The sequence below is a fragment of the Terrapene carolina genome, unplaced genomic scaffold, assembly GCF_002925995.2.
Source record: "Terrapene carolina triunguis isolate 2854851 unplaced genomic scaffold, T_m_triunguis-2.0 Scaffold96, whole genome shotgun sequence".
Lineage (NCBI taxonomy): Eukaryota > Metazoa > Chordata > Testudines > Emydidae > Terrapene > Terrapene triunguis.
Genome location: NW_020664447.1, coordinates 28499471 through 28571366, shown reverse-complemented (window position 1 = coordinate 28571366; position 71896 = coordinate 28499471). Strand labels below are relative to the sequence as shown.

General features: G+C 46.9%; 1 protein-coding gene across 1 annotated transcript; it reads left to right on the top strand.

Moving 5' to 3' along the window:
- The first annotated feature begins 27987 nt into the window (after nucleotides 1-27987).
- On the top strand, nucleotides 27988-70686 carry TP53I11 (tumor protein p53 inducible protein 11). The gene is made up of 7 exons (XM_024214597.3): nucleotides 27988-28189; nucleotides 57137-57300; nucleotides 62723-62781; nucleotides 64605-64653; nucleotides 65119-65215; nucleotides 67385-67486; nucleotides 69468-70686. The coding sequence occupies exons 2-7, from the start codon at nucleotides 57172-57174 to the stop codon at nucleotides 69599-69601; spliced, it is 570 nt and encodes a 189-aa protein (XP_024070365.2). The 5' UTR covers nucleotides 27988-28189; nucleotides 57137-57171; the 3' UTR covers nucleotides 69602-70686.
- The last annotated feature ends 1210 nt before the right edge of the window (nucleotides 70687-71896 follow it).

The window sequence follows — 71896 nt, the reverse complement described above, 5'->3', positions numbered from 1 at the left end:
TTTATTAGCAAATGAAACAAAGCACTAGAGAAAGCTTTCAAAAATAACCAACTGTCTACATGCGTGGTTAGACTCATCTAATCTTATGTTTCGCTACAAGCTAAAGTAAACAGGCTTCCCTCATGAGTTACAGGAGGGAAAAAACTGGACTCAATGTTCATTCTCTAAGGAAGCCAAGGAACTCTAGGGACTCAGCCTTGTCTCTGTTTACTTTCCACGGAGTGTGTCCTCCTATCTGCTCCACATGCTCAAGGAAAACTCCTTTTTCCAAAGCCGCACCCTCCCTGTGTGTGCTGAGCTCTATTACCATATTGCTTAATAGCCTTTGTTTCAGGGCTCAGTGTGAAGTCTTCCTTTTTCAGTTTGTTTTTTCCCAGTTGCCCAGTCAGGCCATCTAAGAAAGGGTCCCTGTGGTGGTTGCTCCCTTGTTTGGGTGTTAGACCCATTCAGCCTTAATATCTTGCCATCACAGGCCTTGTGACTGTGCAGGAGTGTGCTGAGACTGTCTGCTACCCTGACATTCCAGCTTCCATCTCAGGTGTCCTCCCTTCCCACCCCCACCTCACCCCCAACACACACGCATTTGGCACAAGGTTTACTTCAACCAGCTAACACACGTTAAAAGTGCAGCTGCCTTGTCTACACTAGGGCTTTACCACAAGATAGTTAACAGATATTAGCTCACCGGTGTTAAAGACACACCTTTTATCCTAGTGTAAACATGACCTTTGTCATTTTTAAGAATACTACCCTGTGTCTTCAGGCAGTGATGGTTGCTGCCAGTTGTAGCCCAGTCAGGGACTCTCAGAGTTTCTAGAAAGCAACAGAGGGTCCTGTGGCACCACAGGACCCTCTGTTGCTTTTTACAGATTCAGACTAACACGGCTACCCCTCTGATACTTGACACCATGCAAGAGTTTCTAGAGGCTTTTTTGTCCAATTAAACTAAGTAAAATAAGCTTCTCACTACAATATTCATTGGTTGCTTCATTGTTGCAAATTCAACCAGCACCATATTTGTGGGTGATACAAACATTGGATAAAAACAGGACGAGAGAACCAAACTGCAAAGTGACCCAAAAAGTTTAGAGTTCAGATAATCATGTGCAGCCTGTCATGTCTTTATTTTTATTTATTTATTTTTTATTTATTTTTAATTTATTTAACTGGGCTCTTTATCAAACTTGGCTTTCTGTTCCAGGAGAAATGTTTTGCATGAGTTGCCTTTAACAGTGACCTCTATGTTAACGCAACACTGTTTGTGGCTAGATTCCTGCTGCTGAATCTATACAGTCTCAGGTTAATTAACTAAGTGGATTAATGGCTTGTACAATTACACCTAATCCTGTCCTGCTCAGGAATGGCTGGAAATTGCTGAGATGGTGTTTTTGAAAATTTCATATATGCACACAGTGAACATTAACCATGTTCTTGTGCACTGTCCACACAGCCCCCAAGACTGCAGCTGATCTGTAGGAAACATCATGAAGAATGGATGCTGCCTGAGGCAGCATTAATTTTCTGCTGCATGCTCTGGGCCACAAAAAAGTGGAGAAAAATTGGGTCCTGACTGTATAAGAGAATCCCAGGGCAATCACTGTCCTTGAAGATAGAAGATGCTTTGGCCCACAGGACCAAGTCAATGGAGAAAGGTCTCCAGTAGAGGCCCATAAAAGCCCAATTTGTATTCTTCACCTTTTTCCTAAAGTACACCTAAATTTGCAGACTAAATTAAAGGGTCCTTCTCATTTTAAGCATCTAATCCCCATTTGTTGCCAGAGATACTATTGTTTCTTCTTGCCTCCTACTAAGGAAACTGGAATTTTGTAATAGTCACTTGGAATAAGCAATACATTTAATCTGAGAGCGGCTGTCAGAGCACCCAGAGACATGAAGAGGCCAGATGCAGAAAGCCTTTTATTTACTCTAGTGGGAATGAAAACATGTTTAGTAGATTGGCAAAATATACTGAGAACAGAGCTCAACATGCTGGAAAATATGGGAGTTGGCAAAGTCATTTCGTGCCATTTAAAAATATATATAAAATGTACCAAACAACATTGTATTTATAAAGCTAAAAGGCAGTGGGAGCATTTCCACCCTGCTGGGATTATTGTCAACGCACAGTCGTCCCAAGGTGAGATGCCTTTATGACCCAGTCCTGCAAGGTGCTGAATGCCCTCAACTTCCATAGTGCTATGTGTAATGATCTCCAAGATACATTATTATCAGGATTTGAATCCAGGACCTTGTGCACTGAAGTACTGATCTCTACCACTTAAGCCAAAGAATTATTTCCATAAGCTAGAAGCAGTGGCAGACTGTTACATGGACATAACACTCTAATTGATCATGTTACATATGCACTAATATGTAAACAGATAGCTGAAGATGATAAAGACTGTGGAGGTCCCAGGTGGCAGGAGAGTGCTGTGAAGTCCCCGGATGAATTTTGGGCAGGGTGAATGCTGCAGATGCTATCGGGAGGATAGTTTTGCAGAGACTGTAACTTGCAATTTCCTGCTATTGGGAGGTGTGGTTTTGCAGAGACTGTAACTTGCAATTTCCACTTACTGATATCCAGGCTGGGGGGACCATCCAATGTGAAAGGTGCCTGCTGGTGGAATCTCTCAGGCAGCAGGTGGGAGAGCTACAGGAGGAGGTGGCTAGGTTGAGGAGCATCCGAGTCCACGAGCAATTCCTGGACAGTGTCCGTGTGGAGACAGCTGAGGTAGCTGTCCCAGTACACAGGACTGCTGATACACCACTGGTGGAGGAGGAGATGGCTCAGGGTGGACACTGGCAGCTGGTTACTTCTGGCAGCAGGCAGTGCTCCACCCCTGCTCCGAACCCTCCCGCCGTGATAATAGGTAACCATTATGCTCTTCTTGATACAGGAAAGAAGGCATCACCCCCTACAGTAAAGGAGGAGAAGCCTCGTACCCCTAAGGCTGGGAGGTCTGCTGCCACCACTGCGAATAGGAAACGTAGGGTAGGGGTGGTCGGAGACTCTCTGCTGAGGGGGACGGAGGCGCCCATCTGTCGCCCTGACATTTCATCTCGGGAGGTATGCTGCCTGCCGGGAGCCCGTATCCGAGACGTTACGGAGGCATTGTCGAGGATTATCCAGCCCTCTGACTACTACCCCATGCTACTCATCCATGTGGGCACAAATGATACTGCACGGTGTGACACTGAGCGGATCAAGGGTGACTACAGGGCTCTGGGAGTACGGGTGAAGGCGTTTGGAGCGCAGGTGGTATTCTCTTCGATTCTTCCTGTCAAAGGTAGGGGCCTGGGCAGAGACAGATGCATCATGGAGGTGAATGCCTGGCTGCGAAGATGGTGTCGCCAGAAGGGCTTTGGCTTCCTAGACCACGGGATGCTATTTGAGGAAGGACTGCTAGGCAGAGATGGTGTTCACCTTTCAAGGAGGGGAAAGACCCTATTTGGACACAGACTGGCTAACCTAGTGAGGAGGGCTTTAAACTAGGTTCGACGGGGACAGGTGAGCAAAGCCCGCAGGTAAGTGGGGAACATGGAGACCTGGGAGATGGGTCGGAAACGAGAGGGAGTGTGGGCTATATTGGCAGAGAGAAAGGAGGGTCAGGACAAAACTGGGAGGAAAGATCAAACCAGTATCTTAGATGCCTATATACAAATGCAAGAAGTATGGGTAATAAGCAGGAAGAACTGGAAGTGCTAATAAATAAATACAACTATGACATTGTTGGCATCACTGAAACTTGGTGGTATAATACACATGACTGGAATGTTGGTGTGGATGGATACAGCTTGCTCAGGAAGGATAGACAGGGGAAAAAGGGAGGAGGTGTTGCCTTATATATTAAAAATGTACACACTTGGACTGAGGTAGAGATGGACATAGGAGATGGAAGTGTTGAGAGTCTCTAGGTTAGGCTAAAAGGGGTAAAAAACAAGGGTGATGTCATGCTAGGAGTCTACTACAGGCCACCTAACCAGGTGGAAGAGGTGGATGAGGCTTTTTTTAAACAGCTAACAAAAATATTCCAAAGCCCAAGATTTGGTGGTGATGGGGGACTTCAACTATCCGGATATATGTTGGGAAAATAACACAGCAGGGCACAGACTATCCAACAAATTCTTGGACTGCATTGCAGACAACTTTTTATTTCAGAAGGTTGAAAAAGCTACTGGGGGGAAGCTGTTCTAGACTTGATTTTAACAAATAGGGAGGAACTCATTGAGAATTTGAAAGTAGAAGGCAGCTTGGGTGAAAGTGATCATGAAATCATAGAGTTTGCAATTCTAAGGAAGGGTAGAAGGGAGAACAGTAAAATAGAGACAATGGATTTCAGGAAGGCAGATTTTGGTAAGCTCAGAGAGCTGATAGGTAAGGTCCCAGGGGAATCAAGACTGAGGGGAAAAACAACTGAGGAGAGTTGGCAGTTTTTCAAAGGGACACTATTAAGGGCCCAAAAGCAAGCTATTCCGCTGGTTAGGAAAGATAGAAAATGTGGCAAAGACCACCTTGGCTTAACCACCAGATCTTGCATGATCTAAAAAATAAAAAGGAGTCATATAAAAAATGGAAACTAGGACAGATTACAAAGGATGAATATAGGCAAACAACACAGGAATGCAGGGGCAAGATTAGAAAGGCAAAGGCACAAAATGAGCTCAAACTAGCTACGGGAATAAAGGGAAACAAGAAGACTTTTTATCAATACATTAGAAGCAAGAGGAAGACCAAAGACAGGGTAGGCCCACTGCTTAGTGAAGAGGGAGAAACAGTAACAGGAAACTTGGAAATGGCAGAGATGCTTAATGACTTCTTTGTTTCGGTCTTCACCGAGAAGTCTGAAGGAATGCCTAACATAGTGAATGCTAATGGGAAGGGGGTAGGTTTAGCAGATAAAATAAAAAAAGAACAAGTTAAAAATCACTTAGAAAAGTTAGATGCCTGCAAGTCACCAGGGCCTGATGAAATGCATCCTAGAATACTCAAGGAGCTAATAGAGGAGGTATCTGAGCCTCTAGCTATTATCTTTGGAAAATCATGGGAGATGGGAGAGATTCCAGAAGACTGGAAAAGGGCAAATATAGTGCCCATCTATAAAAAGGGAAATAAAAACAACCCAGGAAACTACAGACCAGTTAGTTTAACTTCTGTGCCAGGGAAGATAATGGAGCAAGTAATTAAGGAAATCATCTGCAAACACTTGGAAGGTGGTAAGGTGATAGGGAACAGCCAGCATGGATTTGTAAAGAACAAATCATGTCAAACCAATCTGATAGCTTTCTTCGATAGGATAACGAGTCTTGTGGATAAGGGAGAAGCTGTGGATGTGGTATACCTAGACTTTAGTAAGGCATTTGATACGGTCTCGCATGATATTCTTATCGACAAACTAGGCAAATACAATTTAGATGGGGCTACTATAAGGTGGGTGCATAACTGGCTGGATAACCGTACTCAGAGAGTTGTTATTAATGGTTCCCAATCCTGCTGGAAAGGCATAACGAGTGGAGTTCCGCAGGGGTCTGTTTTGGGACCGGCTCTGTTCAATATCTTCATTAACGACTTAGATATTGGCATAGAAAGTACGCTTATTAAGTTTGCGGATGATACCAAACTGGGAGGGATTGCAACTGCTTTGGAGGAGAGGGTCATAATTCAAAATGATCTGGACAAATTGGAGAAATGGTCTGAGTTAAACAGGATGAAGTTTAACAAAGACAAATGCAAAGTGCTCCACTTAGGAAGAAAAAGAAAAAATCAGTTTCACACATACAGAATGGGAAGAGACTGTCTAGGAAGGAGTACGGCAGAAAGGGATCTAGGGGTTATAGTGGACCACAAGCTAAATATGAGTCAACAGTGTGATGCTGTTGCAAAAAAAGCAAACGTGATTCTGGGATGTATTAACAGGTGTGTTGTGAGCAAGACACGAGAAGTCATTCTTCCGCTCTACTCTGCTCTGGTTAGGCCTCAGCTGGAGTATTGTGTCCAGTTCTGGGCACCGCATTTCAAGGAAGATGTGGAGAAATTGGAAAGGGTCCAGAGAAGAGCAACAAGAATGATTAAAGGTCTTGAGAACATGACCTATGAAGGAAGGCTGAAAGAATTGGGTTTGTTTAGTTTGGAAAAGAGAAGACTGAGAGGGGACATGATAGCAGTTTTCAGGTATCTAAAAGGGTGTCATAAGGAGGAGGGAGAAAACTTGTTCACCTTAGCCTCTAAGGATAGAACAAGAAGCAATGGGCTTAAACTGCAGCAAGGGACATTAGGAAAAAGTTCCTAACTGTCAGGGTGGTTAAACACTGGAATAAATTGCCTAGGGAGGTTGTGGAATCTCCATCTCTGGAGATATTTAAGAGTAGGTTAGATAAATGTCTATCAGGGATGGTCTAGACAGTATTTGGTCCTGCCATGCGGGCAGGGGACTGGACTCGATGACCTCTCGAGGTCGCTTCCAGTCCTAGAATCTATGAATCTATGAATCACAGGTCCTGTATGGAACAGAAAGCTACCATTTTCTCCATCTGTTAGCTTGGGATAATGATATTTATCCACCTTTGAAATGTGCTCTGAGATCTATGGATGAGGTGTGCTTTGTTAATGTGACGGATTATTATTATTACATGCTGTAGGGCCAGATTCTCTCCTGTGTTAAGATCTGCTTGGCAGAGAAAGAGGGGGCCAGCAGGAAGCCAGCTATAGCTCTCTGATTCCTAAACTGTTCCAACCTCAGTTTGACATACATTAGAGACATGGAGCTGCTCTAACTTATGACATCTGGCTATGGTTCACAGCTGGCTAAGTCCCTATATCACGTGGTGGCAACTGACAGAGCATGTTACACTCTGCCCCACTCCATACGTACCCTGCCTACGCTGTAGAAGTTGGGGTTGGTGTAGAAGCCAGTTGTTGGCTTTGTGACAGCTGAGAGATTCTGCCTACCCTGCCAAGGGAATTCTCAGCCAGTCAGCTGTGGCCAGATTCTGGCCCCTTTGCACCACTCTGGCCCTCTAATCTTTACTGATTTATTTACAGATAATTTCCCCTTTTAGTTTCTCCAGCAGAACAGTATCAAAGCCCAAGACTTCCCTTGACCTGAGTCCCCACAAGTGAGGTAGTGGCAGCATCTCCTCAGACAATCACCTGTGTGTCCGATATGCCTATCAGGGCACAGATGGGCTGCAAAAGCAGGGAGGGGAAGTACTGGGCGATGGTACAGCACCTCCTGGTAACCTGACACATCTTTCCTGGAAGCATCTTTTCTCTACACTCTGCTGATGTTTTTAATAACTGCATAGAAATCTTTTGCAGCCTTTCCCTAACCAGCATTATTTTGTTTTCAGACAGGAGCAGGGGAGGAGACCCTACTGGATCCCAGCTGGCTGAAGGGCACTAAGTAGCACCTTTATTTATTCAGATGTAAAAATTTCAATCCTAATGAGTAATTCTGGTCTTTTTCCATTTTCCAGCAGCTGAATTTTGTTCACTGTTTATTATTTATTTCAATGTTTCTATTAAATAAAATGTTATTATCTTGATGAAATCTGTGGATTGTGCGTTTGTCCTGATTGCATGTGGGAGTGTGAATGTTTGAACGGGGTGGGGGGCCTTGGGGAGAGCAGGGACAGCAGGAAGAAAGCAGCCTGGAACTGTGGCTGAGGGCCAGGAGCTTCTTTGCTCCATAAGCTGCATTGTCAATCTCAGAACCAGCAGGCCCTGAGTGGATCAGGGTGAAATGTTTTGGCTGAAACTTTTTTTTCGAGTGAAAAATGCAGATTCAGCAACACTGTTAAATTTTCAAAGTTTGAGTCGGTTTTACCAAATTGTTCTGGCCAACCTCCCTCCCACTTAAAAATTCCTAAATGATAGAAATATTTTGATATTTTGGGTCAAAACTACAATTGTTTCAAAATGTCCTTCATTTTATTAAAAAAAATCCAAAAACATTAAAAAAAAGCATTTTGTTCAACCCAAGACATTTTTTTTTACTTTTTGATTCACCAAAATTTTTGAAAAAGAATTGTTTTCAGTTTGACCCTAAACAATTTATTTTTCAGAATTGCCAATGAACTGAAAGATCCATTATTTCCCCAACTTCAGCCCAAAGAACAGCCATACTGAGTCAGAACAATGGTCCATTAAGCCCAGTAGCCTGTCTTCCAACAGTGGCTGGTGCCAGCGCTTCAGAGGGAATGAACAGAACAGGTTATCATCAAGTGAGACATCCCCTGTCATCCACTCCCAGCTTCTAGGAATCAGAGGTTTAGGGACACCCAGAGCATGGGGTTGTGTCCCTGACCATCTTGGCTAATAGCTATTGATAGACCTCTCCTCCATGAGCTTATCTAATTCTTTTTTGAACCCAGTTATACTTTTGGCCTTCATAACATCCCCAGGCAACAAATTCCACAGGTTGACTGTGCATTGGGTGAAGAAGTACTTTCTTATGTTTGTTTTAAACCTGATGCTTATTAATGTCACTGGGTGACTGCTGATTCTAGTCTTATGTGAAGAAGTATATAACACTTCCTTAGTCACTTTCTTCACACCATTATTTTATAGACCTCTATTATATCGCCCCTTTACTCATTTCTTTTCTAAAGTTGAACCATCCCAGTTTTTTTTAACTTCTCATATGGAAGCCAGACCTCTCATCATTTTTGTTGCCCTTTGAACTTTTCTCAGTTATAATATATCCTTTTTGAGATGTGGTGATCAGACCTGCACACAGTATTCAAGGTGTGGATTTATATAGAGGCATTATGATATTGTCTGTCTTTTTATCAATCCCTTTCCTAATGGTTCCGAACATTCTGTTAGCATTTTTGACTGCCGCTGCACATTGAGCAGATGTTTTCAGAGAACTACCCATGATGACACCAAGATCTCTTTCTTGAGTGGTAACAGCTAATTTGGACCCCATATTTTGTATATGTAGGTGGGATCATGTTTTCCAATGTACATTACTTTTCATTTATCAACATTGAATTTCATGTGCCATTTTCCTGCCCAAATCACCCAGTTTTGTGAGATCCCTTTGCAACTCTTCGCAGTTCGATTTGGACTCAACTATCTTGAGTAATTTTGTATTTCTGAACATTTTGCCAAAATTCATCCTTTTTTCCAGATCATTTATGAATGTGTTGAACAGCACTGGTCCTGGTAGAGATTCTTGGAGGACCCCACTATTTACCTGTCTCAACTGTGAAAACTGACCATTTATTTCTACCCTCTGTTTCCTATCTTTTAAATAGATTTTATCTTTAATCTTGTATCTCTTTAAGAACAAAATGTTTACATGATAAATTAGTTCTCTTCTCTCTGTTATGTGTATTTTAATTGCCCCCAGAGTTGTTGCATGAGCTAAGGGGGCTGTGATAGCTGCTCTCATTACAGCAGGGGGCCTTCAGCAGCAACTATGTACACCTCTACCTCGATATAACGCTGTCCTCGGGAGCCCAAAAATCTTACCGCGTTATAGGTGAAACCTCGTTATATTGAACTTGCTTTGATCCACCGGAGTGTGCAGCCCCGCCCCTCCGGAGCACTGCTTTACTGTGTTATATCCGAATTCGTGTTATATCGGGTCGCGTTATATCAGGGTAGAGGTGTACTATGCATTTCCTTTTTTGTGCAGCAGCACAGCCGTCCCTAGGTGCCATTCAGGGGATGAAGCAGTTAACAGCAAAGATAATTTAGCTGCAAAATTAGGCGGCCTATAAATGCCAAGTAATTTTCACTATTACTCTGTGATATTATGCTTAATCTGTAATATGCTGTATAAGTACTTCTCATATAAACTACATACATGGATTCTCTCAGGCATATACAGAATAATACACAGTACTACAAATGCTTCCCAAGTGTATTTAAGGTTGCAGAAAAAATTGAATATAATGCCTAGTACAGTGGGACTCCATTCTTGGTGGGCTCTTAGTCACTATGGTAATAAACATGATTAATAAATAATAATATATTGTATTTGAGAAATAGTATGTAATTCAAGTCTGGGCTGTCATGCAGAATAAACACAAGGGAACAGAGCTATGGGTTACATTTAGCGTTTGTGTCTCTTGGTGTTGGAGCACTTAACTATGAGCTTGTAGCCAGGAGCGCCACCAGCTTTTCTGCCGCCCTAGGCGGCGGAAGGTCCCGCCCCGAAATGTCGCCCCCCACAGAGGCGGCGGAAGGTCCTGCTGCCGAATTACCGCCGCGGTCGCCGCCCCCCAAATTGTAGTGGCCTAGGTGACCGCCTAGGTCGCCTAATGGGTTGCGCTGGCCCTGCTTGTAGCATTCTCTTAACAAAGATTTTTGAATGGAATTCTCAAGGTTATTTTTTCCAAATTAAAAAAAGGAAAGAAAAAAAGAAAAACATAAAAAGGAGTCTCATTCTACAGAACTTTGGAGATCTGCTGGTAAGTCCAAAACTGGTAATAGTGTGTGCGAATGCCAAAGTGTGGAATTATTCAGATAGAGACCACTGAAATGCCCCGTCTCATTCGTCCTAGAAAGTCTGCAGCAGGAAACCCTACTCTGTGAACCTTAGAAGCTGCTGTTAAGGTGCATCAGATCAGATCTCCCCACAATGTACATTACAAAATGCAAAAGAATCCTCCCTTGTTTCTTTTCACCCCTTCTGAGGTTCATAGGGACCTTCCCTTAGTCACTGTGCAGCTCACAAGACACAGAGTGAGGCAAGGATTCTGCTTGCTTCATTCCCCGTGCAACTGCTCTAACGTTTTCGGCATGCAACTGTTAGCTGTGCACACACGTGGGCGGAGTGTGAGAGAAAGCACAAACCACACATGACAAATGTTAGTCACATCATTTAATGCCCTGCTGCAAGGTGCTCAGATATATGACTGTGAAGAGCATGGTATAAGAACCTCTACAGACTAGAATAGATGCATATGCACAAAATGGCCTTCCTTAGCTGCACACTTAGCAAGAGAGAACCCCTGGAAAATATGGGCCATTTTCCATGCCTTGGCAGCCACCTCTCCCAAACAGCCAGCATTGACACAGAAATCAAATACAGGATCCGCTGTGCCAGCACATCCTTTGGAAGCCTACTCAAATGAATATTCAATGACAGGGATCTACAAACAGGTACCAAGATCTTGGATGACAAGGCAGTTGTCATCTCAACCCTTCTCTATCGGTGAGAGACCTGGGTAACCAACAGATGACATCTCAAGTGGCTGGAGTGGTTCCAGCAGCACTGCCTTAGGAGGATTCTCAGGATCAGCTGGGAAGACTGACACACTAACATCAGCGTTCTCTCTGCAGCCAACATCAGCAGTATAGAAGCGCAGGTTATGAAACACCAACTCTGCTGGGCTGGCCACTGTGTACGTATGCCTGACACTCGCCTCCCAAAGCAAGTACTCTTCTCTCAGTTAAGTCAGGGAAGAAGGGCTCACAGAAGGCAGCTAAAGCGCTTCAAAAACATACTGAAAGTACACCTTAAATAGGGAAGCATCAACCCAACAAACTGGGAGGATTTGGCACAGAACAGAACACTGCGGCACCACACCATACACCAAGCCACAGCTCACTTTGAGGAGAACAGACGTGCTCATGAGACAGAGAAGCAACAAAGGAGGAGAGAAAGGGCACAATAGTCCAGCCAACAACTATGTCTCCTCCAAGATTACACCTGCCACTTCTGTGGGAAAATCTGCAGGCACGAATTGGGCTCCTCAGCACCTAAAAACCCACCAATGAACCCCTTGGCAGACATCATCCTGGAATCTAGGGATAGCCAAAGACTTAGCAAGAGAAGGTGTGAGCTGTATGGTGCTTATGCACCATACACATAACTCCTTCAAATTAAACTTAACTTACACTGAAACACTCTAAGGTAGTGCTTCTCAAAGTTGGGCCGCTGCTTGTTCAGGGAAAGCCCCTGGCGGTCCGGGCCGGTTTGTTTACCTGCCGCGTCCGCAGGTTCGGCCGATTGCGGCTCCACAGTTTGCCACTCCAGGCCAATGGGGGCTGTGGGAAGCGGCGTGGACCGAGGGATGTGCTGGCTGCCCTTCCCGCAGCCCCCATTGGCCTGGAGAGGCGAACCGCGGCCAGTGGGAGCCGCGATCGGCTGAACCTGCGGACGTGGCAGGTAAACAAACCGGCCCGGACTGCCAGGGACTTTCCCTGAACAAGCGGCGGACCAGCTTTGAGAAGCACTGCTCTAAGGCACTTCTCCTTATAGCTGAGGGCTATTTTCCCGCCAAATTTCAACCTTCTATCCCCAGCCACTTTGAGATTAGAGCTGTTCAAAAAGAGGCTGAAAGAATCTTTTCCAGAATGTGGAAAGCTGTTTCTTTTTTCCCCCCTCAGATATTGCTGGACCCTTTTAACTGAACCTTCCCGAAAATGAATCAATCCAAGAAAAATCATGTTATCTTCAAACAGAGATTAGGCCTAGGAATGTCAGCCTGTAGGGTGAAAGATGAGGAACATAGAAGCAACTGAAAATAGGGGTTTAGAATGGAAATGCTCAGGTGACTGTGTACCTACCAGTATAGAAGCCACTCTGGATCCTGCTCTACTACATGGCATTTATACAGCACCTTTCCTCTTCAAAGCGATTTACAGACATTAGGTAATCTGTGTCTAGCAGGAAATAAAGGAACCAAGGGATCTGAGATATTGAAGCAGACAGAATGCCATCGGCTAAGGATGGGAGCGGGGGGGAAGGGAGGCCAAAGAGTTCAGCAGCAGCAGCAAGTTCATGTAATCAGATCCAGGCAGGTTGACAGGAGCTTCTTAAATGTATGATTTGAAAACAACTGCTTTGAACCCACACCTAAGGCCCAAACAGTGATGTTAAAAAACGACCCTGGAGCCGAATGCTAGCAGGCAGCATCTGTGTGCGACACAGGGGCTCAGAGGCAGGGAGGCAAACACCACATCATTAATAATTCCACTGAGGTTCCAGCAGGCTGGTCTGCAGCTGGGGATGGAAAGCGTTGCAGCCTTGGGCTGGAACACCTGGCACAGTCAGCCTTGGGAAGGGGATTTGGGAGCGAGGCTTCTTATTTCTTTTTCCAGGTCAGATCAGAGGAGAGTGGGTTGGAGGGAAGGTCTGTCCCTGTTTGTGTTATTGCTTTGTTTCGATAACACCTATTGCCACGACTTCTCAGCATTATCCACACTCTTCCAGCTGGGCAAGGGGATTACCCAGAGTTCTCAGCATTATCCCCACGGCCCCTTTGGTTTGTGGGAAGTACGACCTCTAGCCCTGCTTGTGATCTGTCTCTGATGAAGGTTTTGTCAGGGGATTTCCCTGTTTTTCCTCCCTTGTTACAACCTCGCCATCTTCCTTCTGTAGAGCCCCCATCCCATCACAGTGACTGTCCCCCTCAGTGTGAGTGAAGGTGCAGTAGGTGGGGGAAGGGTGCTGCAGGGTGTCCACTCTATGGGGCTGGAAAAGAGACTTCAAAAATGTAGGCAGCAGCTCTGCCAGGTTCCACTCCTCCTCCCCATGCAGCAATTCTCTCTCAGCTGGAAGCCACCCTCCTGTGCATAGCAGGGCTGTGAGCAGAAACTCAAATAGCAATCAGAGAAGGGAGTCTATGTGTGTCCCCCGTTTCTGTCAGTAAATGAAAATCAAAACAATCAGGCAGCTTATTTCCTGAATCACTTGCAATGTGGCATCTCCTTACCATTCATTTTCTTAAATGCCTTAGGTGCCAGCAGAAACCACCAAAGGGACAGCTGTCTGAGGGACTCCCTGGAGGTGCCGCCCTGCACCACCAGTCTCTCCCATCCTTCTCTGTCCTGGAAGAGGAGGTGACTGTTGCCCTCTTTCATGCTTTGCTGCAAAGGTAATCTCAGATTCAGGCTATTGTGTATCTCAGTCACATGCTGTGAGACAAGGCAAAGCAAACTGGAAATGCAAAAATCTGGCCAGTTGTAGATGTAGCTCTGGAGCTGCACTGAAATAGACTTGAACAAGGGCAGATATTCAGTAATTATGCAGACCCCTACAGTCTCCAGAGCTGACTCTATTACAAATTCCACACAAGGCTGCCTGGAGCAGGTCTAATCACAGGGAAGAATAACTATAGTACAGCGTATAATCACAGTCCAGGTATAATGACTGTATAATACAAAACTAAATCCAGGTGTGAGTACAGTACCTATGTCACAGACAGCACCTGAGGACACAGTCATTATGCAGGTTGCAAAAAGCCACGGTAGTATGTCTGCTGCTCCTTAATGTAGCCAAGAATAATTATTTTGCAAAGACAGAGACTCCCTACCCTGATTCCTCTGAGGGTCTGTGCTCATGTGCCCTCTGCCTGTGCAAGCATCTTTTTTTTTACATTTTGGGAATAGGGCCCTTTGCAAGCCCTTCTCCAGGATGTGGAGAAGGCCAGTCACTGCAGCCTGACTGCACTTATGAGTGACTGCTACAGGAGTGAGGAGTCAGAGTGGAAGGAGTGGCCCCACTAGCTTGGAACAGTCATGGGAATTCCTCAGAACAGTTACAACAGGAAGGTGAGGAATGGCAGGTGTATTAAAATTTGAATTTATTCACATATTGAACGACCTCTGACCCCACTGCTGTCACAAATAGCTTGGCAGGAACTCTCCTGTTAGCAAAGATGACTGAGAATTAACACTCCTGGGTTCTATTCCCAGATGTGCCATTGATGTGCTGTGACCTTAGTCAAGTCACCTAGATTCTCTGTGCCTCAGTTTTTCCATTTTTAAAATGCAGATAATACTATTCATCTGTGTCATTGTGAGATTCTGAGCATCATTTAATATTTAGTAAGCACTTTGAGATACTCAAATGGAAGGCCCAAGAAAAGAGCAAAGCGTTATTTCATGCACTGACTCCTGTGTGTGAGTCAGTTATTGTGACAATGCTCCCATGTGGGTCATCTATGGGGACTGAACCTGGGACCTCTGGCTCCAAAAGCCACTCCTTGAGCTAAAAGATTAGGAATCTCAGTGCCAAGAAAGGAAGATGAAGTCTAGTGTAGACACATTACTGTAATACGCAGTGTTCAGGAACTGGGACATGTCTAGCCTTCAAATTACAGTGAATATGCTGAGAGGCTCAGCTGAGTGGTGTTTATATCACTGTAAGCTCAACTCTGTTGTGAAGGGAATGTGTCTTCACTCTTTCTCACAGGCAAAAATATCTATTTCCCATCTGTGTCCCCAAATGTGGAACTTGGGTACTATAGAAAAATAAACTGTCAAAGAAAATATCACAGAATACTTCCCTGTGAGAAGAAATGGTGAGCTACAGGGTTAGAATTAAAGAGCAAGTGATTCAGCATGTTACAAAGAGTGAGAGTCTCAGACAGCATAAAATAAGTGAATGACTCTTGGCTATGAAGAGTGTGACAAAGAGGAGGAGGTGGATGTCAGATCAGCAGGGCCGGTGCAAGGAAGTTTTGCGCCCTAGGCGAAACTTCCCCCCTCACCCAGCTAACCCAGCCCCCCCCCACCCGGGGAGCCCCTCTCGGCAGCAGCTTCCCACCACACACCCCACCCGGGGAGCCCCTCCCTGCAGTAGTTACCCCCCCTCTGCAGCTAACCCCGCCCGGGGAGCCCCCCCCCAGCTCACCTCAGCTCCGCCTCCTCTGCTGAGCACGACGGCGCCGCTCTAATTCTCCTCCCCTCCCAGGCTTGCGATGCCGATTGGAGGAGACTTAGAGTGGGGGCTGTGTGCTCAGCGGAGGAGGCAGAGTGGAGGTGATCTGGGGCAGGGAGGAGTTCCCCTGTGCGTCCCCCCCCGTTACTGCGGGCGGCCCTCCCCGCGCCCCCCCCCGCCCACCTTCACTCCACCTCCTCGCAGGGGTGGCATGTTTGTAGAAATTTTGGTGGTGTCCAGAACCCGCCCCGCCCAAACTCCGCCCCCCACCTGCCCAAGGCTCTGGGAGGGAGTTTGGGTGAGGGAGAAGGTCTGGGGTGCAGGCCCTAGGCTGGGGCAGGGGATTGGGGTGCAGGGTGCAGGGTCTGGGAGGGAATTTTGGAATGGGAGGGGTGCAGAGGGATGGGGTGCAGGGGGAGGGCTGTGGGGTGTGGCTGCAGATGAGGGGTTTGGAGTGTGGGAGGGGCTCAGGGCGAGAGTAGGGGTGTAGGGGGTGAGGGCTCTGTCTAGGGCTGGGAATGGGGGATTTGGGGTGTGGGAGGGGCTCAGGGTGAGAGTAGGAGTGTGAGGGGAGAGGGCTCTGGCTGGGACTGGGGATAAGGTGTTTGGGGTGCTGGAGGGGCTCACGGCTTGGGCAGAGGGTTGAGGGTGCAGTGGGGGGGTGAAAGCTCTGGCTGGGGGTGTGGGCTCTGGGGTGGGGCAGAGCTGGGGATGAGTTTGGGGTACAGGCAGGCTGCTCTGGGACAGGGGCCAGAGAGGAGGACTCCCCCCAGCTCTTTCCCTGCCAGCAGCAGCAAGCTCTGGGGTACAAGCCCCCCTTTCCCGCCCCCCGCCCCAGCAGCACACTCACCCCCACCACTGTCACTGCATGTGCTACTAGGGTCCCTCTCAGGTCCTGGAATCTCCCTCGCCTCCCCCATGGTGGGGCGCTGCGTGTGCCTCCTCCCCTGCTGTTGCCCCTGCCTGTAGACTCACTGGGGGTGAGGGATGGGGCTGCCTCCTTGCCCAGCATGGGGCAGGAGCAGTGACTGCGGGCAGGGGGGTCCCCTGTGCTGCTGGAGGGTCCCATTGGAAAATGAAAGGGTCTGAGGGGGAAGGGCAGGCTCAGAGTCAGTCTGCCCTGGCAGTGGAGAAGGGGGGCACTAGGACTCTGCGGCAGCAGTTGTTGCAGGGAAGCAGCATGGAGGAGACAAAGACAGGCTCTGCTCCGGGACAGAGACGGCAGGGGGGCAGCAAGTCGGGGCCAGGGGACACTCGGGGAAGGCGTGGGGGGGCTGCAGGTGGGGCCGGGGGGGACACATGGCCCCAAGTATTGCTGGAGCTGGGCCCCTGGCTCTGAATATTGCTGGTGCCCGAGCACCACGTGGAGCGGCTTTTAGGCGCCCCCAACTACTAGGCGCCCTAGGCGGCCGCCTAGTTTGCCTCAATGGTTGCACCGGCCCTGCAGATCAGAGAGGGGAATCCATCGTGGAGTTTTGAAAATCAAGTGAGCACTTTGGATTCAGAGTTCGATAGGAGGCCAATGAAGGTGAAGGAATGATATGATCAAGAAGCGATGGAGAAAAGTGGGTTCCACAGGAAAAAGTTCCTGCTATTGTAACCCACGCACCTTCTGGGTGGGGTGTTCTGTCCCAACTAGTGGCACTGAGACCGCTTATTAGAGAGAGATTAATGAGGCTGCTCTACAGCCTTAGCTAATAGCCAGTTGGCTTTTAGCTCATGCATTAAGCTCCAGAGGCCCCAGGTTCAATCCTGCCCACTGATGACCATGGTCTGTCAGCGTTACACTGTACCAGGCTTGATCTGACCCTCTGTTGCAGTCCATGGAAGGTGCCCCTGGTCTATTGAGAGTGAAGCAGTGAGTGTTGAGACAACCCATGCTGTTTTAACTCCCGTGGGGAGTGGAAGTGAGTTGCCTGCTGTGGATTGCTGAGCATGTTTCTGTGATGCCCAGTTGATATCCAGCTACACTATGACAACTTTTTTGAATCTCTGAGGTCACGGCTCTGCCACAGCCATCTTGTTGACCAGTTAGAATCAGGGAATCCTGAAGGGAAGAACAGCCCGAGTAGACTCAAACTCCCAGCACTTCTGCACAGAATATTAGTGTTTTTATATACGAAAGGCTCAGTTTGCTGTTACCATCATGTTCGGGGGTTCAGATTCTTACTGTGAGTTAAGACTGTTCCCCATCCAGGGCCGGCTCCAGGCACCAGCCCACCAAGCATGTGCTTGGGGCGGCACCTGGAGGGGGGCGGCGCGGCGCTCCGGCCCGAGAGCGAGGCCGCGACTGGGCTCGCCGCCCTCCCCACGGCGCTCTGGCCGCCGGGGAGAGCGGAGTCCCGGCCAGGCTCGCCGCCCTCCCCCCGGCACTCTGGCTGCCGGGGAGAGCGGAGCCCCGGCCAGGCTCTCCGCCCTCCTCCCGGCGCTCCGGCCGCCAGTGGAGCCGCGGCGGGCTCGCCGCCCTCCCCCCGGCACTCCAGCCGGTCGGGGAGAGCGGGCCTGCGGCCAGGCTCGGCGCCCTCCCCTGCCGCGCTCCCCCCCGGGGGGGGGGGGAAGGGGGAGCGGCGGGAGGCTTTTTTGCCTGGGGCGGCAAAAAAGCCAGAGCCGGCCCTGTCCCCATCTACTGCCTGCACCTTCCAGCCAGACTCCTCTGGAAGAACTGCCCAGTGCAGAGTCCTCAGAACTGCTATCTGTGTAAGCATGTTCTAGCAAGATCACTAGGGTCACATTCTGAAGCCTCAGGGACCTGGGGATATGGCTGGTTGGCAATGTGGGAAGGAAAGGGAAGGGAGAATGGGAAAACTGACACATTTATAAACTATTGATTAGTTTTTCTCCTTTTGTCCCCTTTTCCAGTAATCCTAATACTCTTCAGTAGGAGCTCTTATTGTTTGTGTCTGGAGTGGTTTGTTATTAATTATTATTCTTAATTATTATTGTAGTGCGTAAGGGCCAGTTAAGAACAGGGAGCCATTGTGGTAGGCATTGTACAGACTTCTTAGACTGAGCACTGTGTTAGCTATCCAGTATATTGAACTTTTTCTCAGAGGCAAGCTGACATCCATTGTGTACATATCATGAAAGCTAGAGGCACCATCCAATGACACCACTAATTGATAACATCATATCCAATTGCCTGTGAATAAATGACATCGCTAACAAGGCCAGTTCAGCCAACCTGAGAACCTCAGATCCTCAGACACATGAGGAAGTGCTGCCTAGCGGAATATGGTTTATACATCTAATCAATCAACATTTGTAATGCATCAAATGAAAGAATTTAAGCTTCTGAAACTTTGGGTGTTTAATTCTATATGTAGTCTAAAAGTGTTTAATATCTGATGCTTACACTGCTAAGCTATGTCCTCGAGGGACATAAATTTTTATATCTTTAAATATTACATATAACAGATCCTGTGAGTGTAGTCACCACGACACATTTCAGATACATCATGTTTAATAAGCTGTATTTTATGGTGATCTGAAATCAGGCCAGTTTTGCATGTGACCCAAGAATTGTATAAATAATGTATGTGCCATATGTTTGAGCAAAGACTCTATAAACACAAGTGAAATATGTTTTTTCTCCCATTGGGTTTATGCTGCCTTTCTCCCATGCTAGAATCTCCTTAGCCAGTTCTTTATGGTAGCAGTTCTGAAGCCACCCCAGCAGAACATATAGTGTGTAGGGGGTGTAACCTCTTAGACCCAGCTGGTGGTAGTAATTAAAAGATTCATCAGTGGGCAGGTGCACACTGTAGGCCCTTGGAGGGCTAAGCATTTGTCTAGACCAGTGGTGGGCGAATGGGAATGGCGAACCGCAACCACTGGAAACTGTGGGGGGCCGTGCCTGTGGACGGTCAACGCCAGCAAGATGTCTCATGGCCCGCAATCAGATTACCCTGATGGGCCGCATGCGGCCCGCAGGCCGCAGGTTGCCCACCACTGGTCTAGACCTTTCTGCTGCATTTCATGCTATTAATCATTCTCTCACCTCCTAGACATCTTATTTCTGGGCTTTAGTTACATTCCTTACACCAACATTCCACACAAAGATGGACTACAAGCTATCAGGAACAGTATTCCCGATAATGTCACAGCAAACCTGATGGCTGAACTTTGTGACTTTGTTCTCACCCACAACTATTTCACATTTGGGGACAATATATACCTTCAAGTCAGCGGCACTGTTATGGGTACCCGCATGGCCCCACAGTATGCCAACATCTTTATGGCTTTCTTAAACCAATGCTCCCTTAGCTCTCGTCCCCTAACGCCCCTACTCTACTTGCGCTACATTGATGACATCTTCATCATCTGGACCCATGGAAAATAAGCCCTTGAGGAATTCCACCATGATTTCAACAATTTCCATCCCACCATCAACCTCAGCCTGGACCAATCCACATAAGCGGTCCATTTCCTGGACACTACAGTGCTAATAAGCGATGGTCACATAAACACCACCCTATACCGGAAACCTACCGACCACTATGCTTACCTACATGCCTCCAGCTTCCATCCAGGACACACCACACAATCCATTGTCTACAGCCAAGCTCTAAGATACAACTGCATTTGCTCCAATCCCTCAGACAGAGACAAACACCAACAAGATCTCTATCAAGCATTCTTAAAACTACAAGACCCTCCTGCTGAAGTGAAAAAACAGATTGACAGAGCCAGAAGAGTACCCAGAAGTCACCTACTACAGGACACGTCCAACAAAGAAAATGACAGAACGCCACTAGCCGTCACCTCCAGCCCCCAGCTAAAACCTCTCCAGTGCATCATCAAAGATCTACAACCTATCCTGAAAGACGATCCCTCACTCTCACAGATCTTGGGAGACAGACCAGTCCTCGCTTACAGACAGCCCCCCAACCTGAAGCAAATACTGACCAGCAACCACACACCAAACAACAAAAACACTAACCCAGGAACCTATCCTTGCAACAAAGCCCGATGCCAACTCTGTCCATATATCTATTCAAGTGACACCATCATAGGACCTAATCACATCAGCCACACCATCAGGGGCTCGTTCACCTGCACATCTACCAATGTGATATATGCCATCATGTGCCAGCAATGCCCCTCTGCCATGTACATTGGCCAAACCGGACAGTCTCTATGCAAAAGAATAAATGAACACAAATCTGACATCAGGAATCATAACATTCAAAAACCGGTAGGAGAACACTTCAACCTCTCTGGTCACTCAGTAACAGACTTAAAGGTGGCAATTTTGCAACAAAAAAGCTTCAAAAACAGACTCCAACGAGAAACTGCTGAACTAGAATTAATTTGCAAACTAGATACCATTAACTTGGGCTTGAATAGAGACTGGGAGTGGCTGGGTCATTACGCAAATTGAATCTATTTCCCCATGTTAAGTATCCTCACACCTTCTTGTCAACTGTCTGGAATGGGCCATATTGATTATCACTACAAAAGTTTTTTTCTCCTGCTGATAATAGCTCATCTTAATTAATTAGCGTCTTAGAATTGGTATGGCAACTTCCACCTTTTCATGTTCTCTGTGTGTATATATATCTTCTTACTATATGTTCCATTCTATGCATCTGATGAAGTGGGCTGTAGCCCACGAAAGCTTATGCTCAAATAAATTTGTTAGTCTCTAAGGTGCCACAAGTACTCCTGTTCATTCTCCTCCCTGTTTTTCTTCCTACCTTTCAGACTGTTCTTTCACTGTCTCTTCTGGGGTGTCCTACTCCCCATTCCCACTTTTGCTGTACACCGGGGTGGGGAAACTATGGCCCGGGGGCCGCATCCGGCCCTCCAGACATTTTAATCCGGCCCTCAAGCTCCCACCGGTGAGCGGGGTCCGGAGCTTGCCCCGTTCTGGCACTCCAGCCAGGGAGCAGGGTCAGGGGCTTGCCTCACTCCGCACAGCTCCCGGAAGCAGCAGCATGTCCCCCCTCCAGCTCCTATGTGTAGGGGCAGCTAGGGGACTTCGCACGCTGCCCCCAACCCAAGTGCCTGCAGACAGGACAGCGTGCAGAGCCACTTGGCCACGCCTCCATGTAGGAGCCGGAGGGGGGACATACTGCTGCCTCTGGGAGCTGCTTGAGGTAAGTGCTGCCCAGAGCCTGCACCCCTGCCCACCTCCTGCACCCCAATCCCCTGCCCCAGCCCTGATCCCCCTTCCACCCTCTGAACCCCTTGGTCCCAGCCTGGAGCACCCTTCTGCACCCCCAACCCCTCATCCCCATCCCCACCCGCACCCCCAGCTGGAGCCCTCACTCCCCCCTTCATCCCAACCCCCTGCCGCAGCCTGGAGCCCCCTCCCACACCCTGAACTCCTCATTTCTGGCCCCACCCCAGAGCCCGCACCCCCAGCCAGAGCCCACACCCCAACCCCCAATTTTGTGAGCATTCATGGCCCGCCATACTATTTCTATACCCAGATGTGGCCCTTGGGCCAAAAAGTTTGCCCACCCCTGCTGTACACCAAAGGCTACCTGTCCTTGGCCTTCTGCTTTTTACACTTTATTTTATACCTCTGGGCAATCTCACCCATTTATATGGCTTTAGCTATCATCTCTATAATGATTAATCACACCATCTCCCTCTCCATCTTTGATCAGCAGCCTCTTTCCATTCAATCCACTATCTTAGCCTGTCTCTCTGAAGTATCCTCATCAGCCAAAACCAAAAGCCATATCTTCTCTCCCAAGTGCTCTCCCTTTTCCTTCTTCTACATCACTGTTTTCAACACCTCCATCCTCTACTTGACTCAGGAGGTTATGTTTTACTTCTTCCTCTCCCTTGCTTGATTTAATGCATCTGATGCCGTTCCCAGAGGAACAGTGAGCTGATAACTCAGAATTGTATATGGTCTCCTTTATACCAGAGAGTAATAATAAATCACACGGTTAGCCTCTAGTCTCACAAATTTGATACAAATGTTGTAAAGGTGACTTTATACTGCATATATTAATTAATCTTGCTGTGAACAAATCTAAATACTACAATCCTTATAACATTACACTGCTATGCAGATGAGAAGTACTGGCAAACTAGTTTACACATTATTATCATTGGTCTTCTCATAACTATTTTTTGAGATTAACCACCAGTCTGACTCAGGCCCTGTCTACACTGGCAAGTTTGTGCGCACTAATTCCCGAGGTGTACACACTGCCAAGCCACTTAGTGCGTAGAAACTGCGCAAATGCAGTGCTCTAAAAAAATCACCTCGATGAGAGGTGTAAAGCTTTCTGCGCCAGGGCTACAGCGTTGTGGTGCCAGTGTAGACACCGTGGTGATTACAGTGCTCCTATTGGCCACTGCTCGTCATCCCGGACATGCATCATACTGTGATCCCACCACTCAGTGCTTGTTTTCTGAGCCCAAAAGTGACGTTCCACTGTGGTCAGCACCTCTGTGAATGCCACAAGCATTCTCGTGTCGTAGCTAGTATGCATGGCGAGATCAATGTCGCACTCCTCTTGCCTTTGTAGTTTAAGGAATAACTCCATTGCCACTCGTGATGTGTTGGTCAGAGCGAGCAGCATACCGGTCAACAGCTCGGGATCCATTCCTGCAGCCAGAAAGAGGCAGGGCAGGGTGCGCAGTACACAAACCGTTGAAAGATGGCACCAAATGTGGACAAAAGCACAGGGATTGCTGGGATGCGAAGCAATGCATCACGAGGCATTGGGACAGGACCCAGGATGCCCCGTGACCCCCTCCGCCTTCCCACAAGTCTTAGCAGCAAAAGAGAAAGAGGTGCTCTGTGGGATAGCTGCCCAGAGTGCACCGCTCCGAATACCGCTGCAAGTGCCGCAAGTGTGAACACGCTATTGCGCAGGCAGCTGTTAGTGTGAACACACAACAGCGGTTTTCCTTCGGCGCCCTCTGAGTGGCACTGTAACTGCCGGCGATGTAACTTTGCAAGTGTAGACGTGCCCTCAGAGTTGGCCCTGGTCTACACTACGGGGTTAGGTCGAATTTAGCTGTGTTAGGTCAATTTAAAAATGAATGTGTCCACACAACCAGGGAGTAGTGCTAAAATCGACTTTGCTGGGTCGAATTTGGGGTAGTGCGGACGCAAATCAACGGTATTGGCCTCCGGGAGCTATCCCAAAGTGCTCCACTGTGACCGCTCTGGACAGCACTTTGAACTCCGATGCACTAGCCAGGTACACAGGAAAAGCCCTGGGAACTTTTGAATTTCATTTCCTGTTTGGTCAGCGTGGCGAACTCAGCAGCACAGGTGACCATGCAGTCCCCCAGAATCGTAGAACATAGACTGTTTCTATGCTCCCGCTGTCATCTCTGTCTCTGAGGTTATCGCAGATTAGAAGGCGAAAAAAAATGCACTTGCGCTGACATGTTTTCCGAGCTCATGCAGTCCTCCCGCACTGATAGGACACAGCTTAATGCATTGAGGCATTCAGTGGCAGAGGCCAGGAAAGAATTAAGTGAGCGTGAAGAGCGGAGGCAGGACGCGATGCTGAGGCTAATGGGGGAGCAAACGGACATGATGAAGTGTCTGTTGGGGGAGCAAATGGACATGATGAAGCGTCTGTTGGAGCTGCAGGAAAACCAACAAGAGCACAGACCCCCACTTCATCCACTGTGTAACCGCCTACCCTACTCCCCATGTTCCATAGCCTCCTCACCCAGATGCTCAAGAACGCTGGGGGGATGGGGGGAGGCTCTGGGCACCCAGCCACTCCACTCCAGAGGATGGCCCAAGCAACAGAAGGCTGTCATTCAAACAGTTTGATTTTTAGTGTGGCTCCAATAAGCAATGTGGCCTTGTCCTTCCCTCCTCCCCAACCCCACCCAGGCTACCTTGTCCGTTATCTCTTTTTTTTTTTAATTAATAAAGAAAGAATGCATGGTTTCAAAACAATAATTACTTTATTTCGAAGGGGGGAGGGTGGTTGGTTTACAGGGAATTAAAATCAACAAAGGGGGCGGGTTTTCATCATGGAGAAACACACACAACTGTCACACCGAAGCCTGGCCAGTCATGAAACTGGTTTTCAAAGCCTCTCTGATGCGCAGTGCGCCTTGATGTGCTCTTCTACTCGCCCTGGTGTCTGGCGCGAAATGATTGTCTGCCGTTGCTTTCACGGAGGGAGGGGCGACTGACGACATGTACCCAAAACCACCTGCGACAACGTTTTTGCCCCATCAGGCATTGGGAGCTTAACCCAGTATTCCAATAGGTGGCAGAGACTGCGGGAACTGTGGGATAGCTACCCACAATGCACCACTCCGTAAGTCAATGCTAGCCACAGTAGTGAGGACGCACTCCGCTGACTTAATGTGCTTAGTGTGGGCATACGCAATCAACCATATAAAATCGATTTCTAAAAATTGACTTCTACAAAATTGACCTAATTTCGTAGTGTAGACATACCAGGCAATGTCTTCACAAGAAATGTTGCTGTGGTATGACTACAGCACTGCAGCTGCACTGCTGTCCTGCTTCAGTGTAGACACTCATTACAGCAACAGGAGGGGTTTTCCCAATGCTGTAGTTAATCCACTCCCCAAGGAGATGGTAGCTAGGTCGATGGAAGAATTCTTCCTTTGTCCCATTGCTGTCTACAGTGAGGGCTGACTTAACTATGTCACTCAGGTTGTGGATTTTTCTCAGCCTGAGTGATGTAGCTGTGTTGACCTGACTTTTGGTTTAGACCTGGCCTGACCTTTAGACCTGGTTATGGAGTCAAATCCAGTACAGGAACAATATTTTCTAAAGTACCTAAGTCCCGTTTTCAAAAGATATTTAGGCACTTAGGAGCCTAGGGCCCATTGATTTTCAATCAAAATGCTTTCCCGGAATGTGTGGATTTAAGCTAAATTTGTGATAAAAAATAAACTAATTTTGTCTGGATAATGTCAAAACATTTCATTTCAATAAGGTGAAAATGTTTCATCTTGTTTTGAATATATATATTTTGTATTATATTCTGATGTTTTGATTTGATCAGAATGAAATATCTTGATGGTTCTGACTTGACTTTTTTCTGGCATTTGTTCCATGGGAAATTTCAGATTTTTGTTTCAGTTTAGAATTAAAAAAAAAATTCAAAATGTCAGTTTCCATACAATGGAAATTCCATGGTCTAACTAGCTTTGGCCTATGTGGGTTGGGAGAGTTTAAGTCCAGTTCCCAGTGAGTAAGTGTGCAAATCACAAAAGCTACCAGCTCCTTTGGCATGATGATGTCACCTTGTTGGAAGTCTCAGAAGGGACATTAAGGATTGAACTGGCTATAGAAATGGAGCTTTCTACTGATCCCTAGAGACGACATGCTAACTGCCTCTAATGTTAGAACACTTTTATCATTTCCCCATTATGTCCCCCCTCCGTCTCACCCCCCCCCATCTCCCCTATTCTAATGTATTGCAATAGAATTAAAAAGCATCTGACTAGCTCCCCAGACATCCCTATTGCTGGATATGATAGTGGGAGTCTTCCACCAGGACAGGACTGAGAATTATTGATAGTGGTTAGCATGGGGAAGTGTGCCCAGCTGCTGCCCTGGCTCGATCTGTTCTGAGGGCTGCAGTCTCTAAGGTGGTCAATCCAGCCCTTTTCACTTGCATGAATTCCACTGAAACAATTTTGTGGGATTTTTTCTGATGGTTTATTTTAAAAGGGAATTGTATAACAGGGTTCAAAATGTGAAAAAGAAAATCAAAGTCCCAAAGAGAAGCTTCCTTCCCTCTTCTCTTTTATTACAACGGGCTCTTGAGACCATCTGAAAGGCATTTGCTTTTAGTCTATGTTTGGAGCGAACAATCTTTTTAGAGAAATGCACAAATAAAATTTAATCTCATTGGTGGATTTTGTAAGTGGAACCAAAGGATGAGCAAAGAGGCAAGATACGTTATTCTCCACAAATGATTTATTTTCACATTGCTACCATGTTGTTTGTCCCCCACCCCCAGGAATTGGGCCTTTGATGCACTTCTTTGTTCTTGTTCCTTGTGTTTTTGCTAGAATCCTAAATAATCCATGATGTGTGACATTCCATACAAATAGTTTGGACATTAATGAATGGGGGAGGGGAATGGGAGAACAGTGGAGTAGTCTGGAGCCCTTGGCTTGAGTCTTATTTGGATTGCAAATATAATCAGTCTGTTGATCTCAACTGAGCTAACATCTATCATAATTAACAAAAAATAAATAAATCAATACAAGCAGCCAGACTTTTCAGTCTTTGCTCAGGATTGGAATAGCAAGGATTGCTACAGGTCAGAAATAAGGTGCATCAACAGAGCTGTAGGAAGGGGGACCCAAGACTGGAATAACAGGGGGCTTTGTAGATTAGGAATGAGGTTCTTGTGGAGGATGGCAGGAGGGAGAACAAGACTGGAATAATTAGGGTTTTTGCTGTTCAGTTTTGTGGTACATTAGAAGAGCAGTATTCAGACAGGCAACAGACCTATCCCGGGGGTGCTACAAAGTCAAGACTCAGGCACCTTGGCTTTAAAGCCATTTCATAATGTATGTTTGATACACATGGAAAGGGTTTTGACACACCCTTCAAAGGATATTGCAAGATTTGTCCATTTACACAAGCTTTTGTATGATACGGGGCTTGAGTTGCTTTGGTAGTTTGAGGAGTGCTTTGAGCTTGGCTTTGTGCCATAATAGGTTCTGCTGCTATTTGTTTTGAAAGTGCTCAGTGTGGTTACAAAATGGGATAGGGACACGTTCTAAAGCAAGAGGAAAAATGAAGAAATACTGATAGGGATAGAGAGAACGCTACAAGATGGAGAAAAAAGGGGCCTGAAATCCAGAACTGGACTGTGAGGAGAACGAGACACATACTGGGGCAGTAGGATCTTTGTTCAGGTGCTGTCCTCTGTATGTGCGTGTGAGAGAGCGAGAGATTGATTTAATGCACTAAAGGCTACAATTCAGTCTGGGGGAGTTCTAGCGACTTGAGCATAACTCTTACTTTTTTAATATACTGTATCACCAAAGTCCCCCAAAGGATTTACTGCCACATAAATAATGCATAGCTAAGGGTACATTATTCCTGCTGTTATGGTAAAAGCTAAATCAGCATGGGCTAATCTCACGCTGTCTCTCTAAAACTAAGCAGTGTAATAATGTGGCTGGAATATTTATGGCATTCGGTTAGTGTGGTGCCACACTCAGTAAATTGAAAAAGCGTGCGAGGTGTGCTCTATTAATTACGGTAAACGTGCATCCTGAAGACTTGATTTCTAGGCGCTCGTTTTTCTGCTGATGTCTCTTAACATAATCACCACAGCGTGTGGGTGGCAACAGCACAGCAGTTTTGCTTTCCGATGCGACGTGTGATTGGTGTAATATGGTAATGTAGAGGAGGTGCTAGGTTTGGCTCTTTTATTATGGTAAGTGTGGATTGCACAAAGGGCCCCCGGCTGAGAGCGCTCCGTCTAGTCAGTTTCTGTCTCTGCAACTGACCAGCAAGATGTGAATTTGTCTCTGGCTGGCTGTGGAAATTATTTTTCACGTGGGGGTGGCGTTCGATAGACCACGCAGCCCCTCCGCCAACTCCAGGGAGACCATGCTCTAAGGCTGTAAGTTTGTGTTCGGTTTCAGTGCAATTACTTTTCTCTCTCTTCCCAATTGCTAGTCCAGCATTTCTCGGTCTCTCTCTGTGAAAATGTTTCTTTACTGCTCGCTAGTTTGAGCAGGTCTGGCTGGCCCCTGTTGCAGAAACTATTTTTAGGGGTTTCCCTGAGTCAGAACAAAAAAAGATACCACGATGCTGCACACAAACAGGTTACGTCTTGGGAAGGCACTGCACTGATGTCTCTTTGCTGCGCCGCTTGTGTTTCTTTGTACCTCCGGCTGGCTTGTTTTGTGTTGGTGGACGGAGGGATTTGCTAAGCCCCCTTCCCCGTTCCCAATATTTGCATTGACTTTGGAGATGGAAAGTTGTAAAGCAACTTAAATCTTTTCTGGTGTGGTTTTGTGTTAAGAGCCACTTCCTGCTCCTAGGTAACGAATAGCCTGGGGAACGTTGTAATGGTAAATGCCCTGAGATTTCTCACTTCATCTTTGTTTGGGGAAAAAAGCTGCACAATCTGCTTATTCCTCTCAAAGTATTGGTGTGAAATTCACGTGAGCGAATAAATATTGGTGCTCTGTGTGTGGAGGGATGTGTGTAGTAATGTATTGTTTTGGGGGTTGTATAGTAATCGTCATACAAGAGCATCAGAAAAGCACTTCCAGCTGTTTAACCTGGATGCACACGTGTGTTGTTGGGGGGGGGGGGGGGGGGGGTCTTTGCATTTTGATAGGTGACAGTGCTACATGTATCAGAAAAAGGGACATCCCTTCGTGGGTGAGGAAGCAGGTAATCTGCCTGTAATTGTAGGGGGGTTCCTTTGCTGCTAGTTATTGCGCTGCTTGTTACAGTAATGATGGCCTGTGTGTTTGTCTCAAGGAAACATCAGTGAAATGAGAGACAAGGCTGTGAACTATAGCATTACTTTGAGACTCCCCAGCTGCAGAATCTGAAAATCCAAATACACAGTTTATTTTGCCTCTCAAGTCTCTGTCTCAGTGCAAATCAGCAACTTCTCCTCTCCTCCTAGAGCCACTTCCAAATTTCCCAATGCAAACTTTGCAAAGGCATGTAGGAGAGGTTACCCTCTCTGGTCTCTGCCAAGGGTGAGTGGCTATGTGACCTTTCTGGACTCATGCTGCCACTTGCACACTTCATCCTGTAACACTTCCGCTCCAAACAGCTGCCACAGGGTAGACCTGCAGTGAACAAAAACAACTGTGGCTGGCAGTAATTATTTTCTGGGTTAGGAAGTAGAGCTCCTTGTGTCTGGAGAGATACAACTCCTCTGGTATCAATTGCACTTTTTTTGTTGACATATTTGCTCCCTGTGCATCTTACTCACTGCCTGCCTTTACAACAAAAAATATTAGTCCACTTACATTTGCTTCTCAGCGTTCATCCAGCTGTCGGAGAATGAACTGGATTTGGACACTGAGCTGACATTGTTGATTAGGACAATTTCACCTGCAGAACCCTTAATAGTGGCCTGATTTGACATCTGCATGAGCACAATGAAGGTATGCACCGTGCTTTACATAGGCAGCAAAGCCTGGTACCTGCCCCAATATGAACTGATCATGAGACAGGGTGCTGAAGAACATAACAGACAGAATGACTGGATAGAGGGAGAAAGGAACCACCTTATTCTGTGTGAGCCTTGCTTGGATGGCACAGTCGGTATCCTGTTAATTCCTAGGTGGTCAGCTCTTGGGTGCCAAGATTGTCTTCAGCTGGTGTTAACATGCAACACTGTGGAATTGGTGGAAAGAGGGAGGTGCAGGGTCCAAATAAGGAAGTGGCAGGTGACCACAGATGAGATGTAGGCTGTACAGAGCAGACATTTGAAATAAATGCAGTAGGGGATGTAGAACCAGTGGAGGGACTTGTATGAGGCTGGGGTCTGTGTGATCTAGTCACAGCTAATTTTGGCATTGGTATTTTGGATGCTCTGTAGTGGGAGAGCTAGGGGGTTGTTTGGGAGCCTGTGGAAAAGGAACCCATAGGACCGAGCAAGAGAGCAGCAGGGATGGATTTCAAAGCTGTTAAAGGAAGCAGCAGCAGAATATAGCAATGTGAGGGATGAGGAAAAGAGGGGAGTTGAGCCTGCCTGCCTGGAAGCAGGGAAAATTATGGGGATTATTTGTTACGCTGGAGGAGGTTGAAGTCCAAGGCAGAAAGAATGCAGCTAGATTTAAAGATCTTTCTAGGTGTTCATGTGGCCCCCATTGCCCTAGTGTAGGAACTCTTCACCAACACTAGCTCTGTCTTAGGCCTGGTCTACACTAACCCCCCAAGTTGAAGTAAGGTACGCAACTTCAGCTACGTGAATAACGTAGCTGAAGTCGACATACCTTACTTTGAACTTACCGCGGTTCAGACGCGGTCCACACGCGGCAGGCAGGCTCCCCCGTCGACTCCGCGGTACTCCTCTCGTTGAGCTGGAGTACCGCAGTCGACGGCGAGCACTTCCTGGTTCGATTTATCGCGTCCAGACCAGACGCGATAAATCGAACCCGGAAGTTCGATTTCCAGCCGCCGAACTAGCGGCTAAGTATAGACCAGCCCTTAGAAGGGTAAGTTGGGAGAGTTAGTGTTCGTGTTTAATGGCAGGCTAGGTGGGGTTTCCAATCAAGTTAAGGTTGCTTGACTTGGTGTGTGTGGGTTGTTTTGTTTTGTTTTTTTTGTTTTTAAAGTCTGGACAAGACCTCTGTCTCATTCTTCAGGTCCCTAGGATTATGTGCCCACATGTGTGGGTTCCCCCCACCCCTCCTGAAAAATTTCTCCCTATCTCAACAACAGGGAGTGCTAAGGTAGACATGGCTCCCATTGGTCTGCACCTATTAAATCACTGGGTCGTTTGTAACTGCACAGAGCAGGCCTCAAGGATATGGTGGTAAAAAAAGCTAGCAGCTGCCAATGCTTCCTCTACACTAGAACTACCACCAGTGCTGCTGGATGCTGAGACATTAGGGCATGTCTAAGCTGTAATTAAACCCGCAGTTGGCCTGTGCCAGCTTGTGGGGCTGTTTAATTGTGTAGATGTTTGGGCTGGAGCCCAGGCTCTAGGATCCTGTGAGGTGGGAGGGTCCCAGAGCTAAAGCTGTAGCCTGAGCCCAAGTGATTACATTGCAATTAAAGAGCCCCCAAGTCAGCTGGCATGGGTCAGCCATGGGTGTCTCACTGCAGTGTTGCTGTGCCATTCGTGCACATAAGGGGAGAGGCCATTCTTGCCTTCGTTCTAAAGAGACACCTAGGCAGTGGTTCAAGAAGTAACATTTAGTAGCTCAGCTAGAATCAGAGACTGCAACATAATAAAGTTCAAGATCTTCGTGTGAAGAAAGGTACCAAAAAAATTACCACTACGCTTTAGAAAGGGTGATTTTTCCCCAGAAAGAGGAAGCTTGTCAGAAAAGCCCTGAAGTCAAATGAAATTAAAATCCTTACTCGCTATGGAGGTGACTTAACCAACCAGAACAGGCTGAAAGCACGCATAAAAACTCTGTGCAGATACACTATATAAAATACACTCTCACAAATACTAAGTACTGACACCCTCCCTGCTCTGTAGAGCCCGGGGATCAGTAAGATGATTTTAATCAAAAGGAGTATAATGCAGTCACTTCCAAATCATGTCCCTGTTTTTATTCTCTCCGTGCTAGTCTGGGGCAGGGCTCCTCTTTCCTCACAGCACTTTCATGCAGACCTCTACTCTGGGAGGGTTGAGATTCTTTGGTAGGAAGGAAAGAGGATGTCTTTCATTCTGTCTCCAAAGAAACTTCATTCCATTCAGCAGCCCATGGCATGACCTGTTGACTGTAGGGATAGGAGCCTTCTGGGCAGAAGCGCCTTTCCACAGGCATGTTTGGGGCCACGTGCCTTTGGCCACATGGGAGATGGAACCCCACTAAAATATCTCCATCAGCTCAGCCAAAAAAGACAGATGAAACCCATAGCTCTGAGGTTTAGGTCCCATCCAAAGCAAAATCTCTTTCCATTGATTTCACTGAGCATTGGAGCAGGCCCTAGTGCACATTTTGTTCACTTTGGGCCAAATGCATTTTGTGCACTTCGAGCACCAGGAGCTCCCATTGAAGTGAATAAGAGTTTGAGGCAGTCAACCCTTACACCACCTCACTTTCTGAACATCATAAGATGAGGAAGGACTCTCCATTGCCATACCCAGCCCCTATGAAGAGTGTAGCACGAGTCGAGCATTTTATGGGGTGTTCCTCCCCACCCCAAAGCATTAGATTGCAAGCTCTTGGGAAGAGAGTCTGTGCCCCAATGTGTTTGTACAGCAGCTAACACATTAGGGTCCCAATCTCTGAATGGAGCCTCTGAAGTGCTAGAGGCAGGATACCACACTGTGCAGACCAATGACTGATAAGTTATGGAATGACGTGGACCATTGCTCTGAACTGGAATAGCAGGAATGATCCCAGACCAGTGAGACTGATATTTTGATAGCGTATTGCACATCTTTTGTGCCTGTATTTTTTTCCTTTGCTGTTGCATTTGTTTTAACTCTTTCCCTTTCACTGGAAGATACACACATGAACAAAAAATATTGTTTGGAGTTGTGTGTGGTGGTGGGGTTTTTTTGGGGGGGAGGCCTAAAACCAACAGGAAAGGTCTTGGCACTATGGGGATACTATTTATAGAAAGCAGATATTATTTTCACATTTCAAATATAGTAGCATAAAAACAAATCTTTGGAAAGAGACACTTGGAGGCTTGTGTCTCTGGAGCAGATAAAAATGGCCCTAGGAGAGGACCAGAGATACAAGCTGCTGATAAATGGAATCTTGTAACTTCTTTTGTAAGTTAAGCTTTTTCCTTGGTTCCTAGATGCCGAACTAACTAGGGATCCCCAGGCCATCAGAGTTGTCTCTTAGCACTATGGGTGAAGTTATCTGTAAAGATTAAAAACCAAGCTGGAACTTCAGGGCTTTATCTTTCACACATTCAGCAACATTAGTAGTAATTTTGTCTCTGGTGCCTTCTACTTTGAGATCTCAAAGAGCTTTATAAAGACAGACTAATTGTGTCTCAGCCCCTCTGTGCAGCCAGTTAGTGTTGTTCCCATTTTATAGATTGGGAGAGTGAGGCACAGGAAGTCACTTCCCATCACTGGAGGACACAGAGGGTCAGGATAAGAACTTGATAGTCCCAACTCTGAAATCTCTGCTTCAAATCACTAGACCAAACTCTGTTTCATAATGGAGATGCATTTCTCTTTCCCATTCTCCATGCGACCAGTCATGACACCTGTGTGTTCCAGTCACATGAATCATTAACTTTCTCCTTGGGGAAATATCCATAACATGGAACTGCCTACTTAGTCAAATTCCTGGATAGACATGACTGACTAATCCATCCATAAGCTAGGGATGGGTCAGGGTTATTCCCATTTTAAAGGGGTAAACCAAGGAAGAAAGGCAAAGTGACTTTCCCAAGGCCTCCTGAGTCCCAACCCTCTGCTCACTGTGCCAGAACATGCTGTCTGGTCTCCTCTTTTTTTTCATGTTGCTGTGGGGTAGAAGCTTGGTGACATCCGCCATCAAGAGAAGGGGAAAGGGCCAGCTTCACAGCAAGGGCTGCAGAGAGATCAGGAAAAGAGTGTTTGTGGTGAATTGTATATCCACTGGCAGCCTTGGATGGTCTGGGAAAGGTGCAAATAGTTTCTTCTACAAAGACCAGGTTGTATAGGTAGGGGGGGGGGGATGAACTTTGGCTCCTGAATTTACTGGGCCAAGCTCAGAAAGGAGACTGGGACACCCATCATCACTATGGGCTTCATTGAATGGCCCTGGGATTTTAATCTGGACTATAGATTTCTCTCAGTCTCGTATGTCTGAGTTAACTGATCCTAAAATTGAGCAACAGTTCTATGTTCTGTGGTGGGGTCGGTGACTATGTGACTGCATGCAGCTGTGCACACAGGTGTGTCCCTTTGGACTTGCTAACAGCAGCCTGATTGAGGGGTTATGCATTTAAGAGGGAGATTAGAATGCAGCCTCCTTCTGTTACTTAACACCATAGAGAAATCCCTCTTCCTGTTTTAAATATAAACCACATGCAAGGTATCTTGAATTGTGACATACGCAGCTGCAAGGGGAAAGCCAGACAGGGACAGCAGTCTGGCCCAGTGCCTGCTACGGGCACAGGGCTTGCAGCCATGCCATTTCAGGTTGTAATCCTGTCTGCCCTTAGAGTCAGCAGTATGAGGCTAGCTCAGTAGCTGAATAAGAGGCCTACAAAGAAAACCCTCAGATCTTGAGAAATTATGTTGGTGACTCAGCAGCTGGTACATTTGCCTCTGACTGAGAGCTCTGTCAAGGAACCACTGTAGCACTAAGGGGCATAGTGTTGCTAGAGGTGCCATCTTGTATATGAAATAATAATCCTAGGCCTTGACTATTTACTGTCACTAAAAGATCCCCTTGTGCTTTGTTTGATTATAGGGAGTGGGTATATTTTTTGACTCAGATCTTCATGCTTCTCAAAATCCATCTGCAGATTCAGTTGGATACACTATTCATTTGGGGTCACATTCAGCTCTGCCCCAGACTTCCAGGATAACCTTAGGACAGTCACTTATACCCTCAGATGAGGAACTGAGGCACAATGTGAATATTTAAAAAGGGTGAATGGGATGACCTAGATAATCCTAGGCCTGTCAGCCTGACATCAGTCCCTGGCAAGATAATGAAGAGGCTGATATGGGACTCACTTTATTAAAGAATTGAAGGTAAATGCCAGTCAAAACAGGCTTATGGAAAACAGATCCTGTCGAATGTAATCTCAGAAAAAATAAAAAAATTTGGTTGATAAAGGTGGTAGTGTAGATGTTAGACTTCTGTAAGGTGTTTGACTTTATACCATACAACATTTTGATTAAAAATAAGTGATATAAAATTAACATGGCACATAAGTGGATTAAAAGCTGACTGATAGGTCTCAATGTAATTGTATACAGGGACTCATCCAGCAGATGTATTTCTAGTGGGGTTCCGTAGGGATTGGTTTTTGGCTCTATGCTCTTTAATGCTGAACCACATGGAAGAAAGCAATCACTAAAATTTGCAGCTGATGCAAAAATTGGGGGAGTGGTGAATGATGAGGACAGGTCACAGATACAGAGCACTGTGGCTCATTTACTTGTGCCCAGTTTACCAAGCAAGTTACATTTTAATATGGCTAAATGTGTACTTCTAGGAACAAAGAATGTAGACCATACTTATACAATGGGGGACTCTATCCTGGGAAGCAGTGACTCTAGAAAAGATTTGGGAGTGCTGGTGGAGAATCAGTTGAATGTGAGCACCCAGTGAGACACTGGTCAAAAGGGCTGATGTGATCCTTGGATGCATAAATGGAGGTTATTTTACCTTTGTATTTGGCACTGGTGCAACTGCTGCTGGAATACTGTGTCCAGTTCTATTACCAATATTCTTCTTGAATTGTGGACAAATTGGAGAGGGCTCAGAGGAGAACCATGGGAATGATTAGTGGATAGGAAAACATGCCTTTTAGTGATGAGCAAAATAGATGGAGCTCTTTGAGCCTAACAGAGAAGGTTAAGAGGTCACTTGATTAGTCTCTAAGTATCCACAGGGGGAACAAATACTTAATAAGAGGATCTTAAATTTAGCAGAGGAAGGTATAACGTGATCTAATGGCTGGAAGTTTAAACTAGATAAGTGGAGACTAGAAAAAAGGTGAAATATTATAACCGTGAGTGATTTTAGCCACTGGAGCAATTTACCATGGGTTGTGGTGGATTTTTCCATCACTGACTGCTTTTAAATCCGAATTGGAGGTTTTTCTGAAAGCTGTGCTCTAGGCATTGTTTTGGGAAAGTTTTATGGCTAGGTTAATAGAGGAGGTCAGAATAGATCAGTTGTTCTCAAATTTTGTATTGGTGATCCCTTTCACACAGTAAGCCTCTGACTGCAATGATCTCCTCTTCTTCTCTCTCCTCCCCCCCCCCAATAAACTAATAATGGGGGGGAGGGTAATTTAATGGGGGCTTGGGGCCCCATGCATGGCCAGGGTAAGGCTGTCAGCTCACACCCTGCATGTAACCATCTTGCAACCCCCAGTTTGAGAACCCCTGGGCTAGGTGATAATGGTGCCCTCTGATCTTGAAAATCTATTAGCTACTTCAGGGGTGTTGAGGATAAATGGATTAAAGATTGTGAAGCACTCATCTACTACAGTAACGGGGGAGGGGGCATGTAAGTAAGGTAGCATTCTGAAACAGCATTAAAAGTTGCCATATTCCCCTGTAGAGCTGGACACTTCAATACTGTATATAAAGGTGAAGAGTTCTGGGGGTCCTTAAAGATGAAAGGTGTTATAGACAAGTCAATCACTAAAAAGTAAGGCATTCCAGAGAGCATGGTATGTTATGAAACAAGTTTATTTCAGAGTTCCAGGGCTTAGCGAGAGCTTGAATATCCTTCACTCACCCTTTAATTACGTGCCATGCAGCGGAAGGGTAATACACAGTGTACACCAGTGAACTACAAGGCTCTGACTATCCTCCCCAGTGACCAGAGTAAAAGTGCAGGAACTTGTGTTGCTGATTCCTGAGGAGCCAGATAATGTTTGCTTGGCAAATCCCCAGGCTTTGCAATGTGAGTAAAGAATAAGTCCAGGATATTTGTGCCCTGGAACAGAAATTACTATGGGAAATGCTGCTTAAAGGAACACACAAACTTTGCCCTGCTGAGGGTTGCATTGGAAGTTTGCCAGGAACTCAAGGGCCACACCTAATATGGTGGACAAATTTGGAAAAAAATCTGACTATGTAATAATAGAGCTATAGTCACTCAGGACTTTAAGATAGAGGGAATAGGACTTTGCCAAAGCATAGGCCCTTAGCACTTGAAGTGAAAGTGGAGACTCTGGAAGTGATGACAATATAGGGCTTAGGACACTTGCTCAGGTATGACATACAACTCTCCTGTGCTCAACAGTAACACAATCTGCACAGCTGTGTGTACATTCTAATGTGCTGGATAGAATCTTGGCACTAAACAGTTGCACAGCACATCCTGGGTCAGATCTGATGAGCCCCTTCTTTGACTCCCATCCCAGCTGGTGCCAATGAATCAGGATGGATTAATGGTTGATCTTATCCAGATATATGAATGAAGTAGCTGAGCTAAAATGTCCTGAGTAAATCAACAGAGTCCTGTGGCACCTTATAGACTAACAGACGTATTGGAGCATAAGCTTTCGTGGGTGAATACCCACTTCGTCAGACGCATGTGGTGACCACGTGCATCTGACAAAGTGGGTATTCACCCACGAAAGCTTATGCTCTAATACATCTGTTAGTCTGGATCTGTAAAAAGCAAGAGTCCTATGGCACCTTATAAACGAACACGGCTACCCCTCTGATACTTGAGTAAATCAAGTTACCATCCCATCTACAGCACAAAGCAAACAAATACTACATTGCCACCTTTTTGTTGGTGCCTGACAAGTATTTGGAGCTAGATGAGAGAAAACAGATAACATGACTCACTGGGCTGACGCTATCTGAAGCCACAGAAAAGGTAGCAAGGGAAGGATTAACTGAAGTCTATGGCACTTCTGGTGAAGATGCATTATGCCAGTGAGAGAGTGCGCTCTCCCGTTGGCATAATTACTCCACCTCAACGAGAAGCGGAAGCATGTTGGCAGCACTGGTGTTGCTTGAGGGGAGAGAGGGGGACTTTTTCACCCCCCTGAGCAATGTTCGTTCGATCAATGTAAGCGGTAGTGTAGACATGCCCTTAGATTCCCATTTCTCCTGATTGGAAAGAGGAGTATTCTGCCAATGAAGAACGTTTTCTGTATGGTGACACTATTTCCTTCATGCCTTTGTGTTCACAGCAGGTGGAGTTTTCAGGTACGGAAACGTGAAAGATGCCTCCAATAACCCCTGATGTGTAAGAGGCATCTAGCAACCTCCATCTTCTCTCCCCCCCCGCCCCCCACTAAGCTTGAGTCTGATGACCTGTCAGTTCCAGTGCTAGTAGAGATCCATTGGAGAATCCCCCTCCAATACCACAGCACTCTCTGAGGATGATTCTATCATCCATGTGGAATGGGTGGCACTTGGAATCCCTGTGAGGAAGGGCCATCCTCAAGACACAGTGATTGGCATTTTAGTGTCCTAAGGACAAGTCAAAAGTGTGCATGTCATTGCCACACTTTACCTGAGGCTTCTCCTGTAATGTATCCCTTTCCTCACACCTAAAACTTTAAACCTTCAGATGTTTTAACTGGATGAGGAGTGGGGTGGGGAGATCTTTGCAATTCTGGTCAAGTATGGGGGATTATCTCCCAAATCATTTTGGATGTGAGCATGATGTTGCTAGCCATGGGGTCTGAAAAGGGAGACAGACCTGGGAATGAGTCCACATCTCCGCTCCCCTCTGGGCTGCTTTTTTTTTTTTTAATCTAATTCCTTAGATCTAGCCATCTTATTCCTTCCACACTTGGACAAACAAGGCTTGTTAAGGAGCCATGTTCTACACTGACATCTGGTAGAACAGAAAGGACCATCCCACTTTTTATCCTGCTGTATGAATCCATATTGACAAATGCATGAATGATGCAAGGATCATCCATTAGAACATAGTGAATGGGACAGCAGGGCCCCAGCATCAACATGTCTGAGGCTTCTAGGCAGTAATAACAATATACATTTGAAACACTGCTACAAGAACACTCTCTTGACTATTCCATATATGGACTTTGCATTAGCCTTTTGCAGGTGTGGGAAGACCCCTCTGGTAGTATAAGCAGCATTGCCCTTTTCAGTCTATACAGGTTCCTTCCATTTATTCTCTTTTCCTGATGAACACTGTTCTAAAAAGGTGCTTGTGTTCTGAATACCCATTGCTGCTGATGCATGTTATGAAATCAAAAGATTAAGTGTCACATTTCAGTCCAGAGCTTTGTTGATCTGTGTATAATACTAGAGTTAACAGCTTGTCAGGTGTGCATGCACACACCATGTATATTCCCTGATTTAGCAGAGCAAGTAAAAGCAAAGTCAGTCTTGCATCAGCTGCTGAGTGGGCACTACCATGATCACAGGCTACGTGGCTACCTCTAAACTGACTGTCAAGAGCTGAATGGGAAAGACCTAATACTTTGATATCACCAGTGAGTTCGTTAGTTGTGGTCCTATCCGCACTATGCCATCCCTGTGTCACATGACCACATTGACATATGTATGGCCTGGTTAGTTTTATGGCAACTATAGGTGGTATCCAGACAGCAGGGAATTTTCAAAGAGCTTCTTGAATATCTGAAGTTCATATTGAAGTTATTCCTACTTGCACTCCAAGATCACATCTAAAGCTGGGCAAAATCTTTCACCTGGAACTCTTTTCCACAAAAAAAGCAGATTCAAGTCAGCCAAAACACTTCATGAATACCAAATTTTTTTCAAATTTGTTTTGGTTAAAACCTCAAATTTAAAAAAAAAAATGTTTTTTGACACTTTCAACACAAGTTACTCCCTCCCCCAATTTAAAATAACACTTGAATTCAGTTTTACTTAAATTCAAACAATGTTTCAGATCTATCTTTCATTTTACTCAACATGAATTTCATTTTTTTGGGTCAACCTAAAAAGAAAAGGTTTCAGCAAAATAATTTTTGGAATGGTCAAAGAACCAAAAACTCAGTTATTTGCATAGGTCTATTCACTTCTGATCTTTCTGCCTGTAGCAAGTAAAGAGACATCAGATCTCCAGCTACAGAGCATAAGCTGATTGTCAGAGACCAGAAGGGACTTCCCGGATTTTGATCAATATTGTATAGTTAGCCAGATACTCCACTGGAGGTTTTTAGCCTTCCTCTGAAGCACTGATTATACCATAAGCAGACTATCAACTAGATAACATGATTAATCCAATGTGGCACAATTCTCTAATTCTGAACAGCTCAAAGAACTTTAGATCTTTAATCTTAACAGCACCCGTGGGAGCCAAATCAATAGCATTATCTCCAATTTAAAGGTGGGGAAATTGAGGCATGGGGAGGCTAAGTGTTTTATCCATGGCCACATGGCAAGTCCGTGGCAGAGCTAGAAATAGAACCCAGGTCTCCTGTCTCCAAGTGCCCTGCTCTATCCACTAAACACTGTGTGTCTTTGTAAAAATACTAGTCTATTCAAAAGGCCTCAGGGAGCATGACTGCATGTCACACTCTGCTGATCTATTGGATATTGCAGGACTATGTTCTGCTGAGTCGCCTTCTCCCCTCCCCATCCCCCATAGAACCCAAATAAAAGGATAGACTGGAAACTGCTTTCAAATAGTTTCACTTCATTTTGCTTCCTCGAGCTTGTGAATTATTGAAGTGCTCTCTCTGCACCATCAGAAGTCCTCTCTCCCCCTCCCACCCCCATCCTGGAATCCATCCTCCCTCATTGGGCTCTCTCAAGCAAGTTTCAAATCTGACATTTCTAGCATCAGCCTGTTGCCATAGAAACCATGATGGTGTCAGAAATGTGATTGGTGATTTCACCAGCTGGGGACAGGCTACAGACCAGGTGCAGTGATTTGGGTGGGTGTGTTTGGTGGGGAGGAGAAACTGAGTTACACCTTCTGGTCCCAGTCCTCAGACAGTAGTTGTCAGTCTGCTGCCTCCACACTGCTTTCTACAAAGCAGCTTGCGGAAGGTAGCTATGTGTGTGTATATAAATGTCATGTTTGTGCATAAAAAGCCACAAGGGAGTGATCAGCCTCAGACCTGTAGTTGAGTGATGACTGGTGGTTAATGCTGTTGAGTGGTCTAGGGAGGAGGTAAGAGCATGTTACCACACTGCAGGTGACCAACCCCCCACAAAAAACAACCTGGCATGCAGAGGAATTAATAGGGCCAGGAAAAAAAGCTGATGCCGGTCAGTCTTCCACACTGAGGGGCCATATCAGGGGATAGATCTCAATCTTAGTTATAGAGCAACAATTCAGCCTGTATCATCTTACAATCTCCAATATGCTTTCACCATAGTACAGTATCTAAATGCCAGTATGTGTAATTAGAAATGGGCCAAAATTAAAACCCCACATTCAAATACCCCCCCCGAATTTAAGGAAAGGTTTGATTTGGATTCAAACCAGGGGGCTGAGGGCCATCTCCTATACATCATATACATGATTTTTATTTACCCTAATCTGGGATGGATGTGCCCTCATTACTCATGAGTAATATAAGCGAGTTTCCAATGGCTAAGACATGATTTTTTTAAGGTCTAATCTCAGGACCTATTAGGGCTACAAAATTTTATTTCATTGAAGGGGGTATTTTCCATTCAACAGCGGGATAAGCCACAAGGCTGCTGGACATCTGGCTAGGACTTTTAAGTCCGTAGTTCTCAACCACGGGTATGTGTGCCCCTGGGGCTACTCAGAGGTCTTCCAGGGTTTACATCAACTCGTCTAGATATTTGCCTAGTTTTACAACAGGCTACATAAAAAGCACTAGCGAAGTCATTACAAACTAAAATTTCATACAAATGATGACTTGTTTATACTGCTCTATATACAATACACTGAAATACAAATACAGTATTTATATCCCAATCAATTTATTTTGTATGGTAAAAATGAGAGAGCAATTTTTCAGTAATAGTGTGCTGTGACACTTGTATTTTTGTCTGATTTTGTAAGCAAGTAGCTTAAGTCAGGTGAAATGTGGCGGTATGCAAGACAAATCAGACTCCAGAAAGGGTACAGTAGACTGGAAAGGTTGAGAGCCTTTAAGTGATGGGATGATGCAAAATCACTATGGACCTGTGGCTTTGAGGTCTGAAAGGGCAACCAAGCTTGACACTTGTAACATTTTGGTTAAACTCTTACTCCCGCTACCCAATTTTTTGGGCCAGAACACACACTTGGCCACACATGGGAGAGTGATGATCACCATTCAATGTTTATGAAGTGACAAGTCTTTGTAAATATCACTAGAGCTCTTTCCATTTAGAGGTAGAAAAATGGGAGAATGACACATTTAAAGAGCGTGAACCTGAGAATACCTTTAAGTGACACTACAGTATTCTAAAGCAACTGTTCTCAGTGTTGGTCATGACCCCAGGGTAGATCAGAATTTTTTTTTCTAGCCTTCCTTCACAATCAGAAAGCTTTCTGAATGTTGCAAACCAGTGATAATTAGCTTCATTGACTATGGCTATAGCTGGATATACTAGTCAAAACTTCATAAGGATGCATCAATTATATTTTGTGTGAAATTATCAATATGTATATGCAGTGAATATGCAGACTTATCACATGTGGCTCAATGAACTGAGCCCTCTGCACTTTTTTTAAATTGAAACTACAAAGTACTCTAGGAAATGGGGCATAAAGGATTCTGGGATATAAATTCAAGAAAGAAAACTGGATTGTTTTCAGGTCACAGAAGGCAAAAGCAAATTAGGTTTGAGGCTACCAATTGTAAAATGATTCTCAACCTTTTCCAGTAATGACCCAAACAGCTACAACACTGTTAATACCCTGTTTCAGACTTTTTCTATCTAATTTTTTAGAAGGTTATTGTGACAGGACTCACCATTCTGGAATCATCCTCTCATGGCAAGACCTGCTACTGCAGCAACTGCACCCCATTCCACCTTCAAGCCTTAGTGGCCAGGAAGGGTGACTTGGTCTTCCAGTCATGTTGCTCGTTGGGTATGCTAGAAGGTGGTAGAACTAATGTTTGACATCATTGCTTTTGGACAAGTTAAAGATAACAAACACAAGGTCTTCCAGTCCACCTAGGCTCTTCGTGTGTGTGTGTGTGTGTGTGTGTGTGTGTGTGTGTGTCTCTCTCTCCCCCCCCCCCCCCCCCCCCCCCAAGTCCAAAACAAGGAAACAAATTCTACTACCCTTCCTGGGCTCAGTTGTCTGCAGAATTCTTCCCCATTTTCTACAGAGCCCTGCCTCCCAGCCTACTGACCCTCTGGGCTTCTTCCTTGGCATCCGTCCCCTAGACTGTATCTCTGTCTGCCTCCTCTTCTCTCTAACTAGTCTCTCCTTCCAAGGCCAGTCAGTTCTCCCAGCCTTTTAGGGACATCACCCAACTCCTTCCCAGCTGCTCCCAATAATTGATCCAGACCATCTAATCCTCAGCTGGTCAGGATCAGTTTGGGAGGATGGGAGTGTAGCTGATCTATCACAGGTGAGGCTGAGCCCAACTCTCCTTAAAGATACCTGTGATGGTATCTTGCCCTGCTATTCCTTTGAATTTGACCCTATGTATTCCCTCAAGTGAGAAAAGACAAAATGTTGGACAATATTCGATTCTTCTGCAGAACTGAAAGGACCCTCTCAGTGAATTTTGATGGATTACAGTCCTGGCCCTTTTAAAAATCTTCTTATCCTGTAAGACATGTGTGGTGCTTTGTGTGTGATGTTACTTAATAGAAATCTCCTGCAGGACAGGTGATATGTTAAGATTCCAGGAATGTACTCTAGGAACACACAGCAGGGCTAGGTGGGAAACAAATGAAAGAGGAATACATCCCATGCTCTTTTAGTGCTCTTAAAGGAGAAGAGCATGTGCAGTGAAAATTCCATTATATTTTCTCCCCTCTTCCTCCCCTCCCTAGTGCCCTGGGGAACACTGTTACTTGGAGCATTCTGCTAATGACACCTGAGTCATCTAATTACCACTCACTGTATCTGGAGAGAAGTACATTTTAAATGCATTTTTGCATGAGGGAAGCTTGTATCCCACCTGTCTCTCCATATCATCGTCTGTTAGCAACTCTGGAGACTTACAGTCCATGTATGAGTTCCCAGTCCAAGCCTGATGGATCAAGAGAGGCAGTTATCCCTGTGCTGTTTGGCATGGCAGTCCAATCAATTATTAAAGTGATGCTCCAGATTCTAGAGCTATTTTGAAACTGGCAATGCAGTTTGACTCATCAGATCTGCAGTAGTTCCTTGCTGATGGATTGCTGCAGTGGGCTCGGTGCTAAGAGGTACCATGTTATCAGAGGAAGAAATGGCAGGGAATTGAGTGTCTTATGAAAATAATGCTTAGAAATTGGAGCCGCTGAATTGGCAGACTGCATCCTGCGTACTTTATAAAACAGTTAAAACACTCGGCCGTAGCAAGGGGCAGTCAGGCAATCTTTCTGAAAAGCAAGTTATTGTGGCAGATCATGTATGGTGTATGTGATTGCATGTATAAGCATGTGCATGTATATTGTCAGGCGTGACTGAGCATTAATAACGTGTTATGGTGTGTGTCAGCATGAGTAAGATGTGGCAAAATGTACACACTGACTAAACTGTATGAAATGTCTGGACAGCATGTGTTATGTGACTGCATGTGTGTATGTGGTAGAGCATTTGCAACCTATGACACAGCATGTGCAGTGTGCCACATACCATGTTCAGCAAAGCTGATATAAGATGCAACAAAGTGTTTATTCAAGATAGGACACAGATGCCTTTCCTATCTTTGGAAGGCTTGTCACATCATTGCAGGTGGCAATTATCAGCCATGTAGCAGCGTGGGTGCTGTTTAATTATAGCTCATATTTAAGGACACTAATAAAATTGACAGCTTTTTAACTCCTATTGGGGAAACTGAACACCTTTTTTGAAGAAGAAAAAAATCAAATCAGAAGTTGAAAAGTTTTTCACGCTAAGTGTAAGAAAGAATCAGAAGGAAACTTCCTGGCTCCCCTCATAAGAAAGCTGAAACCCTTGGAAGATAAAATCCCTGAGCCAGGACACATCTCCCAGCTGCTGCAACAAGGAAAATGGATTTGAAATACCCAGCTTGGAGCTAAGGGAGCAAGACTACAAACAGGCAAGCAAGCAATAACATTGAGATCAAATAGCTTCTCCTCTAGAGAAAAAGGAGGTGACTCCCTGAACCTGGGGCTTTGGCAATCTTTTCCAGTAAGTGCCAGGACAGACTGTTGGGGATTTTTATTCTGTGGGGAAATTCCTTCCCATGGCTTTTTAAAAATTGAATTTGTCTCTCTCAAAACCCTTTCACAGCCTGAAATTGATGTCAGCTGGAGATGTGTAGACAGGATGTTCTCCCTATATTCCCCCTATGACCCTTCCACTTCTGCAGTGTTCTTGGCCCTATCTTGTTCCCTAGCCCTAACCCCATTCCTCTAATCGCTTTCACTTTCCTTCCCTCCTCTTTCTCTCTTCTTCTCCCCCCCTCCCCCCAGCTGTTTGGAGGGAGACACAAGGCAATACCTGCTTGGGCTATCCCCCCATAGGAGGGGGGCCCCCCATTCAGGAAGAATGCCAGAAGGGGGAGGTAGTTGGGTGGTTCTGTGCCCCAGCAATTTTGCACCTCCTAAGGCCCCTTGCAACAAGCATGCAAATTAGGGCAACCTCACTACAGCACCGTTTCTGCAAAGTTCCCTGTGCTTTTTCTAAGGAGATGGGGGTGTGCATTGGCTTTACTAATAATAGCAATGATGATGCATTCATTTTTTTTTCTACTGCTTTCCTCCTGTAGGGGATTTTTTGCAGCAAATTATAAAGCGATGACATGTGCAAATGACCATGTAACTCTACTAGGGAGCATGAGCACAGGAAAGACTATGTGGGGAGTGAAAGGAGCGCAAGGAAAGCGGGTAGAGCAAAGGATCTGTGGGGAGCATAGGTGGTGCGTGGGGGAGAAGGGATGTTAGGTGAGCGTGCAAGTTGTGCAGGGAACAGTGTGTCCTGGTGCTGAGTGCTGGCTGAAATCATAGCTAGGAGGCTGCATGGAAAGCAGGGTGTAAGGGGAGAGGAAAGGTGACTTCAGAAGTGAGGAGAAGCACCTTGCATTTTATTTTTCTAAAGCTTCCTGGAGAGATGACGACAGTTCCTACTTTATACAGACCCTCTAGTGCTTACCTGACAATAACAGGGCTCCATGCTAGCTGTTACTTTGTGCTGCTTGAGCCCCAATGAAAGTTTGACTTGATGCCCACCAGATTGTGCCTTAAGAGGAGCTTCCTCTTACAAAGCACGCCAAAGAATGAAGACCCGTCACCCTCCTTGTTGGGATTTAACTAGCAGCTTCTTCCAGTGTGCTCTTAGAAAAGACACAAACCACTCCAGTTCTCTCCCTGTGAGTCACCCATTGTACACAGTACTGCCTGCACCAGCGCTTCTCAAAGTGTGGGTCAGGTCCCCAAAGTGGGTCACGATCCTGTTTTAATGGGGTTGCCAGGGCTGGTGTCAGACTTGCTAGGGTTTGGGGCCAAAGCCCAAGCCCCACTTCCTGGGGCTGAAGCTGAAGTCCAAGCCCCACCACCCACCAGAGCCCAAGGCCTTCCACCATGGGTGGTGGGGCTCAGGCTACAGGCCCCCCACCCAGGGCTGAAGCCCCTTGAGCTGCGGCTGGTGTGGCAGGGCTCCGGCTTCAGCTTTGTTCCCTCCTCCTGGGGTCCTATAGTAATTTTTGTTGTCGAAGGTAGTTGTGGTGCAATGAAGTTTGAGAACCCCTGGCCTACACCACTGTAGGGAATGACATTCTGGCAGGGCCTGAAGAAGAGCTCTGTGTAGCTGGAAAGTTTGTCTCCCTCACCAACAGAAGTTGGTCCAATAAAAGACATTACCTCACCCACCTTGACTCTCTGGCACAAGAGATTCTTGACTGCCTCATGCTGGTTCCTTCCTCCATTCAAAGGCCTGTTGTCACTGGGGGAGAAGAATGCCATATGCCCCGCCTGTGTTACAGGAGAGGAATGCTGTGTCTCCAGTTCTCTTGCTGTATATGAATTGCAGACTGATCCTGTACTACCACTGCAGTCACACTATAGAGTCCTGTAATGTTTGAGAGTTAGTTATTTCCCCCACCCCTAAAGACTGGTCCTGTTCAAACTGGATCTGATTTCATTTCTCTAGACCTCTGGGACTAGGGTGACCAGATGTCCTGAAAGCTTATGCTCCAATACATCTATCTGTTGGTCTATAAGGTGCCACAGGACTCTTTATTGATTTTATAGGGACAGTCCCAATTTTTGGGTCTTTTTCTTATATAGGCTCCTATTACCCCCCCCATCCCCGTCCCGATTTTTCACACTTGCTGTCTGGTCCCCCTATCTGGGACATGCTCACCTGCAGAGACAGCTTGGAAAGAGTGGCCCCTCTTATCCAGGGTATGCAGTTTAAAAAAGCATGAATCCCAGGAACAGCTACGTAATTGTCCATAGTGTGATGTTCCATGTGCTGCAACTGGGCCACAGGGCACACCTGTGGGGGTGCATAGTAAGTGATCCCCTGGCTTGGTTCGCTGAAGGCAGAGCAGTCAATAGATAGAAGGAAACCTCAGCTCAGATCTCAGTCCCATCCACTGCAACATATTTAAGTTGCCACTTAAGGTTTGTCGTCTTTTCCTAAAAAAGGTGCTGCTCTACCTCGGGATAACTAATGCAGATTGGCTATCCCATTGTAACTCTTAGGGTACGTCTACACTTACTTCCTGGTTCGGCGGCAGGCAATCGATCTTGTCTAGACGCGATAAATCGATCCCAGAAGTGCTCGCCGTCGACGCCGGTACTCCAGCTCGGCGAGAGGAGTACGCGGCATCGACGGGGGAGCCTGCCTGCCGCGTCTGGACTCGCGGTAAGTTCGAACTAAGGTACTTCGAATTCAGCTACGTTATTAACGTAGCTGAATTTGCGTACCTTAGTCCGAAGTGGGGGGTTAGTGTGGACCAGGCCTTAGTGGTAACACAGCCCTGTAATTTCACTGCTATGTAAACTAGGCAGAGGTAGAGTGCTGAGTTCACCTCACTACCATCTGGTAAAAACAACCCAGGCCTTGTCTCCACTAGGATTTTAAGGTGGGATTGCCAGCCTACATTAGCCATCCTGCTGTAAAATCAACCCCCCCAACAAACCTTTCTTCCAGTGAAGACCCAGCCAAAGAAACTAGGGAGAGGGATTAGTTCAAATCAGAGTGGGGATTTGGGACTGACTGTTTCTCTGGCATCTCCAGTGGATTGCCATGCCGGAGAGAGATGGTGGTTAGGGCATTAGCCTGGGGTTTAGGAGACCCAAATCCACTTCCTGTGTGAGTGTGGGAAAGGCACGTAGTGTCTCTGCCTCAGTTCCCTGTCTGTAAAATGATATAATAGCACTTCCCTATCTCCTAGGGGTGCTGTGAGAATAAATACACGAACGACTGTGAGGCACTCAAGTAATATGGTAAAGGGGTTGGGGGGGAACATATAAATACCTGACACATGGTTGCTGTGGCCTAAAATCTTTTTAATGATAAGAACAGCCACAGTGGGTCAGGCCAGTATCCATTTTTCTGACCGGGGCCAATGCCAGGTGCTTTAGAGGGAATGAACAGAGCAGGACAGTTATCAGTGATCCATCCCCTTTCCTCTTTACAATACATTTTGTTGTTAGAGTATAATAAACCCTAATCCTGCACCTCTCCCGCAAACTTGCCTTTGGTCACCCTGTGCTTCCAACCCCACTCGGTCCCTTTTGAAGCCAGCATAGCCATGCTGATTAGCCTTCAGTGTGTAGAGCAACCTGCCCTAAACTTGGCAATTCCCGTGGTTGCTGTACACTAGAGAAGGGACAGCCAGAGCCTGGGAACGGCAGCGGAGGAGCGGGACAAGTTAATTACTGTCTGTGAGGCCTTACAAGAAGCAGCAAAAGAAAAGCTGTGGGCATTAGTCCCATTTATGTGAGCCAAGTATAATACAGCTGCTGTGCAGGGTGTGACTGCACCATTTGGGAGAATCTACCTTGCATGTCTTCATTACAGATTGAGGAAATTTCTCTATCCCCATCCATGTTCCCTCCCCATGAGTGGGAATGCCATATGGTAGCTTTCTTTGTATAGAGATGGTAGGCAGTTGACTTAAGTGTGTTGCGGCTGATCCCTGACGAAGGACCTGGGAGTACCTCTAAGACAGTAAATCACAATGAAAAAGAAATGATCACATAGCCTGTAGTTCTGAATACTAATTCCAACATGTTTGTGACAGATCCGTCTCTCCATTATCTCATCGATCTGTCTAATCTGCCCATCACCATGGTATCCAGGTACCAGAAACGTGCCCATTGCAGAATCTTTGAAAGAGACTAGCTGAAGTGTATCAAATGAAAATAGCACACTGGAGAAGGGCCCTCTCAAGCACTGCGAGAACAGAGTTCAGACTCCCGGCCCATTCAGCTCCTGGCCAGTTCGCTGAGACTGTCAACAAGGGGACCAGGTACTGCTCCTTGGGACAGAGAAACCTGTCCCCTAGTATCAGAGGGGTAGCCCTGTTAGTCTGAATCTGTAGAAATCAACAGAGGGTCCTGTGGCACCTTTAAGACTAACAGAAGTATTGGAGCATCATCATTCACCCATGAAAGCTTAAGTGGGCATTCACCCCCGAAAGCTTATGCTCCAATACTTCTGTTAGTCTTAAAGGTGCCACAGGACCCTCTGTTGCTGTCCCCTAGGTATCAGACTGAGACTGCCAAGCTCATTTCACAGAGGCCACTGAGCAGCCACCTGGCAACGTGGTGACTGCTGAGTCAGTTCTTCGCTGACAACCTAGATGCTAAAGGATCCATATTCCATTCCCCTGATTGATCCAGTTCCCCAGCTTAAAATAAAAATGAAGCTGATCTACCTTCCAATGGCAGCATGATGTTGTTAGCCCTCAAAGAAATAAAAGGGCTGTTGTCTGTTCTTTCCTTTGAGCTATTTGTAGACAGAATGCAGTGCTGGCTTTGTACCAGGGAGAAATGGCTTTGCATTTGGGCATCTTTTATATTCCTTTGCTGTGTCAGGGAAGTTTTTATCATGCCATTGAGATGCTTCAGATGGGCTGAGTGACGATTTAGTGCACAAATGGTAAAGGCAAGTAGAAACGCAAAGCATATGGTCCAGGGTCTAGTGGACTGACCATAGGGCTAGGAGTCAGTACATCTTAGTTTTAATTTCAGCTCTAGCTCGGACTCAGTGTGTGACCTTAAAGCAAGTAACTTTGCTTCTCTATGCTTCAGTTTCCCCATCTGTAAAATGGGATAATAAGTACTTACCTCCAAGGGGTGTGCTGAGGATTAATTAGTTAATATTTGTCAAGTGCTTTATAAAAGCACATAATGAGCATGCAGCAGTTCCCAGGCAGCCTTTTACTAATGGGATGTTCACTGTGTTGGGATTTCCCATGCTGATTTGCCAACACCAGAGCCAGATAAAAATCCTGCTTTGCCCAGCCCGGGTATGCCAGATAGGAGAAATTGGGGACAAGATGGATTAATAATGCTCCTCTAGAGATCCTGGCTCAAATGCATGTCATGTCATTGTAGCCCTTAGTGGAAATGTTATGAGATACGTCGGTAACGCTGGGGAGGTGTTACTGTGGGGGTCTTGTAGAATAACGGGGCAGGGGAAGCTCTGCAGCCTTTCTAATAGTGCTATGAATGAGCTCTGGGAGATGTGGTGGGCTCATGCAGAGGGAGAGGGGGATTTTGGAACTGACTTGGACATGCTGCTGACACAAAGGGACATCAAGACAATGTAGCAGGATCAAGGAGGCCCCAGATGTCCTGGCGTTACCTCAGTACTTGATGGTTTCATTAGGTCAAGGCTGAATGCGCCTTGGAGACTCAATGTCCCTCTCATTCCTAGAATTGTGCCTTCCCAGTAATGCCTGGGGGCCGAGGGGGAGGGAGAATGACTGACTGTGTTTGGGTTTAAGGGGGAAGTTTGTCCTGCTGCTGCCTGGTGTGTACCTGTTCTGTGGCTAAACAGAGGATTTTAGCTATCAATTTGCACTTCTTATCGCTACATCATTCAATATACACCCTCCAAGCCTGTGTGGTCTGAGTACAGATTTGGCTTCCAAGACCCTCACATATTCAAGCTTCAGTCTCCTTCCTAATAGATTTGCCCCTTCAGTTCCAGAGCTTGGCTGAGAGAGTGCTGGAAGGGGCAATTAGGCTGTGAGGAAGAAGTAGAGCAGGCAAGAGGGGTGCAGGGGTGGCACTAGACTAGGGTGACCATCGTTCCCAAAGGCAAAACAGGACACACTGTGGGGCTGGCCCGAGCTGCTCATCCAAGCATTCCCCCCCCATCCCCGCGTGGGGCTGGCGTCGCTGCTCGCTGGAGCCCTGCCTTCTCCCCCCTCCCCCCATGGCGGAGCTGGCATTGCCATTCACCCCCCTGCTCATTCCTCCACACCCCACTTTTTTGTGTGTGGTTTAAAAAAATAAAGGTCATTTGTCCCGTTTGCTCTTGCCAGCTGATCAATTCTGATCTGAGAAGGTGCTAAGCAATCTTCAATTGGAGCAGCCATTGCAGTGTGTGTGACACACACACGCACACAAAATGAATCCTCACATCACCTCTGGGAGGTAGAAATTTTTTCCATTTTTCCAGATAAGGATCATGAGGCACAGGACCAAAGCTGTGTTTGGGGGTTGGGGTCTAGACACACAACCGGCCTGAGGTAACCTTTACATTCCACCTGCCCACTCTAGTGTTGTCTTGGTGTTTGGCCAGTCCCTGGCATACCTTAGAGCAGCCTCAGGGTAATACTAATGGTGATGTGAGCAAACATCCACTAAGAATTGGACTGAGACCCAGGGCCGTAGCAACAAAGAACGTGGCCCCCTCCGAACAGTGGCCCCCTCCGAACATATGTCCGGGCGGGGCCCCTTACAATGCAGAAACTGGAATGCGGTATTTATTTTGCCACTTTTAGGGGCCCCCTTCCTTGCGGGGCCCCCTCCGGTCGGAGGGTACGGAGGGCACTCGCTACGCCTCTGCTGAGACCCAGCAACTCATTTCACAGAGGCCATTGATCAGCCATCAGATGGGAGTGAATTTTGGTCACAATTGGCCTTTGGTCAGAGTGGAACTGGTGCTCTAAAGAGACAAAAGGCTCCGTATCACATGTTCAGTCCCCTGAGCCATTGTAGTCCTTCCACCCTTCCTTTCTCTGACTTGTCCGTTACCCCCTGGAGGCAACGTGGTGACAAATATCCTCCCTCACTTTATTTAAAAAAAAAAAAAAATACAAACCAGAAGCCTCTGCCCCGAAAGAGGAATAGAGCAGGAGGCAGGATCAGCATTCTCTTTGTGATATATCCCTAGTGTGGTATGGTGAGATGCTGTATGGCGTTAATCTCCCAAGCCATGTATCCCTTCCCCCACTACAACCAATGAGCCCCAGTTTGGAAGCCAGGGGATGCTGCTACTTAGGATCAATTCCTCTCCTTGTGGCAGGTTTAGTCTCTTAGCAAGTTTCCCCACTTTTCTCCCCCCCACCCCCACCCCAGGAAACATTGAAGGAGATGAATATTCCAGCCCTGCAGCTAAATGTGCAACTCTGCTTCTGCAGAGGAGAGCAATACTCCGTTTCAGAGGCTGGGCCATAGGGCTCTGCCTCACCCTTTTCTCTGCTATTCCCAGCCATATCCTAAGGGCAATGGGGCCCAGAGCGGAAACCACAACTCTGGATTCCTTTTGCTTTGGAGAGCTGGAATTAGGCACTTAACATTAATGTTAACAGCCATTAATTAGTCAGTACCAATGATTCTGGCATCCAGCCCATCCTCAATAAGCCATGGCCTCATTCTTCCTTCCAGGAGGCAGTTTGGCCTTGTCAGACAAGTACTATGAGGGAAGGTTTCAGGGAGAAGTCAAGTGAAGATTCAGGCTTTAGCCCCAGTAACATGGGACACTTCACACTGAGCCAGTCCATGTGTGGTTGCTCTTCACGAGCCAGCCACAACCCTGAGTCTCGACTTTCTCATTCAGTCTCTTGCTTTCTCTCCCTGCCTCATTTCATCCATCACTGAATGAACATTGAACAGCCCTGAGATTTCCCCTTGGGCAAGAGAAGCATCTGACAGCCCAGACACTTTTAGCCTGAGTCAAGTGCCTTTGATCAGAAAAGAGGACTAGCATGATAACAGGCCTTCCAATGGAATCTCAGGTGCTTCCTGATTCCAGCCAACGTGGAAATTGGTGGGAGCAAACTATTGTACTTCAATGTCCAGCCAGGAAGTAGAGGTAGCAGAAACTTCTGTGTGGGAGGGAACAATAAAAATGTTTGCCAAGCTTTCTGGAGCCTTGGCTTTGATTTTTGGGGGACTAGTTTGGGGTCAGACTTGAGGTTTTGGGGTCAGCTCAAGTTTTGGGCACAGATTTAGTTCGGATTTTGTGTGGAAAATTTGCATCTGATATGGGGGCAAAATTTGAGTTAATTACTCCAAACTGCTTCCCTAGTCTCTAGCTTTAACCTGCCTGGCTTGTGCTCCAGTCAGGGCTGGCTCCAGGCCCCAGCTTGCCAAGCAGGTGCTTGGGGCGGCCACTCCGGAGAGGGGCGGCAGGTCCAGCAATTCGGCGGACGGTCCGTCACTCCCGCTCGGAGCGAAGGATCTTCTGCCGAATTGCCGCCACAGAGCGCGATCGCTGCTTTTTATTTTTATTTTTTTTATTTTTTTGGCTGTGTGGGGCGGCCAAAACCCTGGAGCTGGCCCTGGCTCCAGTGTGGAAAAGGGGCTGCATCCTTATTCCCATATCCATCTCCTCACTAGCTTAAATCTCTCTAGGTTCTGGCAGCTGCAGCTGGCTGTACTGCAGCTATTTCCAAGGATGATGGAAGGGAGCTGGACTCAAGTCAACAACTCAAAAACCTTGGATTGTACTTTTCCAGACACTTCTTTTGCAAGAAAATAAACGGCAGAACTGTTTAGATGGAAAGAATTCTAAGAGTCTGGCCAGAGCCATTTCATTAATTCCTTTGAGTACAGGAGTCAGCCATGACATTTGTCCAGAGATCCTCTGGGTTTGTGTCATGGAAATAGTTGGCAATCTTAGGAAATTCGGAGACCAGAGCAACAGTGTCCGCTCTTGTTCTGACACTAGCATAGGCCTTGCTAGAGAACACTACTCAGCTGATGGCTTTTCTTCACTACACGCTTAGCTCAGGCTCAGCCATGGGTTTCCCCTTAACATGCTCTGCATTCCCACATCTGTATGCCAGCAGTGCTATATGGCAAGGTAACCACCACTTGCTGAGCTCTAGGGCCGACCCCCAGGTAGCTGTTTAGTGTGTACTGCTCCCCTGAGGTGACACTGACAATTGCCACAATCAAGACATGATGGTCCTCCAATCCCTTCCATAAGTCCACTTCCAGTCCAGGGGCTATCAATCTACCTTTGCTCAGCTTCCTGCTTGCAGGTCAGTTTCTCTAGGTTCAAACACTGGAGAGGTCTAAAACAGCTCAATGGCTACTAACAAACCCCTGCATCCATGTACAGCCACCTGGCCGTATGAAGGTACCTGAATCTTGGTGCAGCTTTGGGCTGAACTGAGCAAACCCCTTTAACTCTATAAAGCATGGAGCAGCCCAGTGAGCTGTAGTGCTGTATACTGCTTGTCATGGCCAGATACAGCACCAGCGCGGTTGTAGGGCATGACAACCTGCAATAGCATGATCATGTTACTGTGCTAACTTACCCAGTGAATGCTTACTCTGTGCTTAGCATGAAGTGAAAACAATTGAAGTGCTTTCTCCACACCTCACACCAGAATAGCTTCCCTCAGCTAACACATTTCATCCCGAGCCCTGTCCCCTTTTGACACTAGGGTTATGTCTCCACAACAGGTCCCAACAGGGGTAGACAGACACTAGCTTTGCGGAAGCTAACACACTTAAAAGAGCAGTGTGGTTGTGACTGCTTGGGCTAGCTGGCAGAGTCCAAACCCACCTGACCCCCTGGGTACGTACTTGGGTGGCTAGCTTGAGCCGACACCGGGGCCTGCATAGCCACGCTGCTGTTTTTAGCATGCTAGCTTGAGCACAGCTAGCATGTCTGTCTAACCACTCTGGGAACCGTACCTCCCAGCTGCAGTGTAGACATACCCTAGCACAGAGTCCACATGCATGGAACCGCTATGGGAAAAACTGGCCTGAGCGAGGGACTTGCCGGATTAGAGTCCCATGCCTGCTCAGAAAAAAATATTTGTTTTTAGACCAAGCCAAGAGGGAATGAAGGAACACAAGACAGGGTCTGTCTGATCTGAGAAGGTGCCAAGCAATCTTCAGTTGGAGCAGCCCTTGCCGTCTGTGTGACTCTCTCCCAGTCTTCTTTTTTTTTTTTTTGTGGGGGGGGCAGGTTATGTCTCTAGTGCTTTATGGGACTGTGCTCCTGTGGGACTCAGTTCAACCAAGGAAAGAGAAGCTTGGTGGACAGTGGCCCTTTACACATGAGTTGCTCCCAAGGATGGGCTGCATTAGGATCCACTGCAGAAGCTGGAGGGGAAGGTGGATGGCTGTCAAGGAGCTACTTGCCATTTGCCCCATGCTGCAAGTAAATAAATGGGGCCGCACAGCTTTCTTCACACCCAACTGCTCCCCTAGAGTAATTTAATGTCCTCTAGGTTGGGAAATGTTCTGAGAAGATGCTAAACTCCTGATTTCAGTCTGCCTCGGACATCACTTTATATCGGGATGGACTAAGTGAGGCTCACAGGCCAAATGCACCCCTGTAGTTTTTCAGGGCTGTCCTCATTTTTAATATAGAGGAACAGCTGGAAGATACCATCCATCCTAGCATGCAGTGCTACACAGACCCAGATGGAGCACTGCATCCTGGGACCTCTAGCCCCTATAGTCTTTACCTTGCATGTCTGTTAAAGATGAGGGTAGCTGAGAACTTGTATCAGAGAGCAGATAAGTGAAGTCCTAGGGTCTCTGTCACATTGCCAGAGCTGTCTGTCACATCTCCCCATGGACACTTAAAGCTCAGGCACCCCTGCCTTCTGCATTACCATCCTCTTTTCAGATTCTCTCACTGGGATCCCCTCAGAAATCACAGAAAGATAGTCCTTCAGTTATGCCATCAGCCCTCATGGTGAGATCTCAGAGGAGACTGATATACCCAGGACCTTGCTAATGTGGTCTATTCATGATCAGTCCAGAGGGGTCAGATGAGTGAAGCGGCAGGCAGCCTCTCTTTAAGAGCACTTAGTACCAGCTAGTCCAACAGAAGGTTTTGGATTGGCTGGGCTCCCCCTCCTTCTGTCATCTGGAGAGAAGACAGGCTCCCAGCTGATAACAAAGCTCTTCCACCCACTATAATTAGGAAGATAAAAGCATACGGAGCAGAGGTTTAATTGGAGCAGCCATGAAAAGAATGTTTATGCTGCAGGTTTCTTCTATGGCTTTTGAGCCACTTTTGTGGCTTCTGAGGAAACACAAAATGTAGAATTTATTCTCTGTGGACAGAATTTCCTTGGGTCTTTGATGCAGTTAGAGAGGAAGGGAACTCTGGGGATGTGGCTGCTAATGCTCTCTTGTCTGGAACTCCTTAATGGACAGCTCCCTGGAGGTTACCAGTGTGAAATGGTGATGGGTCTCTGTGTCCACATTAAAAAAATCTACCCACACAATGGGCCACGTGGCGCTCCTTGCACACAGACATGGCAGAGAGACCAACAAGTGAATTGATCATGGTGATGGAACTTCCTTGGGCTCTAGAAGGAGTTGCTCCTGGTCAGGGAATTAGAGGGGAAGCCAGTTTGCAGTGTTGCTGCCTGTACTTGACTTGTTCTGGGGCATCAGTCCCCAAGACTGTCAGTCTGGCACTGTCACCAGCCCTATAGTAGCTATGTTAAAGTCACAGAACCTCCCTTTCTTTGAGCTCTGGAGCTTTCTTTCAAATGGGTACGGCGGTAACAAATAGGTAGAAATGCTCTTCGTTGGTTCAAAATGAACTAAGACTCCTCTGTCCAGCTGTGGACAAATCTAGCCTGACCTGTCATGAGAAAAGCAATGCCCCACTCTTGTCCACGGAGGACACCCAACTATTTTTGGGCCCAATCCTGCTAAGTGTCTGCAGCACCTTTAATGGGAGGATGCTTAGTCCCTCATAAGGGGTCCAGTCCTATGAGAGATGCTCCTTGTCAGCACTTTTGACTTCCTCTGTCCTTTCAGTTTCTTCCAAAGCCAGCAACTGCTCGTGAGTCACCATGGCAACCAAGCAACCCCCACCTCTAATGAAGAAGCATAGCCAGACGGACCTGGTGAGCCGACTCAAGACACGGAAGATCTTGGGAGTTGGAGGGGAAGATGATGATGGGGAAGTTCATAGGTCTAAGGTAAGAACCACCTCCATGCACTGTGATACCGTAACACTATTCTGGGTGTATGGGGTGAGGAAATTGGATGGTTCTAAGCAGAGAGACAGCAGGGGTGGTGTTCTTGTCTGCCCCACAGCAGGGAAAAGGGGGATTGAAAGAGCCTCTTACAATGGGTCAGACATTGGGTGTCCCTGAGGAGAGTGAGAACTGGGGAACTTGCACCGCCCTCCCCCATTGTGCCACTCATTGACATCTCTCAGCACAAAGAAGGGAAAACTGGTTCCAGGCAGTGCACGAGGCTCAAACATGTTGTTTTTACATGAGCCAAACTGCTATTGCTGGGGAAGGGAAAGAGGAAAGGGCAGTAGGGGAACAAGTTGGCAATCCATCTTTGAACCCCATGTTCTTTGGGGCAGGATAGATGTTTGCAATGGTCTGTAATAAAGACTTGCAGGGAGACCTGTGGAGATCAGAAGTTGGGAGATGCTCTGCATCAGGAATCTCTAGTAACCTTTTCATTTAGCTGCCTGCCACAAAAGACATTTCACTGCAGAGGAGTGGTCAAAAAAACAAGAAATAGCAAAGACCAGATAGATAATGGGATGAGGCTCAGCTGATAGCTCTCCCTTCCTCTGCCTGAGATTAAAAACAAGTGGGTGGGTAGTAGGGAGGAACCCAAAGCAAAATCCTCCACATCCAAACACACCCTGAGCTTTGGGGAAATTCAAATGTGAACCATGCAGCTTGAGCCTGTCTCCAGGATGGGCCAAACCAAAATTCTGGATTGGGATTTGGACTCTGAGGATCAGACCAGGAGCGCCGCCAGCTTTTCTGCCGCTCTAGGCGGTGGAAGGTCCCGTCCCGAAATGCCGCGCCCCTCCCCTCCCCCCCGAGGCGGCAGAAGGTCCCGCCGCCGAAATACCGCCGTGGTCACCGCCCCCCCCCAATTGTAGCGCCCTAGGCAACCACCTAGGTCGCCTAATGGGTTGCGCCGGCCCTGGCTCAGACCTCTCTAGCCAATGCAAGTTGAGCTGAGAAGATTATTGGTTTGGATAGTGGGGCTTGGTCCCTGTCCTGTGGAAAGGGACTAAGCAAAAGGGATGCCTATTTCTAAAAACTTTTGTGAATGTAAAATAACAGCATATCAGTGAAGCAACCTGAAATGTGATTTTTGGGGGCGGGGAGGGGAGGAGGAGGAGGAGGGAGTAAGATACATGAAGAGGGCAGGAAAGAGGAAGACAACAGAAGTGTGTATAGGGGAGGGGAAATGGGAAAATGTGCTCAGGGCAAGAGAAAAGGGGAAATAGAGATGTCGGGAAAGGCAGAGGACAGATTAAAAATTAGGCTGGGATCCCTCAAATCCTAGCATCTGCTTAGCTGCAAGATTTAGAATAGCCCATCACCCAAATCACCACAGCATATTATCTTTGCGACATAATAATCACTGGAACCCACATCCAGTGATGCAGTGGGTGGGTGGGGGACTCAGTGACCATTTGACTCTTTCATTGTCCTTTGGTGCAGTAAGCCCTTCAGAAAATGCTTTGCAACTGAGATGCAGCTACATCTGGTGTGGCATACAGCAGAATCGCAGCCGTGGGTGGAATTGCCAGGCCTCTGGGGGCGGCAGGGCCTGGAGTTTCAAGCTGCTATTCTCACCTTATTAGAGATGATGCTTTATAAATTTGGGAATATACATAACTTTGTAGGTGGTTTATATTCTCTTTGAGAACACAGTCAGACACAAACATCCATCCATTCTCCCCCCCCCCCCCCCCCCCCCCCCCCCCATCCTGCCCCACACTGAGCTTCATCTTTCTCTTTGTCTGTCACCATCTCTCTCTCTCATGCGCGCGCACACACACACGCACATTGTATTGCTCATACAGAGATACAGAAACAAGAGTTCTCCATAGTCAGCAGTGCCTGTGTAAGGGCAATAACATAGAAGCTTTTGACAGGGAATTGCAAATGCTAGACTGCAAGACACTGAAGAGCAGGGATTGACAGTCGCTTGAAGGAATTAGTCATGGGGCTTGATCCTCAGTTGAGCTCATGCTGGGTGCAGCTGAGTGTGGGAGACACAGGTAGCTTTAAGATACCTCCCCAATATCAGGGCCATATGGGGCTGAATCAGCCCAACATAAATCAGAGCAGCCACAAGAATGGTCCCCCTAGGGCTCATAACATTGGTCCAGGATTGACAGAGCAGTACACTCATTGCCCACCCCTTCTCACCTCTGTCACTTTTTAGGCCTGCCCTGGAATGCCACATATATGGAGGGGAAGTCAAAGGGCTTTGGGTAACTTTATATCACTAGGAGCTTCCCCTCCATTAGAAGAACCCCCAACTTGCCCCTTTAGGAGTGTCACTGGAGCTGCACAAAGGGGACTTAGTTGTGGTCGAGTATCTGGCCCATAGTCTTAGGAGTTAGAGATGAAAAAGACATACAGTATCAGGTCACTTTCATAGATCATTGTCCACTTCTAATTCTACCTGGATCCTTTATCTAAATCACTTTCAAAATGTTGGGGCTAGGGAAGGCCTGTCCAGTTGGTCATATCTGTCCAGACTTGCTCAGCTGAGGCTCATTAATGAGAGGCAGGTGTAAATCAAACCCCAGATACAAACACACCCAAACCTTTGGGGGTGTTCACAGTTCAACCCAGCTCTGAACTTCACAAATGACCCTCTGTTTTGGAAGAGCTGAATTGGATTGACTCACGCAACCCATCAAAGCCAGTTCCTGATTCTAATTTTGCAAGTTGAATTCAAAGTAAGTATTTTGGAATCATTGTGAGACTAGGAAGGAAGGAAATGGGCATTTGTCAACGCTTGAGGCAGAATGGCAACACTTCCTTGGGTGGGAACCTGTACAGGAAAAGATCCCTTGGAATTGGGTATTTACAAAAAACGTCTGATGCCTTGGTATGTCTGGCGCAGAGATGTGTAATTAAGTTTGAATGGGGCTGAAAACAAATCTATGCATGTAAAAGGAAAAGATGTGCCCAAAATGCTAATTGAGACTTGATATCTGACAGCCAGCTAGACTATAATGGGAAGGGGATCACTGATCTCTCACTCTTGGAGCCCCTTCCACCTCTACTTTAATTTCTAGAGCCCCTTTGCTGGAGAATGCTGCAGCTGTTGTTTTCCTCAGATTTCTATAAATCATGGAGATGGGCTATCATGGCAAGAATAAAGCAGCAATTTAAGCACTATGCTCTTCTGATGTGCTAAGGCTGGCTGTAAACTGCTTTCACATTAATAGATATGAACACTGTCTTTAAACTATTAAACCACTGCTGGAATTTTATTGTGAGGGCACCCATTAGGTGACTCTGAGCTTGTGCTTTATGCACACAGCACAGCCAGTCAATTCACTCGGCATAATCTGATGCAGATACCTCAGAAATTGGTGCAATTATTTATAAGACACTCTTGGTGCCCATGGAGGATTGGGTTGCAAATGGATGAATGGAGTCTTGTGTTTTGTTTTTAAAAAAACAAACAAACAAAACCCCCCTCCCCCCCCCCAGATCCAGATAACTGCCTTGTGCTCTTCTGGAAGGCCACCTCAGCCTAGTCTTCCCTGGGAACATTATTATCCTGCTGAGAGTTGTCCCTGAACACCACCTGGGACTAGTCTGGCCCTGGAGGGTGTGGAAAGAGTACTTGCCTAAACTTGTCTCAGCTGTAAGTAGCTCTCTCTGGCCCTGAGGGCCTCCCCCATGCCTTTCCCTACATGCAGGAAATGACACCGAATGGAACACAAAGCTGTTTTTTCCTCCCCAGCTGACAATGCTGGCTGGAGACAGGCAGGAAGCTACTCAGGGCTGCCTGTGTCACCTTTGTTCTCATTTGCATGGTAAAGGTCTCTCTTTCCTCTGCATAGTGCCCCTTTGCTGTTGCCTTGTGTGCCTACAGGGAGGCCTTTCTGCTGTGGTTCTCCTTTAATCTCCTAAATGATCCCTTGCTGGGCTCCTGATCAGCTCTGGAACAAAATGGAAACCTTTTGGGTTTGCTTTCTCCTCCCCCCACATCTATTGACCTAAAACTGCTGAACTTTGGCTCCCTCCTCTGCTTCAGGCCCTGGAGCCATGCCGGTTGGACCGGATGATGCCAATCTGACAGATCCCCTTTAGGAAATGTAACCTTTGGCTCTATGGAGACATGCATTTATTCTAACTGTGTTTTAAATGGCTGCCTGCCAGCAGGATCCCCACTAGAGCTGAGACAGTTCGATATCCCCAGGAGAGTGGAAGGGACTAAATGCCTCACATCTGAGATACACTAGGCAACCTGTAACCAGCCTCTCATCTCCCATTTCCTGCTTCCAGTCTCCTGCTGGTGCTCATTTACTTCTACTGGCTCCTCAGGTGTTTGGGAGTACCCCATAAACCAGCCATACCCATTGTCAGGATACCCCATTTGAAATTCATGGGAACTGGCCCATTGGGCTCTTGAATCTATCTGAGGATGTGTGCTTGTGAGTGTTGGAATTTGGTGAGCATGGTATGGAAGACTGAGGAGCCTTGAGTAAGATGGCGGCGTCTTGGTAACTGTGCAGGCAAACATGGCTGCCATTCTTCACTCCGCTACACTCCCATCCTACCTGGGACATAGAGAGAGAGAATGTTATTTTATTGGGGTTAGCCAGAGTCTGATAGTGTGAAGCTGTGAAATCAGAGGGAATAGGGATAATGCGGGGGGAGGGGGGGGTCTTGTCTGCCTGCATTAATCCATAACTCCTAAGGGTGTACATCTCCCCATACCCTATACCTGGTTGTGGATACCCCTAGAAGAGTAGCTCTTAAACTGTGGTCAGAGGATGCTTCCTGGTGGTCTACAGAATGGAACACTTCAAGGGGAGTGGGATCCATGAGGGGGTCTGTTACTAGTGAAGGAATCCATCTACAGAATTCAGAGTAGCAGCCGTGTTAGTCTGTATCCGCAAAAAGAACAGGAGTACTTGTGGCACCTTAGAGACTAACAAATTTATTAGAGCATAAGCTTTCGTGGGCTACAACCCACTTCTTCGGATGCATCTACAGAATGGACATCTTGGAGAATCGTGGCCCCATGCATATTTCTCCACAGCCAGCAGCTACTATCTGTGTAAACAGACAGCTGCTCCCTCCCACCCATAAGAGGAGATCTCCATGGGGGGGAAGGGAGGGGAAGGGAAGAGTGCACCTCATTCCAATGAGAGGAGGAGGGAGTTTCCTTAGAGGGTGGGGCTCCAAATAATCAAATGACCCTTTGGGAACTTGCCAAAGGAGGCCAACAGATCTAGATGAGGGAGCAGAGATTCCACCCAGAGATAAGATTTCCCCCCATAGGGTTGGATGTGTGTCCTCTCCTCAGGCTGACCGAGATTGTTTGCAGGAGTGTGGGGACAGGCTGTTCAGACACCATGTGTTCTCATTTGAATTTCAGATCAGTCAAGTCCTGGGAAATGAAATAAAATTTGCTGTGCGGGAACCCTTGGGGCTCAGGTAAGTTTCCATGGAGAGTCTGAGCACTCAGGCTGTACAGTTGGGATGAGGCTGGTGACATTAAGGGAGGTCTTGGGCCTAAATATTTACATGGGCTGCTGCCTTCTCCCCACTCCCATTTGCAGCCTTGCATCCTCCTTAGCCTTGCTAGCCATAGAAGGGTGCACTTGGGGCTACTTGTCAATACAATGGTCAGGGAGGCAGACACTTCTTATAACAGGGCACCTGTGCTGATGGGCTGAGCCCAGGTGGCTGTACAGGCACTCCCAGGATGACCCTGAACATGGACAGGTGCCTCACCCATGCTGTATGTGTGTGGATGTCTCCTGTGCAGTAGGGGGTTTACTGGGTGATTTCCCCTTTGCCAGTGGGTGGGTTGTGTCCCCTGTGCGGGCTGGGTGGGTAGAGTATTACACTTCTGCAGTATGCACAGAAGATTTCTCACTTGTGTATCGAGACTCTCACTTGTGTGAGGCATGGTGACATCCCTACCTCTTTGATGGGCCTGTCCCAGTTGTATGCTATGTGGTGGTATGAAGGTATCACTCACCTGTACAGTGCAGATCCTCCAAGGTACCTAAGCATCTAACTTCCATTGAAATCAAGAGGAGGTAGGCACCTAAATTCCTTTGAGGATCTGACCATAGGTGTCACTCATCTGTGTAATGGGGGTGGGGGGGTCGAGTGAGGGCCCGCACTCTTGTATGGTGTCTGAGAGGGTCTCCCCTGTGTTCTAGAACAGAGCCCATGGCGTTAAACATCATCTGGAATCTTACGTTAGGTCTCTGCCTCAGTGGTTATCTCTGAGCTCTGAATGTGGATATAGTACCATTTCAATACAAGGGGGTAAACCCTGCATTTTGAGCTGTTGCTGAGCCAGTGCTGGGAGAGTGACTCTCATGGGGTGAGAAACCTCCGGGCTGGCTTTGGACCTGGGAATTCTGTCACAAGGCAGAGTTATATACTGCCCGTGTCCCAGGTGTGGACTGGATGAATTGAGTCTAATTTATGTGTCCCAAGGTGTGCTGGGGCCTCTTTTATGAGAGGATTGTGGTGTGTGTGTGTGTGGTTTTTTTTTTTTTTTTTTTTTTTTTGAGCCATAGAAACTTTTTTAGGCAGCTGTGAGCAAGTTACCTTCAAGCTAAGGGACTACAAGGACTTGGGAGACTATGCAGCCTGTTGGCTACAAGCAGAAGTACAGTGTCTTGTAGGAGAGGTTTGCCAAATGTGTCAGGGTGGAATCTTGAGTGAATAAAGGGAAATAGTGGGTCTGTATGAGCTGATGAGTTTGGGGGTAAGCTGGGTGTGCCGGGGCTCTAGGCTGGTCTGTAGCTGATGGAAATGTCCAGTTGGGTTCCCAGCCCTTATTGGCTACTAAATCAAACCTTGTGACTATAGACAAGCCTAGAAGAGTGGCTGAAAGGAGAAAAACTGAATGTGCAATACCCCAGCCCATTAACCTATGCACTGATGCCCAAAGGAGACCTGTCCCTGCTCCATTGTGCACCACTGAAATCAATCAGGCCCCAAATGCCCAGCTGACTTGTATATGGCAAAGGCTTCCTCGGTCAGATGCCCTGAACTGATTGTGTTCCAGCTAGCCAAGAAATCCCTTGGTGGTTATCTGTATTCCATGCTGGCTGCTTCTACTCAAAGACAGTCTCTCCATCCACATAAAGGATCACAAACTGAATTCCCTCTTCCCTGATATCCTGGGTGGGGGTGTCCTCTGGGATATACCTGGGGCCACCCCGCTTGGGCAGATGGAAGAGTGAGGGTTTGGGGAATCTCTGTGCCTCTGATCTGTGTTTCTTCCCATGCAGGGTCTGGCAGTTCGTCTCTGCCATCATATTTTCTGGGGTCGCCATCATGGTAAGTGGGAGACCCATTCCCAGAAAGAGCCCAACCTGGGGCTACCAAAGTGCAGTCATGACCTAGCAATCTCCATGGCCCTATGCATTATTCTTTCGTCACCACCCTCCAAAAGCTGCTGCCACTTTCTCTTCCTGGCCTGTGATCAGCTGTCTCTCTGTAATGGGTTTTACCAACAGCTTCCCTGACAGGTTGTTCCTAACACCTGAGTCCCAGCCTCTAGTAGCAGGTTCATAAAACCAGAGTTGGCAGCAGGGGTCTCAGTCACAGAGGAGATCCTGGAGGCTATTCCTCTCTAATCCCACCCCCCACAAGTGACCCAAAACACATGTAGCACCCCTGGTGTACAGTCTGAGCTCTCCAACCCAGGGGGAGCTGCTGCTCTTCTACTTTTATTATCTTCAAGTGACCCGATCTCATGCAGAGCAACTGAGATTCCCTCGGTCTCCTTCCCACTCCTTTTAGGCTCTCACTTTCCCTGATCAGCTCTATGATGCCGTCTTTGAAGAAGAATCCGTCAACAGCAAGACTCCTATCAGGCTGTATGGAGGAGCCCTCCTCAGTAAGTAATGCTGAGACTGAGCTTAGAGATTCAGTCTGTAGGACTAACGGGAGATGTTGAGAAGCTCTGAGTGAAGAATCCTAATGGGGAGGAGGAAGGAAAGCTCTGTACCAGACCTAACCTCAGATCGGGTTAGGACAGAGCCAGGCAACGTCAGGGTAAATGCCTCTTCAAGTGGTTTGGGTGTTTTTTTTTTTTTTTTTTTGGTTTGCAAAAAGTTCCATCTCCCTCCTAGCTCTAGGATCAAGAAAACCCCCTCCCTCCATACTGTCTCTAACATTGTATTGCACCGTGTGAGGGGAGGAGATTGCAAGCTGCCAGAAATGGAATACTAGACTGGAAGGGCCATTGATAGGAACTGGTTCAACAGGAGGGGGTGGGGGAGACCAGGCTAGATGGCCCATCTAGCCTTGATGCAGAACATGGGGGTACTGGGCTAGGCAAGGCATTGGCCTGTTCCAGTGTGGCAATTCCCTTGTCCCTCTGAGGCTGGAATCTTTGGGGGAAGCAGGGCTGCCTCTCCCAGCTCCATGTTCTGCCACCTCCAGCCTTAACGAGCCTAGAAAGTTTCAGAACACTAGTCAGCCCTTTTTCAGTGCCATGTGGGGAGGAGGAGGTGGCAGCAAAACTGGAGGTGGAGGAGCTGAAGGTGGGAGGCTTAGGGAAAATGTAGTGCCAGCAGATTTCTCTTGGGAATGACGATGAATAAATTGGTTTTATGGAAGTTCAGACTCCCAGGATGGTGTGTGTAGTCGGGAGGGGAGAAGCTTGCCCTGCTGTCTTTCACTAGCACTAAACATACACAGACCAGGCCCACAAGGTCTGCTCACTCTTTGAATCTGTCGCTGGGATGCTGAGGATACTGTACAGAGGGAGTGATGGCTGGAGTGAAGGGACTGCTTATGACAGTGGGTCCAAGTGCAAGGTCTTATCTTTTAATGGTAGCAGGAATCACCCAAGTGTACTGTGCTTGGTAGGTAGCAGGATCAGGGGTTCTGGTACATATGGAAAACCCGTTCTTTGCTTATCCACTGCCCATCTCCTCTCCTTAGCCTGTAGCAGCACCTGGTGGTGCAGAATGGTAGCACAGCACACACAGCCTGCTCTTGGAAACCCCCAGTTCTGTGATACAGCTCCCCTTTTGTTGGCCTCTGGTTTCCCTTTGTCTCCTCCAATATAAGGTCAGGACAGGACTTCGCTCTCTCTGTACCAGGGCTGCTGAACAGTGGTGCTTTCTGGGAAAGGCATGAATATGACTCGGAGCCAAGCAAGGCAAAAGGCCAGCTCCAGTAATAAGCGTATACCTCTACCCCGATATAACGCAAATTCGGATATAACACGATAAAGCAGCGCTCCAGGGGTGCGGGGCTGCGTGCTCCGGCGGATCAAAGCAAGTTCGATATAACACGGTTTTACCTATAATGTGGTAAGACTTTTTTTTTTTTTTTGGGCTCCCGAGGACAGTGTTATATCTGGGTAGAGGTGTATTTGGGATCTGGATTTTGGGAGCTTGGTGAGTCATGTGGGGTGGTAAGCACAGAGCTGCAGGTGGTTCTTCCATACTGGGATGTCATAGAATGTCAGGGTTGGAAGGGACCTCAGGAGGCCATCTAGTCCAACCCCCTGCTCAAAGCAGGACCAATCCCCAGACAGATTTTTTGCCCCAGATCCCTAAATGGCCCCCTCAAGGATTGAACTCACAACCCTGGGTTTAGCAGGCCAATGCTCAAACCACTGAGCTATCCCTGTCCCATATGTCCCAGTAAACAGCTTCCCTGACCCTGGGATTGTTCACAATGAGTCGCTCTGGTCCCCTCTCCATCCCACCACGTTTGGAGTGTTTGCATTTCTAGTGCATGCATTACCATATTATCTAAGTGTGGAGGAGACCAGTTTGGTTACAGGATTCAGGCTGGGGCACTGTAGCAGTGTCAAGCCTGGAAGGTGGATCCATCCAAATACATTGCAGCAACCCCGTCTGTAACTTTGGGCCACCACAGTAGATTACTCAGTTCCACCAGCACAGCTCTATCATGCCTATGAGTGTTAGCCCCATGAATTAGTTGTTGTTACTTCTGAGATTCCCCGTAGAGGGGTCTCTGAGCTGCCCCTTTCCCCTGCCACATCTCTCAGCCTGTGAAGCAGTTTTGCTATGTGTTCTTGTCTCAGGTCTCTCCCTTATCATGTGGAATGCCCTGTACACATCTGAGAAGGTCATCATCCGTTGGACCCTGCTGACAGAAGCCTGTTACTTTGGGGTGCAGTTCCTAGGTGAGTAGCTCTACTGAGGCAGGAGGGAAGCAGAGGGGATTGGCCAAGTGATAGGCTATCCCTTCCCCACACAAGTGCCTGGGAAGAAGGGAATGCTGTAAATGGCAAAGCAGCATAACTTGCACTGATTGGCATTCACTGGGGGAAAGATTCTGCTCTTCTTTACACTGGTGGAAATCTGGAGTCCCCTTACTGAATTTAGTGGCATTATCTAGACTTACTGTAGCGCAGCTGAAACCATAATTGGGCCTCTGGTGTTCCGCATGAGTGAAACTTACCCAGTCAGAGGGCTGAAGAGCGAGGATACGGTAGGGGAGGCAAAGTCGTCAATGCAGTCTGACGTTTGTGTAGTGACCATCACCATAATACCCAGCCCTCCTGGGCACAGTGGGGCTGAGTCTCTGCTACCTTGCTTCTCATGTGGTCATTCCCAAACTGAGCAGTAAGGGGGCAAAGAGGGCATAAAACACTACAAAGTCACAAGAGGAGCTGTAGGCCAGTGGGATCCCTGATCAGCCCAAGAAGGGTTTAAATGCCGCACACTGCATCTGTTCAGGCCCTTTCTGCAGGCTACTGTTGATTGTACCAACAACTTTCAAACAGTTCAACATAAATCCAATAGCTACCTGGGACTTCCTTGCCAGAGCCTCCAGACTCGTGTCAGCTCTTCCCCAGGTTGCCTATAGACCATTTGCCTGGGAAGCAACTGGTTTTCTATAGCAGTCTCCCTCAGCCTTGGCAGATATCAGCTGCTCATCATTCACCTGACACCTCCCCAGCTGGGTCTGATAATGCCCAATACCAGGCCCAAGCAGCTATTCTTAAACAGGCTCTGCCTCAGAATAGTCCTGGTTGCTCTTAAAGGAGTGGATTATGCTGTTACAGTAGCATGCCTGTGGAAAGTGGGAACAAAATAAATGACTGCACAAGGCAGTGGAGAATCAGGCTCAGAATCTTACATCCTCCTTGCTGTCACTTTTCCCATTACTCTCCCCCTATTCCTTCTACAGGGGGTGGAAGTTATAGTTGTGTGCACACCTATGGAATGCCAGATTGGTCCACCCAACTCTGTTTTGCCACTAACTCCCACTTTCCGACCCACTTACCCCAGGCACTCCGCAGCAAGCTGGAGTTAAATTCTGCATTTAGGTCCCTCGATTCTGTGGCAGACTGGAAATTCTATGGTCACTTCACTTACATTAAAATGGAGGATTTTTATTACATGAAATATGAAAATGAATAAAACGTGGGACAACATGCTCTGGTATTAAATTCAATATATTTTACACTGTTCACACCTGGTTTCCAATATGCCATGGTTTCTTGCATAGACAGCTCATTGACTGCTTTGTAGAGTTGCCATGTGGGGAAAGTGGCAGGTTTTGGCAGGGCAGAGCTACAACTCGTTACCTGCTGGAGGCGTTTGTTGGTGAGATAAGCACATTTTATTAATATTTCTGCTTTGAAGAAAATCCAGCAATAAAATTAACAAACTCGCTATTTAAGCGGTCAGCTGTAGGTTTCAGAATTAACACTGAGTAGGATATTTCAGGCTGTCTGCCTGAAGATAGCTTTCTTTTCTTTTTCCTAAGTGAAATTTTAAATGATTGAGTATTAGTCTAGGGCAAGGGATGAATGCCATGGCAAATTCTGTGACTGTGAAATTGCACAATACATGGGACACTGTCCATACCCTATATGTAACTTACTCCACTGCTGAATGTGGCCCTAGTATTCTATTTCTTTAAGATATATATAATCACAGTTCCTTAAAGACTCAGTGAATAATGTAGTGGGGCAGCAGTGTTAGAAGCAGACAAACAGATCGATGGGCAGAAATTGCAAGGCTGCCTTGTAGTTTTCAGGATGGATAAATCCTCTTTGAGAATTTCCACTATAGGACACTAGAGAACTGCACTCTATTTAAATGTACTGTTATTTCACTATCAACCTGTGCCTTGTCTCCCTCCTTCTCCTTCAGTTACCACCATCACCCTTGTTGAGAGTGGCCGGATATCCACAGGTGCCATGCTCCTCCTCACCAGCCGGATCCTCTTCACCCTTATCACCGTTTACTATTATTACCAACTTGGACGGCGACCCAAGAAAGTCTAATCCCTGAGGCTTTTTTGGGGGGGAGAGGAGGGGTTCTGTTAATAACTTTCCTTTTTTTTTTTTTTTTGTCCCCCTTTTTGTTCTAAAGCAATTCCCTTTTTTTCCCCCACTTACCAGCATGAATCAGTGTGTAAACCCAGGGCTGGCTCCATTGCCACATGAGGTGCAGGAGGAGAGCCAACCCCTGCAGCCCTCCCCATATCTGTCTAGAGAAGGCAAGTGAACACAGCAGGGAAGGCTGACAAGACGTAAGGACCAGTCAGGCTCAGGGACAATGGAGGAAACTGGCCAGTGGAATCACAAGCTCAGAAACCTTTTCAGCAAAGCACAAAATGATTGCAGCACATAGAAACTGAATCCCAGAGGGGAGAGGAGGCAAAGGACTCAATCCAGCTCCTGTAGGCTTGGAGCCGTTCATTTGCCTCTCACTCATACATAGAGCCTTTTCCCCCTTTAGTGAGTAGATTTCAGCACTAATCCTGGCCAGCCCTCTAAGGTAGGGCTGCTGACACAGCTCCAATCAGATAGTGTTGCGGTTTTTAGAGACAACACCCAATGTATTTACTCTGTGCTGACAGGACACACTGGGTTAAATACAGCAAGAAAAGAGGGTGGCATCTTTATTCTCTTTCTCATCACAGTCCTGTGAAACTCCAAGCCAAGCTACATCCAAATCTTGTGGATCTCCGTAAGGGAGAGTGGTGCAAAAGGATGGAGAAAACACTTGGGTTGCATTAGGGGAGAAAGGTAAAGAGCTGTTGAATAGTCTCTAAGACTGAATAAGCCTCATTGTCTTGGAAGTTTGGTATATAGTCTGGGCTGCTGCTTGTATTTTTTCCCTTAATTCCTATTGCAGTAGTTCCCCTGCGGGTAACCCTAGTGAGTGCACTAGCATAGATCAGCCGATGAGACTTTAACCAGTCCCCTACTTCGGTCTAGATGAGGCCATGGTTAAAATACTCCTCTTATGTCCTGTCTATGCTAGAGCCCCCTCTTTGCTACTGCTTGTGGAGCTGTATCACTGTTAGGGAGAGTGAGAAAAAGGCTCATGTCAATGAGGACTGCAGGGGGTAAATCACTGTTCTGTAGGTACTTGTGTGACTCCTACTCTAGTGAAGTGAGGGACTAGATGAGCGAGCTGGTCTTCTCCACTCCTAATGTACAGGTACCAATTTCCCCTTGGATTCAGCAGAAAAAAGGACCAATGCTGAGGTCTTACGTCTTCAGGATTCTATTTGGCTGGGATAAAGAATGGCTGAGCAGGGAAAAGTACTAGGCCCATCTTGCCTTCCCCAGGCATTCCAAAGGCATAACAGGACTTCATTATTCCCTGACCATTGCCTCCCATTGCTCTTGAGGCTGAGGAAGACTTAACCCTGGCTCCACAGCACTGGCTCTTCTATGCGGGTAGTGACAATCCTGGAGAAGATAGTACCTTGCCCCACCCGCTTTCCAGTACCATGCTGCTTGTTCTCCAAAGGATTGGATAGATGTCATGGACTTATTCATTTACCAACAGGGGGAGCTGTTGGGCTGGACCAGTCTGTGCACAGGAGTAGAGCTGACAGACCTGGAATAAACATGTGCAGGCTCTTGGCTGTTGAGAATCAGAACTGTCTGTGACTAACAGAGCTAAGGTGGCTGCTGAAGAACATTAGCTTTAAGGGCCACTTCTTAGCATCAGCCAGAAAAAAATCCCCGATTTAAAGTTAACATGGACATCCACTGAGCATTCATGGTAAAGCCTGGCACATCTTCACTACAGCTCTCCCCTAAAGCTTGTTTCTGTTTCTGGCATTTACAAACAGCTGCAGGAACTTGGCCTGCTGTGTGCATTGCAATGTCTGTGTCAAGTGCAAATGCTGAAAATATTGGAGCTTATACTAAATCTTTTAACCAAAAAAAAAAAATTGATAGGCCCAGTGCAGCGAGAGGTTAAACTCTGGACCCTAAGCTACTTGCTAATGCTGGGGCTGTGTGTAACTCTCCAGTCTGGCCAGTAGAAGATGATAATATATAGTTAAAATTCATTATGAGCCTTAGGGCTACTGTCTGGAATGGAACCTGTAACAAAGTGGATCCTGGGTTTTTTGGGTTAATTTCATTTCAGCAGGACTAAGGCAGGTTCTAGGAAAGGATCTTTCTTGGGGGGATGGGTAGAAAAATGCTGCCCCCTGCATACACCACTGGCTATCAGGGCTCAGTTTGTATTAATCAATGCAGCATAGCTGAATAGGCTTTAGCTATGAACCACTGTCACAAGGCCCCACCTCTGCATCGGCCATGGCAGTGAAC

Excerpts from the sequence above, each read along its gene's own strand:
- TP53I11 (XM_024214597.3), top strand. The coding sequence starts at position 57,172 with ATGGCAACCAAGCAACCCCCACCTCTAATGAAGAAGCATAGCCAGACG. Across the intron at positions 62,782-64,604 it reads CGGGAACCCTTGGGGCTCAG|GGTCTGGCAGTTCGTCTCTG; the intron begins GTAAGTTTCCAT and ends CTTCCCATGCAG. Across the intron at positions 64,654-65,118 it reads TTTCTGGGGTCGCCATCATG|GCTCTCACTTTCCCTGATCA; the intron begins GTAAGTGGGAGA and ends CACTCCTTTTAG.